The sequence below is a fragment of the Sphaeramia orbicularis genome, chromosome 19, assembly GCF_902148855.1.
Source record: "Sphaeramia orbicularis chromosome 19, fSphaOr1.1, whole genome shotgun sequence".
NCBI lineage: Eukaryota > Metazoa > Chordata > Actinopteri > Kurtiformes > Apogonidae > Sphaeramia > Sphaeramia orbicularis.
In genome coordinates, this window is record NC_043975.1 from 35,614,913 (window position 1) to 35,687,001 (window position 72,089).

The 72,089-nt window shown below is 38.1% G+C and overlaps 3 protein-coding genes across 4 annotated transcripts; 2 read left to right on the forward strand and 1 right to left on the reverse strand.

The window, feature by feature from the left end:
- The first annotated feature begins 764 nt into the window (after nt 1-764).
- Nucleotides 765-9,743, forward strand: kcnj12a (potassium inwardly rectifying channel subfamily J member 12a). Its single transcript, XM_030122163.1, has 2 exons — nt 765-1,315; nt 7,069-9,743. The coding sequence occupies exon 2, from the start codon at nt 7,229-7,231 to the stop codon at nt 8,528-8,530; it is 1,302 nt and encodes a 433-aa protein (XP_029978023.1). The 5' UTR covers nt 765-1,315; nt 7,069-7,228; the 3' UTR covers nt 8,531-9,743.
- A 9,393-nt stretch (nt 9,744-19,136) lies between these two features.
- med24 (mediator complex subunit 24) lies at nt 19,137-36,061 on the forward strand. Its single transcript, XM_030121723.1, is given in 35 exon segments — nt 19,137-19,216; nt 19,485-19,615; nt 19,732-19,814; nt 19,908-19,946; nt 20,237-20,310; nt 20,558-20,586; nt 20,589-20,780; nt 20,992-21,103; nt 21,211-21,361; nt 21,596-21,709; nt 21,794-21,847; nt 22,220-22,302; nt 22,423-22,509; nt 22,731-22,789; nt 22,792-22,847; nt 23,245-23,346; nt 23,348-23,382; nt 23,940-23,977; nt 24,078-24,157; nt 24,339-24,384; nt 24,387-24,445; nt 24,447-24,518; nt 24,665-24,673; nt 24,675-24,750; nt 26,254-26,267; nt 26,610-26,785; nt 27,345-27,609; nt 28,724-28,905; nt 29,734-29,835; nt 30,831-30,867; nt 30,869-30,886; nt 30,888-30,933; nt 32,675-32,755; nt 33,303-33,451; nt 35,737-36,061. Coding segments are annotated over 35 exon segments (2,970 nt in total). The 5' UTR covers nt 19,137-19,214; the 3' UTR covers nt 35,854-36,061.
- Nucleotides 36,062-36,358: 297 nt separating this feature from the next.
- csf3a (colony stimulating factor 3 (granulocyte) a) lies at nt 36,359-42,006 on the reverse strand. 2 transcript variants are annotated; one of them, XM_030121721.1, is made up of 5 exons: nt 41,958-42,006; nt 41,344-41,519; nt 38,468-38,575; nt 37,456-37,596; nt 36,359-37,360 (listed from the first exon to the last, which is right to left on the reverse strand). In XM_030121721.1, exons 1-5 carry the CDS (start codon nt 41,971-41,973, stop codon nt 37,169-37,171), a joined length of 633 nt encoding a protein of 210 aa, XP_029977581.1. In that variant the 5' UTR covers nt 41,974-42,006; the 3' UTR covers nt 36,359-37,168. The 2 variants fall into 2 exon arrangements, with proteins under 2 accessions (XP_029977581.1, XP_029977582.1); XM_030121722.1 differs by lacking the exon at nt 41,958-42,006 and adding an exon at nt 41,822-41,902.
- Nucleotides 42,007-72,089: the final 30,083 nt, after the last annotated feature.

Here is a 72,089-nt window from a genome sequence, read left to right on the forward strand (position 1 = left end):
CATTTATCTGGTTTCTTAAAAAGTGAAAGTCTTCATTTCAGGTCATGCTTAATGTGTTTTCCACTTATGGGGAAAGCAAAGTAAATAGCATAGTTTTTTTTTTCCGGCTACAAACTATTGTCTCAAAAGATTGCTATCAGTTAACCTTAAATGGCAAAATCAGCTTTTTCAAGAATGTGATTGAAGTAATAAAACAGCAGGATTCCGAAGTTGAATAAGTCTGTCACCAGCAGAAAACCTATTTGAGTTCAAGGAAGTAAAACAGCTTGAGTGGCTTCACTTTCCCTAATTTGTGTTATATGACATATTATGGCAATCAGACTATGCACAGTCAGTGTACATGGGAATATGAGTGGAGCAATCGTGTTTATTGGCAATATAAATGGGTCAGTTGTCTCATTTGTAGTATTTTGTGCAAACATAGAGAGAAGTAAGAGGACTGGGCTGGTAGTCTAACAGGAGAAGTCAGTGTTGTGTCCTTGTGTTCTTCATAATGTTGCTTTTATTTACTTTTGATTAACATGTGATCAAATACAATACTGGATTGTCTGCCTGTGTTTTCTGAATGATACGTCTGTGCATCAAGTTGCTGGCAACTGGTAGTGCCATGATGTGGGAGGGAGGGAGGGAGACGACGAGAGAGAGAGAGAGAGAGAGAGAGAGGGGAGGGAGGGAGGGAGGCTGCAAATGGCAGCTTCTGTGACACTATGGGAGGGAGGGAGAGAGAGAGGAGTAGGGGAGCAAGAAATAGTCAGAGTGAGAGGGATTGTGAGGGTGAGAAAAGAGAGAGAGAGAGAGAGAGAGAGAGAGCTACAGTCAACTAGATCAGATTGCAAAAGATGATAGAGAGAGCTGTTCAGTTAATAAGCACTGAGGAAGTATTCTACGGTTTTGTAAAAATGTGGAGGATGGACTTGTTAGTAAAGATGAGGACTGAGCTTGCGACCAGTTGAAGATATTGCTTCAGAGGATGGACATATAATACCTGTATTTTCACTGGGATAGACCTTACTAAACACTTCGCACCTTTTTCGCACGTTGAGAACTGAGTGACATTTGTCTGAACTCACTACGGCCTCTGAAAAAGAAAAAGAAGAGAGCAAAAAACAAGGATGGAGAAATTCAAAGGGGGTCTGCGCCTTGTGCTGAAGATGATGGAATGGTTTTCTCCAGTTTTAGAGTAACACACAAAAGAAGGAGCAGCTGCGGTGGCAGATGCAGAGAATGCCTCAGTTTGGTTAACAGGGACACTGGGAACAGATAAGATACCACCTTTGAGTTCTGCAGCCTCAGGGAGGACAAGCATAAACACAAGGTAAGAGAAGACAGAAAACTTGACTTCAAACTTGCAGGATGATCATCACATCGATATATGTCAGTTGTCATTGGTCAGCTGTGTGATCAAAGTGACGCTGGATGGCACTGTCTACACTGATGCATTCCCCACTGTGAGCTTATTCAGTCATTCTACTAAAATCCAATAAAACATCTAATACTGAAAATAAACTTGTAATTCAGTTTAAAAGTGAAAAAATGAAAATAAAATGTCACAACTATAATTCAAGAGGCTAAAATGCACCACACAGTGTCAGTGTCAGTTATAGCTTTCCAAAAATAATATAGCAACCGTTAAATCTAGGTACTAAATTGAACATTTTACTCAATATTTTTCATCCCTTTTAAAATAAAAGATGGTGTTCACATCGGTGTCCTGCTGCTGAGGATATTAACACCGCAATTTGAAACTAGAAGTCCTCACTTCAATGCCTTTGTTTCCTCTGAAATCCACTGTGCTGTAGAGCAAAACCAGAGCAGCAAACAATATGTCACTGACCCGAGAAACAGCAAAGCTTTCCTGTAGAATGATATTTAATATTGCAATAAAATATGATACTGGGGCTAGGTTTAGATGAAGTCTGTTTTACAGAAGGTTGAAACAGCATAATAAAAACTGAAATTCTATATCTGGTTTGTTTACTAAGACAGAAGACCAAGTAAATAAATGCCATCATATACAGGCACTACTACTTCAGTCATCCAACAAAAGCAGAATTAGTCACTGCTATTTTTAATTTCAGGCAAAAACTATGTAATGCATACATACCATTAAATATATTCAATTAAATTTCAATAAATGACTCCAATAATCCAAGATGGTGCAACTTGAGGAGTTTTTAGGCCACCAATCCCATGGGAGACATATATCAGATAAACAGTCTAACAGTAGCATCCAGTTTAGCATAATAATACAGGAGACCAGACATCACAGGAGAGACAGCAGGTATTAATGGATAAATGTGTTGTTACTGCACTTGTCTTTCAGTATATTAAAAATAAAATCACTGATGCAAGGGTACAAAGAAGACGAAAGATGAAGAGGACGGAGATTATGCAGCATTGTCTGACAGTTCAATGACCTCATCCTGCTTTTCATCTCAGTTTGATGCACTTTTATGACCAAAAAGGTTATTTAGTACGCAGTAGGACACAATGACAACACAAAATAACACATCCACAAATTAAGGGCGGAAGTTTTGCTGTTTTATGAGGCCTATAATATATTAGAAATGTATCATTTAATCATGCAATATAATAGACTTGTGTGCTGCAACAGGTATCACTCTAAATTAGGAATTACATAGTTTAATATGGGTGATTCAGCCTTTGTGAATGGGTGCAAGTAATTAAAAAACTGCACATAAGATCAAAAAGCCAGTGAGAAGCTCACATGTGGGAATGATCAATCAATGGGAAACAGGTGTTTGAACGGTGGAAAGGCTACAGGTGCAGCTAGCAAAAACTACAGATTTTGTTCCACTTGCACTGAATATACCAGCTGTTATAAATGTGAGAGGGTGACTCAGTTCTTCGTGAACACTTCTCTCTGTTGCCTCACCTGAGATAGCATCGCAGTGCAGGTGATGGCCTACATACCAACCTAAACAAACTCCAGGACTAGTGTACTGTCTGGTTAGTTATGTTACCGTTGTCAAGCACCAAAGTTTAATGCATTGTCAGGGTTGTTATAATTAGGTTAGGGTTTACTTGGCTAATTATAGCAAAAATATAGGTATAGGACATATAGGGTTAAAATATTTTAATTTGAGACTAAAACTAGTAGTTTTTAGACTACTGTCAGCTACATCTTCCTCCCATCCCACCTATTTCAACTTCTTTATATCAACCTTTTGTATACAATAATGAAAAAAACAGGAAACAACAGAAACTAAATACAAACAAACCGAACATAGTCAATCATCGAAATCAAAATTAAAACTACTTGTGTAAAACAAACAAAATAAAAAAAACTACAAACTGGAAATCTCATAACAGCCGCTGTGTAACATTTGTAAACATCATACAAGGTACCAGTTTGTATACGGTCCTGGCCAATCAGAGATCATTGCCTGCATGGTGAAGTGTGTTACTTTCTATAGGAAAATACCTGTAGGTCACTTGAGACCGAGATGGGCTCCGCGTGGTGAGCTATAGGAAAAATACAATGACACCTGAACCCCTGCTCTTCCTTCACAATGGCCCCGGGAGGTGGGCCGGGATCGTAGTGGTAGAGCTCAGTTTCCTGCATGTCTTGAGATGAGGTACCCTCTCCCACTCCATCGCATTGTTCCTTCCAATCCCTTCCATTATTTTGCACATCCAATTATTCATTCTATTCATCCTAATCAGCTTCAAGCTTATCATCTCCCCTGGTCGCTCCTCTCAACTCCCTAAGAACACACACATACACACACACACACACACACACACACACACGGAAGGATAGGTCACAAAAGTCACAAAAGGTTATTCATGAAATTACTGGAAGTACTGCAAATCACTTTCACTTTGTCGTGCCTTATAAATCAAAGATATAAGCTCAATTAGAGACTCAAGACGCTTTGAGTGAACAACGCACTATAAACACAACGATGGGCTCCCGTTGCCCTTTCATTACACACTACTTGTGTCAGAAGATATGTGTTGTCATAGTGTATGTATCAGCAACCAGTATTAAGGTCATAATCTGTGGTTAAAATCTAAACAGAGCTGTTGTCCCACCACTGATATTCAACAATTAACACTGAAGCTCGATCTTCCTCGATTTGCCTTTCAATCTAAAGTCAATTTTCAACAACTTGCTCAAACTAGTGTCACTTTCTGCAAAATCAGGCTTTGCTAAAATCCAAGTCAAAAAGTCATTAACGAAGACCAACCTTTTGGCGATATATGCATTCAAAACATTGCGTGCACAAGCTCTCAGTGGAACAAAGAGCTTCACATGTGATTACCACCAAGGCTTTCTGCATGAGATGAGACACTTATCTAATGACTCTAACGACGTGGGGAGGGTTTTTACTTTCATTTAACCAATTCACTTGACACCGCACTCTGCGCAACAGCGGTATGATATGGACACTGCTTAGTGCGGACGGCGGCTCGGGTTATGTGTAAACTGTTGAGGTCAAGATGTATTGTGTGAAACAGTGAGACAAAGTGCTTGTTCAAGATTAATCACACTTATATAACCAAGCTAGTGCTGCTACTATGTCATACAGCCAAGTCCACCTACCACTGTCAAAGTACACAAATTAAACTGTGTGTAACAATCAACTGATAACTTTGGCTCAGATTAAAATAACTTGTTTGGATTACATACTTCCACTTTACATGTCTGAAAGAAGTAATACTCATTTTAGAGCTAACAGCTGTGCGCCCTTTGGGGATAAGATAAGAGCAAAAAAGTCCATTCAAATATGAAAAGAGAACATATTTAGCTACAGTATTTTTTGTGGTACAGGTATGTTTGATCCCAAGGGGGCCAAATTGAAGATTGTACATGAGGTAATCCAGCTCCAGATTAAGAACTGTAGTAAACTTTCACCTGAGAGTGTGTGAGTGAGGACAGAATCAGTGTGAGTGTGTGGCAGACGTTGGGGGCACCTGGGATTTGGGAGCGCACATGAGTGAACAGTCAAGCCTTCGGGGCCCAAATCATGCAGGCAGACAAAAAAAAAAGCGGATGTGGCCAGGCGATAAAAGCTGTCTGCACCCAGAGGGGCCTCAGTCCAGCTCCCCTGGGTAAAACTCCTTGACCCTGAGGCTCGACATCCAGCACAGTGGCAAGGTTATCAGCAGCTTGATGGAGGGAATCGTTCCATATTTCAGACCCACTTTAACTAAAATGTTGACACATAACATAAGAAACTGCTGCAGATGCCACTTGTCTGATCTTTTACTATTCCTGTAAGCAAAAGTCAGAGTTGTAATTATAAACTAAATGTAATACAGGGCATTTCACAAGGGAGAAATCAGCTACCTACTTGTAAACTACACCATAAGGAGTAACCATACATTTACAGCAGCCTTGGATTATGATTAATAACACTGCAAATTGTACAGAATGGGGTCAAATAAATAGTTCTTCCACATCCCTGTACATCCATGGAGCCAGTGGCACACAAACAAGTCCCGTAGGAGTTTCTTTAATGTACAGGCAACTCAACATCAAGACCATAAAAGAAACAGATAGAAGAGTGCAGTTTGTCTGTTGGATGTGTGATGATTGCATGGTATGCTGCTGATAACTATAAATATAACCAAGACGTGTTGAAAACTGACGTGTGATAGCCCTTCTCTATCACCGCTCAGCCCAAAATAGGTGTTGCTGTTTTATAATAACTCATCAACCCCAGGTAGTGTGTCAAACAGTGGTCAAGATGTGTATTGCTTGATAATAGACATGTGGTAAGTGATAACTTAATTGTCTCCACTGTCATCTGTCTTCCTAATTGAAAAAGACAAGCACAGGAAATGCCATGTGACATAAGTGGATCTGCTGGGAGGCCAGTGCTTCACTTATGCAGCTGACATCAAAAGACATAAGGACCCTTCAATGAGGGCCAATTGGATTTTGAGTCGTGATGTTTAAAGAGAGAAAGATGGCGAGGAGAAAAAGACCACACTAACTGCCATTTTGGATAACATGATAAGCTGTGCTACAGTGTCTAACCTTAAAATGAAAAATAAAACACAATGACAGACTAATAAATGAGAAAAGCAAATGTTTTGGCATGACCAGAATTTACAAATACTAAGTTTTTTCCCTAAATAACCTCCTAATTACTGCCCAATGACAGTAAGTAAATAAGCAGAAATGCCATCTTCACATGCTTTGTTCACAGTGGGCCTTATAAGGTGGCCGTGTCAAGAGAATACACATTATCCTTTAATAGCATGTATTAAACAAGAACAAAATGCAAAAAAAAATGCAAAACAACAACTGTTACTAGAGTCTTGGTCTATGCTTGTTCTATGCTCCCCCCTACCAACTCCGTCTTGGTCAAAACCTATTCAGTACTTGCTAAAAAGTGTCAGTGATTAGTCTACACTGATAATTACTTGAACTGGAGACTCGTCCAAGATGTACTCCAAATTCTCACCTGGTAGCTGGGACAGGCTAGTTGCTAAATCTGGCAATGCGAAAAAAGGCTTTATTAAGGATTTTATAATGACCAGTAAAGGGCCAATATGGTACTGATATACGAATAAGCAACTAGCTAATTGTTACAATGGTTTAATGGGTGTAATATTCAAAGTTACATTTTCACTGGTGTATAATCAATGAAAATGAGAAATGCTGTTACCTTAAAGTTAGACATTTATACTGAGGAAGTGGGATGCTTTCAACAGAGTTTGTCATATTACACCAACATGTTTCTATAGTACCACTGAATGGACTTTTTAATTTTTTTTAAAGGTGGGTGGCATTCAATGTTCAGCTGTCACCTACTATGTTTGAGGGAGGACCAGAGTTACTGTAAAAAAACCCAAATGGACAAAACAAGCAAGGGACTTTTTTGTGGCCACCATAGGGGAGGGGGGAGAGTTCAGTTGGGTACAACCAGCAACTTCAGTGATATCACTAAATATCACATTTAGAATTTTTAACACAAGCTAGTTGTTAAGTAAGATGTTGTCATTCAGTCATTCAAGTCTTTCTTAATGTATTTAATACTGGAGTGTACCATGTCATAGAAAGTTCACACGGTTGTCCTTTTCTGTCCACAGGGCCTGGATTAAAACGCACAGCTCCCACCCAGCTCCGTGTCTATGACTCACTAAAATGCAGCTTAGACAGTGATCAAGCTGTGAGGGGCTTCAATCACACACTGGGGCTCCAGGCCTGCCCTTCTGCTCTGATCGTGCAGCTGGATGCGCCGCCAGGAGCATGAGTGTGGGAAGAATCAATCGCTACAGCATTGTGTCATCTGAGGAAGAAGGCCTGCGCCTCACTACCATGCATGGCATGAACGGCTTTGGCAATGGCAAGATCCACACACGCCGCAAGTGCCGCAACCGATTCGTCAAAAAGAATGGCCAGTGCAACGTGCAGTTTGCCAATATGGACGACAAGTCGCAGCGCTACATGGCCGATATTTTTACCACTTGTGTTGATATTCGTTGGCGATGGATGCTGGTAGTCTTCACTCTCGTGTTTGTTGTCTCCTGGCTAGCCTTTGGCTTAGCCTTCTGGGTAATCGCTTTACTGCATGGGGATCTAGATAACCCTGCTGGAGATGACAACTTCACTCCATGTGTTCTCCAGGTCAACGGATTTGTGGCTGCCTTTCTCTTCTCCATTGAAACACAGTCTACCATAGGTTATGGCTACCGTTGTGTGACTGAGGAATGCCCAGTGGCAGTGTTTATGGTGGTCTTCCAGTCCATAGTGGGTTGTATCATTGACTGCTTCATGATTGGCGCCATCATGGCCAAGATGGCAAGGCCAAAGAAGCGAGCACAAACACTGTTGTTTAGCCACAATGCTGTCATTGCCATGCGGGATGGAAAGTTGTGCCTCATGTGGAGGGTAGGGAACCTTCGCAAAAGCCACATTGTAGAGGCCCATGTAAGGGCACAGCTCATCAAACCTCGGATCACTGATGAGGGGGAATATATTCCTCTAGACCAGATTGACATTAATGTAGGATTTGACAAAGGACTGGACAGGATTTTCTTGGTTTCACCTATAACTATTCTCCATGAAATAGATGAGGAGAGCCCCCTTTTTGGAATCAGCAAACAAGACCTAGAGACAGCAGACTTTGAGATTGTTGTCATCTTGGAGGGGATGGTTGAAGCCACTGCCATGACCACACAGGCCCGCAGCTCCTACTTGGCCTCTGAGATCCTTTGGGGTCACCGGTTTGAGCCGGTCTTGTTTGAGGAGAAGAACCTGTACAAGGTGGATTACTCTCATTTTCATAAAACTTATGAGGTGCCGTCCACCCCCCGCTGCAGTGCCAAGGACATGGTGGAGAACAAATTCCTAGTCCCCAGCTCTAACTCCTTCTGCTATGAAAATGAGCTGGCCTTCCTAAACCGTGATGATGAGGAGGAGGATGTAGGCGGTGGAAGCAGGGCACTGGCAAACCTCAGTCCAGACCGGAACAGCCGGCACGAATTTGACCGCTTACAGACCACCAGGGCGCTGGATCAAAGGTCATATCGTAGAGAGTCAGAAATATGACCCAGGGTCAACTTTCAATAACTTTATCCATGGATAAAATGCAGAACAATGCAAAGTGCCATAGGAAAAGCTGACTACTGTGATAGATTGGAAAAGACAGAGTAACAGAGACTTAACTGGAAGGAATGGGGGTAAAGCAGAAGTGCACAGCTTAGAAAATTGTGGTAAGGAATGTCTACAATCAAGGAAAAGGCTAAAGAAAGACCTTCTTCCTTCATGGAAACTTGAATCTTTTTCACATGGTCATTTTTGAGTTAAGAACGGTCACTGATAGTGCATCAAAAAGCTATTATGACAGAATCTTATAATCAAATCTTAGGTGTAAATACATTACTTAGGTAAGTTATGTTTTGTGTGCAGTATCAGTTTCCAAAAACACCTTTAAAAAACAAAATTTACTACTTTAACTTGCTCTTGGGCACAAATAATAGTGGTACAAGGCTTCACCTACGCTCTCCTCTCATTGCTGTAATTTGCTGGACCTGAGTTCAGTGACACATTGAAAATTCATGCTCTGCAGCGTTCAGATGCAATGAGCCATGATAAAACATCTGACCGTGAGCTACAGAGAACAGTGTATTTCACCACTTAGCTTTAGTGTCAGACTGATCCGTAAATCCACCAACAAGACAAAACGAAAAGCACCTTAAACAAATAAACTAGTATAGGGAAATTAAGTAAAAAAAAATAAATAAATAAACGACAATATTTATATATATAGGAAAATCAGACATCTTATATTATCTTGTATATGTTCCTTTCATAATTTGGCTTCACCACCATATACATATGAGGTTATGTACCAATTATTGCTACATTAAACAAAACTAAAGCACAAATGGAGACTCGCTTTCTCTCTCTCTCTCCTTCCAAAATCAGGTATATACGGGCCATAAAAAAACAAAAAAACAATACAGCAGGAAAGGAAACTAACCCCATAAGAAGGAAACAGTAAAATCTACCTTTTCTTCATTGCTCAACAAATTACCACTACAAAATTATTATGCTGGTATTCATTAAAATTTCTCTTCTGTGCAATATTGAAATCAAACCTGTAACAAAAAATCATATTTTCTTCTTTTCAACAACAAATCTATGCATATCTTTAAACTACAGCATCAAGGGACAGATATTCTTCTCATTTCTGTGTAAAAGGAATTAAAAGGAATTGTGTGATCACTTTAATCAGCACTTAATCCTTAAAAAAACAGCCTCAAAACAAACTGCAGTGTGTATTAAACCTTAAGACCAAACATAACATTTTCCTGTGACTTCTGTATTTATTTGGCCATAAAGTGGCCAAAATAAATCTAAACTGTATTGTTTTCAGTGTCTCTAATTGCCCAGCAAACATCTGAATGTCTGAATCACTCCAAAATTTTAATGACCTATCATCTTAAGGGCAAATGTCTACAATACTTTGTGTTATGCTAATAAGGTTAGAATAGTCCATACGATTTACTGTAGCTGAAACTACAGTTCTACTCATTTCACATCAACGGTGGATAAATTTAACTGCTCCTTCTGGTGTTACAAACAGAGTCTTTTTCAGACTTCACCTGGGATGAAGCCCTGGTTTAGAGCCCAGATACACACAGGCTACCATGAAATAAGAAGGAAATAGAGTGAAAGAAAAGAATGCACTTCTTTTTCACTCCTCTCATAACTTAACACTTCACTGTAGATGGCTGAAAACGTTTAGCAATATGTAACATAATGTGATGAGACACTTGATCGAGGCCTGGGTAGAAGCAATAAATACTGAAGCACACCTTTTGACTTAATTTTAATAATATTTGTGATGATTCTCATTTATACACTGAACATGCATATTTATAATTCTGGATACACACATAACAAATGAAAAGGCATGGTGTGTTTTTTAGTTTTACTGTATTGTATGCATACGAATTTCTTCCGTGCTGATGTTAAGCTCAGATTTCAATACCAAAGTTATGGAGGGTGGTTCAGACTTGATTTATATATGACTGTTCCCAAATATTCTTCAAAGAACATTTTAGATCAAGTCATGCAAAATGGATGGTAAGGGTACTCATTACTCCAGTCTAAAACTGATCTCCTCACTGTTCTTAATCACTCTGAAAATCATGTCAATATTTAAAAGCAAATTAAAAGTTAAATAATTTGCTACTAATATATATACATAAATATATATAGTAGATAGTAGAAAAAAATTATACTGCGTTTTAAAGTATTGTTTATTATGTAAACGCCTCACAAGTAAATTATCATTCAAACCTCAATATGTTTCAGATTCTGTTTGTAAAATCCAGCTGATCAGTTACCTCACTGAAATAATGATGTCATGTCCCTGAGAAATACTAGTCAACGTTAACAAATAAAATATTTAATATGTGTAAAGAAGAAAATATATAGAAGGAGGGGGAACTACAACATAAGAACAAAGAAAAAACCATGAAATGGTTGTTATGTTGGCATAATGACTGATATTTTCTTAATAGTCATTTACTCCATCTAAATGCTTTGCTCTATGATATTTCTTGGTTAAATGTAGATTTTTTTAGAAATTTATAGTATGTACTAAAATGTAAATTGCATTTTTTCGGCTAAAAAGAAAATCCTTTACCCTAAACACTAAATTTTTATTATGCTCATTGCCTTCTGGGAAGGGTTCTATATACTGATGTGTGAAGCCTCTGCACCTATTCACAACCTTTCAGTGATTTAAAAAAAAAAAAATAGATGAAGCATTAACAGCTTCCTGCTGCATAGTTCAGTCATATCTGGAGATGAATCTTTTAGAGATAGTTTTATTATTGATGTTGCCCACCTGAGCCCTTAAAGGAAACACACACTAAAGTTTTAGCTAAACACATCAAGGTTTCTAATAAAATAAGCATAGTTGCATTATAATAATGATAATAAGGAGCAGCCAGGATTTAAAGAGTGCTTATTTTTATACAAAGTTCCTTTTGATAGAAGGGGCAGCAATCAACATTTATCTGTTTTTATCAAAGTATTGAAATAAAGTCCTTATTAAGAGGCAGAAATGTGATTCCTGTCTCAATTTCCAATGATTTTTTTTTCTTTTTCATTTCAGCAAAGAAACTTATTATTAAAAAGGTATTTCTCTTAAAGGGATGATTGGAATAACCTTTGACCTCTGTAGAAGTCTTCCTATGTCCAGAACAATGTGTACTGGGCTTCTGATTTTCACTCGAATCATTTAAATTATTCAATTAAAGAACTAACTGTGAAAAGAATGTTTTTATCTCACTTGTTGTTTGTAGGGTTTTTCTTGAGAAAGAATCTTACAAATGGTGACAGATGCTCCATCAGTCCAATGTAAAATCCAGCGTAAACCACAGAGATCCTCAGGTCGGACTAATCAGTGGATGATGCAGTAGCTCTGGTAACACATCACCATGAGGGATGGCTAAAGGGTGGAGTTCAACACTCACGGTCACCACAGTCAGGTGACGCGGTAGCCTCAGCCAATTATTCAAGAAGGCTCATCAATTAATCACTGCGACACACAAGCAACCAGCAGGGCCAGGGGCCTTTGGCCCCAGCAAACTGGGCACTAGCCTGCAGCTGAATTAGTCAAATCACCAGACAACATCAATACTCCACATCCTTAGAACTGGTTTAATATTAATGGACACTATGGTGCCTTACTGCACATTTTATGCTGTTTTTTGAGTTCAACAGGGCCAACCAACACTGAATATGATGGCACGGAGGAATAATATCTGGGAAAAAACAAAGCAGTAATAGTGGCCAATATTGACTTGAATTACAAAAACACATCTTTGTTGTTATGGTACCCTCTACAGTTTCCAGTTACATATCAGCTGTTGTTCTGACAATACTGGCTGATATTATTGTTCCAACTGATTTATTATACAGTCCTCCACTGTTTAGGTCACTCGTGTTGAATTATAATATAAATAACTTGGATTAGAGAAATGCTCTCTGTGCTGTTTTCCAAATAACTCTATAGTATACATTTTAAGTTTTATAATGGTAAAAGGGAATACTTGTTCAAGTACCTAAGCTTACAGGTACAAATCACAAACAAATTATGAACTGGTGATGAAGAATCCTGAACTCTTTGCATGAGATCTGTGGCCATCAGTTCTGTGTAAATAATTCAGGTTGGGGTGATTAAGTCACCCAGTGAGTGACAGATGTAGGATTAACATGCTGGCCACTGGTTGTGCTGAGCTCAGGCGTTGGGTCTCAACACAAACTGACACTGGGATCACAGAGGCTATGCAGGAAGCATTTGCCAAGTTTGATTATGTAACATGGCCCGGACAGTGTATGTTAGGCTTTGTGTGACTTGGTTTCACATACAGAAAGTAAAAGTTAGGCTTTCAGGATTAGTGGTCAGCACTCAGCAGTGGAAATGAGTGTGAAACACATGTAAGCATTATAGATTTCTCATTAGTTCAGCACGCACTGTGGAACTCAGAATTTGACTTTGAGTCATGTTTTGAAAGCTGTGAAGCAAACTGATTAACTCTCATCTTGGATTGGATGGCAAGAGGTCCTGGATAATTACGGCATGTCAGGACAGACTGGCCTGCAAGTGAGATAGATGCTTTATAATCCTAAACATGAGCCATGCAGACGGGAAGGGCAGAATATGACTCCGGTTACCAAAATAATTCTCAGCAGGTAGACTCCCATGCTATTCTTCTGCTCGGTATTTTTGGACATGCATGTTTCCATGTTTACTGTGTAGCATGTACTAACTTAACCCTACTGGGATCTAAGAGTGAAAGCTGCTATAGACACATTTTATGGAAAGGCTTTATCTACAACTAAGCCATAATGTAAAGTAGAGGTGTCTAAAAACAATTTCATATTGTATTTATGGTGTTTTCTAATATTGTAATTCCATACTGGTTCATTAGCAGTTGTCTGTATCCCAGAGCTATGAGTGCCACGGATGCACCACCATCTCCCTTCACACTCATGGCTCCTGCAAATAAAACCTATTAATTACCATATGGAGACTGTTGCCACGTAACCCGCTGGCTGAAAAAAAGCAGCGTGCAGCTGGAGGAACAAACCAGACACGACCAATCTCAACACAGATAGACAGACACACAGAAACAGACAGATAGACACATACACACATGCTTATACATATATACACATATAAGAACTTAGTTAGATTTTCTTAGTTTTTAGAATTCTTTCATACTCATCATGAAATTTGTATAAATTACGCAACCGCCAAAGTTGACACCCAGGATCCCTTGGGAATGACCCTTCTGTGACTATCAGGGAACAGTTGATTGAGCCAGCTGGGGCCTGGACTAACATTTTTGTTCACATGATGTAAAACAAGCAGCATTACGCTTACTGGAGCCAGTTAAAGGGTGTAAAAGATACAAAGCAGCAGTGGTGGAATATAACTAAGGAAATGAACCCACATACCGTGCATTTGTGTACTCCAACTGAAGTAATCTATACTTTTTGATACTACTCCAGTACATCTCAGGGGCAACTACTGTACACTTTATTCCACATGTTCATTTGTCTGACAGATTTATTCATTACTTTTTCAGATTACAAATATTCATCTGCCTTCCTGTGTCGTGAAGCCAACAGATCTCCAGATGTGCTGATTTTGAATGTTTGTGATACGGCAGGATTAAGTGCTTCTTTACCGGCCTGTTGTCTGAGCTAATAAAAAGTTGGCTATTTAGAGACATGTTGTTCCCACAGGACAGCAATGCTAGAGACGCATGATGATCTCTTAGAAGGTAATGCAATGTTATGTATAAGAAGTTAAATGAACTCAGTCTTAAATAGCTACATCAGTAAAAACAACAACATACATTAAAAGTCAGCAACAACAATAATAACAATATATATGACCCTAAAAGACTAACAGGTACCATTTTATTGCATGTTGACCACTTTAAGTACATTTTCTGAACAGTAGTTACATGTTTATTCTCAAGAAAGATTTTGAATGTGGACCATGTACTTGTAATGGAATATTTTCAGCGTGGATCACTTCTACTAAAGTAAAGGATCTGAATACGTCTTCCACCACTGCAAATAAGACGGCCTCACTGTGCCAGCCTGCATATATAGTCCACTTATAATTAATGCTGGAACAAACTCCCTGTAGCCTGGACTCTTGATGACAGTAAAATGAGGGGAAATTGTGTTGAAGGGGCTATATAAAGCTCTTCAGTGTCAAGCCGCATGAGGCTGTGTGGCCAGTACTTTTACTGCTACGAGTATTCCCTATGAGTTCCCATGATAGTTGTGACTCAATCAAAGATACTTTACTGTAGTTGTGATGTTATAACCACGCCTTATCTGTCTTGGTAATACATCAACAGCAAACAAATGAATATAGATGAAATATAATCTTATCCCATAGGGAGAACAGTATTAAAAAGAAGAGACAGTCATCTCGTTCCTACTTAATTCAAATCCACTTGATCGCTACATATTTACAAATGACATATTGCAAAATACCATAATACAATTAAATTTAACAAACAGAAGCTCAAGAAAGTAGAACTTAAAGTCGTTATCAGCATGGATTACTGGATGCATGGATTTGTTTATTTCAGACAGCTATAATTAAATCATCAAAACAAGACTCAGTGTGAATATGTGCGAAAAATTCTCATGATGGAATAAACAAATAGCATTGTCCATGTTTTAGATGTTCTTTACTGCAATTCAGATGGCTTTTCTAAACACTACACTAAACACACAATTCAGACTCTCTCACACAGACGTAAACTGTACCAAATAAAAGTGCCACTGAGTTGACAAAAAGCACAAACTGATCCTTCTGCAAGTGTGATATAAATGCATCGAATAAGGGAGATGTGGTTTTATCTATTTGTCTGCTGTCCAAATCAAAGAGACACAATAGCCCTGCGCTTCTGCCTACGCCTGTCGTCTTGTGTAACAAGCCAAGAGCCCACTGGTGTTGTCCATTAGCTGTCAACATTTGTACACATTTAAACACCAGAAGGGTACCCTAGTTTGCAACATCATCCTGTCACCCAGTCAGGTAAACATGTGTTAAAATGATATTTTCATTTATCACACAAATAAAGGCACATGTAAATGAATAAAATTAAAACTGCAATATGACTGTATAAGCTGCCGTTGACTGTGGCCCATGTATTGACTCTGCCAGACTGCTGGTGTCATCAAACATATTCATTAATTAGAAAAGGAGCATTAATGACAGCTGATTTCAGTTTCATGGTCCTGAAGTTGCATATACTAGGTCAATGCCACGCTGCACTGACTTAGTGGGACACTTGAATATCGTGCTGTTGTTATTCATATTTTTAGTAACACCTGTGCTTTGCTTGTTGTGAATAAGGCCTAATGCTATTGGTCATTCAAAACATGAGAAACCAGTTTGTAGTAAAATTTGATAGCTTAATTGTGAGTGAAACTCCAATGTGTAATTGTTCACCTAAGTAATAGTAGCTGGTTACTCATCTAGGTCGTCTTGTGCCACTGGCGGAAGGAAACTTGCAAACTTGACACATCCACATAGGTGTTTGTACTTGGCTTCTTAACAGTGTAATCAGGAAAAATTAGGGGATCTGTGTGTGCAAATGCAATGTAGTATCATATTATGTTTTTGCTATTATAATGACCTGAAATTGGCATTGCTGTAGTCCGCTTCCATGAAGTCTGCCATGTTTCTACAGTTGCTGTACAGAAAATCTAAATATTCTATTACAGGCCTTTCACTTTTTTCTTTTCTTTTGTTTTATTTCAGAGCCCACCACAGGGATAATTAAAAAAACCCTTATTCAGCTGTTGCAATCTGAAACCTAAGAAATATGAATCACTACAATTTACACAATTAAAATATCATAACTTTCTTAACACAGCTTTTAAAACCATTGGAGTACAATTTGGGGTATTTGTGTTGCTTTCATGTATGCATGCCTAACTTATTTTAATTGTGTTGTTTTAATCATTAACAGTTCCCCCTGTCACCGTGTTGTCCTCTGAGAAGACTACTGTTTGGCGCTCTAGTCAGACAAAAGACAAGTGTGCACTGAAAGACACTTCTTTCAATTTCAGTAGGTGCCTTTAGTCTATCCTGATTCATGAAGCATCATGAATGGACAACCTGGGGGGACGTGAGGGGGCCACTCTCATTTCCTGGCTCTTCACCAGTGGTAATTACCTTGTGTGCCCAAAGGCCCTTCGTTTATTTAAGAGTAAGAAGAAAAGGAGCAAGACAGTGAAGTTGTGCAGAAAGAACAGCAAACACCTGTTGTAACAGATACACAGTTCTACAACAGCAGAAGCACAAGGCTTGCCTGTTTACTTCTATTACTCTAAATTATCCACTGCTGACTCATTGTGCAGACCATACAGGCAGAGCTTTATAGGTTTGTTTCTAATTTCCCATAATGTATTTGATCATTTACACAAAAAACACAATAAATTTTATCCATATAGTTCTACTAAGGTTTGAAGATTAGCTGCTATTAAGACCAACAAAATGGAGCTCAGAGGTAATTTATGATTTTGAAAGCACAAGTAAACTTACATACAGGAAAATGATGAACACATCTTTTGAAATCATAGTTTCTGAGCCTTGTGAACAGTGTTAAAACTGGTAAACATTCTGTTAAGACAGGGGTATCAAACTCAGATCCTCAAGGGCCGGTATCATGCATGTTTTAGATGTTTCCCTCTTCCAGCACACCTGATTCAAATGATAAGCCTATCATCCAACTCTGCAGAAGCCTGATAATGACCGTCAGGTGTGCTGGAAGAGGGAAACATCTAAAACATGCAGGATACTGGCCCTCAAGGACCGGAGTTGACACCTGTGTGTTAAGAGCTCCGCAGTCTTTAGTTTTATCTCAAGTATTAACATCTCGGTGAATTTTGACACTGAATAGGAGTAACTATTAACCTCTTCAGCTCAAATGAAGATCTCAGATACTTGATAGGGAACACTCTTTGCAAGTGAGCAAAACTATCGATCTGTCAACTGCAGTCAGATGTAAACGAACATCTGGATCCCAGTGCATGACTGACTCCCTCCATAAACTTCATGCAAGCCTACATGTACATGCAAATCGTACAAACTTCAGATTAAGGAAGAACAGTATGACTTGGAAGGGGTATGAATGCATCTTTCTCTAAAATGTAATAGGCTCATCTCTGAACCATGTCCTTCCTTTCACCTTTTTCACAAACATCTGGGCAGTAGTTTTATTATACTTCTGTCAGATGGATGGACAAACAAACTAATGATAACGAAAACATAACCTCCTTGATGGAGGTAATAAGAGTCAGCAAATCCGGGTCTGTCCCAGCAGTGAAGTCATGAGAACAGACACAAATCTGTGACTACAGTCTCTCTGGTCTCCCTAGGGGTGGACTCAAATCTGTCAGCACCCCTCTCTAATGCAGTTCTCAGTGGAAAGAAACAGGGATCCTTCTCCCCAAATACCTGCCCCCCCCCCCCCCCCCCCCCCCCCCCCCACCACACCACACACACACACACCACACACACACACACACACACACCTCACACCCCTGTCACCCCTCAATCCCTTTCCTACCTCAACTATGCCAGTGTGCATGGGTCATCTTTTGCTGGCTGGCACCTCTCCATCTCAGGACACAGACCTTGCTCTACGCAGCACAGCGTCTCCAGTGTCAGGCAGAATGAAGGTCTTTGTTTTCTGCAGACTCAATGAACAACTTTTGCTCCCACAAGTAGTTGGTTGATTGTGATATCGTGAGCAGTATCCCTTCTAATGTAACACAGACCTGAGTGAAAAAAATATAAAGGAGACAAAGGATGACTGAGCCTTTTTTATATATAATTGCACCACTCTCAGTAGTCTCAAACTCCTCTTGTGAAAAACTACAGTGGTATTTATTGTATTTTCTTTTTGTCTTTCCTAATAAAAGTGCTGAACCAGTCCATTGCATTTACTGTCTCTGACAATTTTTGTTTCTGTCTGTCAGGTACAATTTGAAAGAGAAATATTGACAAACTTTTCGTCACTATGGTGAAACACAATAGACATAAATAGTTTTTAAAAGGACTGAACTGACAAACAGATGAAACTGCTGTGAGGCAGTGAATCATACATTTGAGAGCTAGTTACATAAGTGAAATCATTTCACTGCTTTCCATGAACCAACCAAGTGTTACACATAAATACACAACAAAACGAAGAAATACAACATAATAAAGTCTTAAAATCAACCAAACGATATCAGTCTTAAGGTTCGTGTTACCTTGTAGTAGTTAGGCTAGTGCTGTTTCACACCAAAAAGAAAGAAAAGAAGATGAAGCTGTGTTTTATGTAGGCGCTAGTTTTTTTTGTTTTGTTTTTTTGTTTTGTTTTGTTTTGTTTTTTTTTTAGGTTTTTTACCTTTTCGTCCTGACTTCACAAACACTTTAAAGAAAACACCAGAACAGTATATTTGCAAAGTGCGACATCTTGTGATACCAATAAATCATTGCGGCGAGTTGAGGCTCGTCTCCAATACCTGGTTGCAACCAATCAGCAGCGGGAATACTGAGACGTCACCAAATCAACCAATGACATCTTACATCTTTTAAAGTAAAAAAAAATGGCGTCGTCTGCTTTGTGAAGCGAAGCGTCTTTAAACAAATGTTTTTGTATTTTGAAGCATTAAGTTCGTAATGTAAGTATTATTGTACCCGATAACACAATTAACCTGGAATTAATTTATTTGCCGTTGTATTTTTGTGTTTCTTGGGAGGGAAATGCATTTTTTTATCTCAGTAAGTGAATGACAATAATAGCTACCGGCTAACATCTGCCGGCCGTAAACTGAATAAGGTGAAGTAAGCTAACGCTAATTTACTCTAAGAAGTTTCTCTAGAAATCCTGCCTTAAGTTAAAATGGATGTGTTTTGATATTTATTAATGCGCGCTGTTGCTTTAACCAGGATGAAGGTGGTCAATTTAAAGCAAGCCATTCTGCAGGCTTGGAAGGAGCGCTGGAGTGACTACCAGTGGGCAATCAACATAAAGAAAAACTTTCCAAAGGGAGCAACATGGGACTACCTAAACCTTGCAGGTTAGCAAAAAATATTACATTTCCCCAGCCATGACGCTAATGATTTGACTACACATTTTAAGTGTGATTTCCTGTATTTTTTCTGTTTGGTGATACATGTCTTCTGTCTATACCAGAGGCCCTGATGGAGCAAGCTTTGATTGGTCCCTCTCCTAACCCCCTTATTCTTTCTTACCTCAAGTATGCTATAAGTTCCCAGGTATGATAAAAGATATTATTATCACTAAGTGTTTAATTGAGTGGTGTCAAAAAAGTTATTATGACATGATGATATTATTGTTTGCCTCCCTAGATGGTGTCTTACTCCAGTGTGCTCACAGCCATCAGCAAGGTAAATTTAGACACATTCATCCATTCAACCTTTGTTTATCCTTGAATATACTAAAGTAGAGACCTTATTAACATTATACCACAGAAATATTGTTAAACAATGACACTGTAACATATTTGTTACTAAACCCAAACATTTATTGAAGGAATTACAAAAATCTGGATGAAAACAAGAGCACAAAAAATTATTGGTTATTGTATATTAAACACTGACTGAAGCAGTTCCAATATAAAATTCTAATCTCTTGCATTTTAATGAAGGAATGAATTTTTTTAATTTTATTCTCACAGTTTGATGATTTTTCACGAGAGCTGTGTGTCAAATCCCTATTGGAGATTATGGACATGTTCTGCCATCGTCTCAGGTCTGATGAATAATATTTTATAAATATATGTTTTTATGTTTTTGCTTCTCTCAGATGTGTAATGTCTCACCAAAATTCTCATGCTAAAGCTTTATTAAGTGTGAATAATCTTTATCAAGTTTAACTTTAACTTAACTTTTTCTAAGTTATTGTAGCTTTTAAAATGTGCACATTGTGTTTATTTTGTTGTACTGGTAATGTAAAATGACTTTTGCTGCTTACTACTTCTCATGTCTGACTTCTGAAGCTGTCATGGGAAAGCAGAGGAATGCATTGGCTGTGTCGAGCTCTACTTGGGGTGGTGGTGTGGCTGCTGCAGGGATGTGCTTTCTACTGTGAAAGACTGAGGGAACTGGGGCCATCAGCCAGCGTGGAGGCCAGTCTAAGAGCCTGTCAGGAGAGGCTGTACAATCTGATAAACAGTACCAAGAACAGAGCACTGGTGCACATTGCTCGGCTAGAGGAACAAGGTATTAGAATTGTGCATTTGTATGATTATATGTATAGTAGGATTCTGATTAATAATAACAATATTTCTGCATTCACAAAGCATAATTTTTGCCCCAATTATCATGGTTTGAGAAAGTTAGTAGAGAGACTCATTTTGCACATAGTACTTAATCTTGTAAATATTCCTGCCTAATGCAAGTATGGAAAACATGTTCTTATTTTTCTATATAGGCTCATGGAGCAATGTGGAGCAAGCAATGCTCAAAGTGACAGAAGGCCTCAGCAGTGTTCCTAACCAGACCATGAGGACTAAACTAGAAGAGAGCTTGTCACTGGTGAAAAGGTGAGCGTCAGGATTGAACTGTGGCATAACACAACATTACTGCGCTTTGGGCATCAACAACAGCATCACATTCAAACTGACATGCCTATTCTTCATCTCTTTCTCAGTATTCCCCAAATGCTGTCGGTGCAGTGTGACCCTGCAGTCCACGCCTCTTTCCCATCTGTCCATGCCTTCATCATGCTGGAAGGGACCATGAATTTGACAGGCGAGACACAGCCTCTGGTGGAGCAGCTGATGATGATCAAGAGAATGCAGGTGAGCCCAACTTGCAGAGAAATGTAATGTTAAATTTACCTTAGACAGCAGAGCAAACGTACAGCATAAGACCAGCACTTTCAGTGTTTAGGGTGATTTTAAAGTAATTCCATCTGTTAGGGCTTTGTAAATTATAGTATGTCAAAAAAACTAATTTTCTTGCTCCGCTCACAGACTAGTTACCTTGTTGTTTAGTTTAGCTCACCGTCTAATTTTTGCTTCTGTCTTTCTCAGCAAATTCCTGCTCCTCTTTTTGTGTTGGAGATCTGGAAGGCCTGCTTCACTGGCCTCATTGAGTCACCAGAGGGCACAGAAGAGCTCAAATGGACAGCTTTCACATTCCTCAAAGTACTGTCTTTAACACTTTTATCACCAGTGCACATGCCACATTGAGAACTTTGTCATTAGTTTTTTGGTTTTCTTTTCCCATAGATCCCGCAAGTTTTGCTCCGACTAAAAAAGTATCCTCAAGCAGACAAAGGACAGGTAAATATTTTATTCACCGAGTACACAAATACTCACCACTTAAATACTTGAACATTGTGGACATGCAACAAATATGGCAACAATAGAAAAATCTGAAATTAAATTATTACGTTACTGGCTTTCAAAGGTCCTTAAAGAAGAACATCCAATAATCAGAATTTTAGGCCTTAAAATGTTACAATGATTTTGACACCTTAAGAATTGGTTGGATTTATGGGCTGAAGCCTGTTGCAAATAATGAATTTGTAGCTATTCTGTATGAGTGTAAAGACACAGAGGTTGCAAGGGAAGTCAGAAAGAAAACATAAAGCTGTTATAATCTGTCTTTAAGTGTAATAAGAGAACTAAATGTGATGTACATATATTTTCTAGGACTTCATGGAGGATGTGAATATTGCATTCCAATATTTGCTCAAGCTCACACCACTGCTGGACAAAGCAGATCAGAGATGCAAGTAAGTGCCCCAGACACGTCTGATAATTAGTTTTATTGTCTGTGCAGTGGTGGGTTTTTAAACCCAATCTAAATGCCAACACTGTGATCTTATCATATGCATCTTATCTTCTTTACATAGCTGTGACTGCCTTGGCATGCTGCTACAGGAATGCAATAAGCTCGGCCTGCTGTCAGAGGCAAACACAGCCAGCCTCACAGCAAAACGGTGAGATGTCCTGTCTCCAACATCAAGCGGAACACCCCTGTTTTCTGGCTTTCTTCATGAATTTCTGAACTTTTGTTTAATATAATTATGGATTCATTTGTTCACCATATTCACACAGTATCATGTACTCTGTTCCTGTGCCCCTTCCCCTTTCTGTTTGTCTCTCATCTGCACCCACCACACATGTTCCCATCCCCCCTCCTGCTGCACACTTGATTTAGGACGGAGGACAGGGAGTATGCACCAAGGCTAAAAAACAGCAGAAAATGCCACATCCAACCCAACCAGGTCTCATTCTAAGAGCAGAGCCCACTGTGACAAATATCCTGAAGGTAGGAGCGTCATAACCTAATCCTCACTGTCTCAGGCTCAGTTTCTCAGACATGGATTAAGCCCTTTTTTCAATTTGAGATCTTCAATGAAACTTTATTTTTGTCTCAGGAGATGAGTAATCCATGTCTGGGAAACTGGAATATTACAGTGCAAATATAAACTGTCAGATTAAGTAATGGATTTAGATTTGATTACACTTTAATTCTTACAGTAAAGATGCCTCGCTTAGTTAGTGTTTATTGAAATGAATGTGAGAGAATAGTGCTTGTTTGAAAAAGAAACATGAAGACATTTCCAAGTAAATAGATTAGCTAAAGGTTTTCAGTTGCAAATGCATTAAAGTGTATTGGAATACAAAAAACTCATAATTATAATCCTTTGCTTCTTGTCCTCAGACGGTAGTATGCAGACCATTCAAAGTCCCCAGAGGGCCTTCTTGGGGTCCTTGGCCACATGTTGTCTGGGAAGAGCCTTGACCTGCTACTAGCGGCTGCAGCTGCCACTGGGAAAGCTCAAATCATTTGCCCGGAAGTTCATTAAGTAAGATATGGAGGTTAATGTACAACAGAGTTAAAGTTTGAAACAAATAGTGTATTTTGTGCTCTCAGTCATTGCTATATTGGGTATTTTACATCATGTTTAAGAGATTGAGGAAATGGTTATCAGGTCCTAAAAAAGTTTAAAATATAGTATTCTGAATTTTTGGGCTTAAAACAACATGATTTTAACAGATTTTAAAAAATGGATTAAGTATGAATTGGATGGCTTATTATTTGTATTTATAAATCGGGATTACTATGCTGTCTTCATTATTGGATTTATATCATCATTAAAAGTAGAGGCGGCCTTGGACTTTACTCCTGTATTTAACATTAATCGTATAAAAGCAATGAAGGACACGGGGGGATGAGTTTCAAATGCTTGTTAAAACCAAGGATAGAAACGATAGGATGGTTCCATTGTTGATGTTTGATGAAGTCTAACACAGATTAGAACAACAAGCTCATTAATTAGGCAGAAATCCTGTGTTTGTCCATTCGGGAAACTCCAGATTTGAACAAGATGTTTCATGTCTCATAATGTTTTCTTTTTCTAGGGTTAAATGAGTTTCCCAAGCACATCAGTGGAGAAGGATGTAAGTTTAAATGCAAGACTGATGTTTGCCAAGATGGGGATTTCTTTAAGTGACTTGCTCTTTTTGGAATGAGATGCTAAAATGTTCCTCTTTCCTTCAGCCAAATCTGCATCAGTACGGGCCCTGCTCTTTGACATCTCTTCCTCATGCTCTGTCATGTGTGCAGACATATGGCCTGAGGTTAGCATGACAGAATTAATATTTCTGTAGAATGTAACCTGTTCTTTCAGGGCAACGTAAAACTGCTAGTATATCATCTTGCTGTCATAATCTTGCCAACTAGATTGATAACTCGGTCATCTGCACATTTGTCAGTTAAGCCTGATTAGATTTCCAACTGTTCTTTGACTCTTGCCTCTAGGTGATACTGTCGACCCCAGCCTTCTGGGAGACGCCCTTCTTTGAAACATGCTGCAGACATGTATGCCTGAAGAGGGCAAGACTCTTAACCCAGACCACCCCTGCTTCGAGACCAGAGCCTGGCAAAGTGGAGAGCCTGGTGACCATGCTCAACAACTCCTCAGAGATGAAGCTAGTGTGAGTCCTAGAACTGGCTGTAATGCTGCTGCTGGGATGTCAGAGTAGTATGTATGGTGTTGTAATAGCTTATTGCTGTCTGTACCCTCATAGATGACAACAGATACTCTAAAAGGAATCCTGCTCAATGTTGCTCTGTTTTGCCATCAGGTGAAGTGGCCATGAAATCTGCCTTAACACAACCAGCAGCCATCTTGGGGAAGTTCTGAATGCATGGGAGAATGGTGTGCTTCCTGGTGGACGTCAGTGCAGGTATTTAACACATTATTGTTTTATGATTAATTTGAAATATGAAATGCAGTATGCTGCATTTTGTCTTTTGCTGTGACAGCTGATTCGTGACCAGATCGTAGCAGCTACAGCTCTATTGTAGTGTAACTAGTTGAACTACATTTTGTATTATTGTGGTGGTAATGTCACTGTTTTCAATCAATTGTTACTTCGTATTTGACTTTTATAAACTGGTTAACACAAGACACATGTTCTGTTGTCAGATTCAATTCAGTTTTATTTGTAGAGCCCAATATCACAACAAGGTCGTCTCACAGGCTTTACAGAATTGTTGAATATGAAAATAAGCAAACAGTCAAATAATAGTCAGGTAAAAAAGTTGATGAAGCAATTGGTGCATATAAGAAAGTAAAAACCCATGAAACTGATTTGAATGATTGTTCGCTTGACACTGTACCACATTGTCCTGGGTTTTGTTATCATTTCACTAAGTGCTTATAAGAAGTATACCTTCAGCTGTTTTATCGGAAATCTGTACTTAAACGGCCATAATCGTGTTCAAAGTTACAACGGCACCATAACACAAAAATAAATAAATTTAACTGTACAGTATGTAATTTCTGTCACTAGATGTCTCTGAATTGAAACATTTCAAGTCTCATAGCAGAAACCTTTTACAATAAAAGCTGTAAAACATAAACACTGTCAGGGATATGACACTTTTGACAGAAAGAAAAATTGGGAATTGAATTTGAACCTCAATGGAAATCAATATTATTTAATTTAAGTAAGTACACAAATCATTAATACACTAGCCATTACTACATGTTTCAGGATTGTTGTTATGTATTGTTCTAATTCTCGTTCGTGTTTTATCAATTTCCCTTCTGAAGCACTCTGTACTTTACCTGAAAAGTGCTCTGCAAATGAACATCATTATTATTATTATTGTTATTACCATTGACCCATAAAGACCCAAACGTCTATCACCGACCAAAAACATCTACTGATGTAAATGTTTAATACCTGTTAATTCACTAATCCTACATGTAAATAATTGGTGTAAAATGCAGTTTTTCATCTTTTCATGGTCATCAGATATGACCTATTTGGACATTCAGAGGCTCTGTAGTGACCATGGAAACACCGGCATCTTCTACAACACTGGTTGACCAAAAAACCCATCAAGTTTAATCAGTGACAGTGGATAGAAATGCTTGGTTTGTGTTCAGTTAATTATGTCTTTACTGAAAAAGTCACTTTTTCTTCAGTTTTCTTTGTTTTTGATTAAATGAACCTCAACTTTACTCTGAGCTTTTATGAACATCTGAATGATCAGTAAATTAAATACAGGAAAATACCTGATTTTCACTGAAAAACACAAAATAAAGGAAATAATATCATAATAAATGGTGAAAAATCACTTAAGAAAGGTTAAATTGAGAGAAAATCATTTGGAAGCTGACACAAAAGTAGCATGGGTCTTTAATGGTTAAGAAAAAAGTGAGTTATTATTGTGAAAGTAATCAAGTATCTAATCAAAACCTAAAATAATCTAGTGAGATTACATGAGGTGTGGTGCTTCATGTGATCCTCTGTCAGTAACTGTAATCATAACCTCTTAAACCACTAAGTATTTCTTCTTACTTTAGTAGTGTGATACATTAATCAAGTGATAGTGACGTCATTGTGGAAATGATGTTCGCAAACAACTTGCAACAGCTGTGACGTAGTGTCATGCTGTTGTTGTCATCTTGTCATTCTTTGTCATCGTTTAGTCAGAATGCCTCTGCCTTTGTACCCTGAGTCCTTCTAACCGCACCTTCCTTCCTCTTTCTACGCTGCCCTCTGTGTTTCCAAGTAGAAGATCACTGACAACATTAAGGGCAAAGTGTGTAGCATGGCCATCTGTGCCGTTGCGTGGTTGGTGGCCCACGTCAGAATGCTGGGGCGGGATGAGAGGGAGAAGCCCCAGACCATGATCCGACAGCTTGTGACCCCACTCTATGGGGAGAACACCCTGCAGTTCTACAACGAACGGTACAAACACATTTAGACACTGTGGTTCTATGACAAACACTACACATTAAACATTATGTTCTGGGCGTCTGTTCTGTACTTCAGAAGCCCTTAACCCCTAGTTCATCAGTTTCCCTAAATCCACAAGTTGAGGATGAGATTTTACCCCTTAGATACTGATATGAACTATTTTTAATGTCAGACTGAGTCTTTATTAGCTCACTGGTTGAAAGTCCATGAGCTGTTGTAAAGCCTCTGTGTCCATTGTTGTCGTCTTTTTCCGCTTTAGCAGTTTCTTCAAATATCTTCTCATGAAACTACTGGTCAGATTCATTTCAAATTTTATATGTAGCTTCCTTGGGACAATGTCTACAACATCTTTTCAATTTTTGATGAATTTTTTTTAAATATTTAAAATTTACCTTCACTTATTTCACTTCAGAGTTTAATCTGGAATACCGAAATAGAATTCCCAACAACTAGACAATAAACATCTTTTTAATTCTATTCTGTTCATGTAATATAGTCTAGTCTGGCATGTCCTAACCTGTTATATCTACGCTTCCTTTGGTTCCACCAGCGTCATAATCATGAGTTCCATCATGGAGCATATGTGTGCTGACGTCTTCCAACAAACGGGTGCGACTCTGCGCCCCCCAGTGGAGGGTCAGGAGCCCATCCCCTACCGAAACCTTCTGCCCGCCAAGGAGCCCATTCACACCGCCCTCAGCAAGCAGTTCCAGGTGGTGCTCCGCAAAGGCTGGGTGGACAGCCGAGCTCTGCATCTGTTTGAGAGTCTCCTCAACATGGGAGGGGTCTTCTGGTTCACTAACAATTTGATTAAGGTATGAAGGACAAGATAAGGTGTAGATAACTGTAACCTGTTTCTGTTTTAGTCTCCAAACACCATGTGTTGTTGTAATTTAGCAAATGTGTGGAAACCATGTGTGAGGGTGTTCAATCATGAATTTTGGAAATTTGAAATGTCCTGTTTATCTCATGGCTTTACTTATTTATTTATTTGCGCTAATATCCATGAACTGTAAATTGTACTGTAAGTATTCAACTTAATCAAACTAATTATGTGGTATGAATATTAGCTGACTGATTGGTTCTCCCTTGCGGCCCATTCATGCTCTACGTTAAAGATGCATATGTATGCGAACAGAGCGTTCTGTCCGTCCTCTGCCTTCATTACGTCCGTATTTCTGTCCGTCCTTTGGGAGTTAGCGGGTGCGAACTCAAATGGAGAATATGGAGCAGTAACACCAGGAACTGTGGAGACAGTGTTGAGAGTTGAAGGAAATAATTTCCATAAATGGTGGAACTTTTCAAAGAGTGACTGTGTGAGTTAGTGAAAAACTAACATATTTATAACAACTACCCTTCTCAATATCAACATTAATATCCACGTTAGTAATACCTCCTCTGTCATATCCATGTTTGTTATTATCGACTTTCTTCTTTTCAAAAAACTTTACTCTTCTTCGTGGTTTTTAGCCAGTATGTTAATTCAGAGCAGCGCCGTCTGGTGGATTAATTGACAAATGTTCTTTCTAACTCAATGGACGAATCTAAGTATAAAGGCAGGGACACTTGACTCCGTTTGAAACAGACACACCTGTTTATGTATGTGAAGCGAGCATGAATGGGCCTTAAGCCTTCCCTTCCTGGATAAATGTGCTCAATGAACATGTGATTTTTGTTTTACATCCATATTTGCTGCTCCTACATATTACCATTTTTTGCTTTGTCAATCAGTAGAACTAAATGAAATCCTCATAATGCATTATCCAATCCACATGCTCATAGAAATGTACATACATCTATGTGTGTTTCTATTTTACAGAGTTATTAAAAACTTCTTCACAATGATGCAAATAGAAACCATAAAAAGCTATAATAATGAAGCCAAAACCACCTGCACCACCTTATATGATTTATTGCATTTTATTTCAGGAGCTGCTGAAGGAGACTCGACAGGAGTGGGCTAATCGAGTGGTGGAGTTACTTTACAGCATCTTCTGCCTGGACACCCAGCAGATCACCCTCACTTTACTGGGCACCATCTTGCCTAACCTGCTGACAGACTCTGCACACTGGCACAGCCTGGCCGACCCCCCAGGAAAGGCACTGGCCAAGTAAGAAAGATCTACATACACACACTTGAAATCCGTTGAAAATGTGCAATCATTTACCTTTATCATATGTTTATATCTTGTATCTTGGACATTTAAACCAATATTTAAACTGAAGGAACAAGTTATACTGTAGTGTTATCTTATAAATTGTACATATTTGTGTTTTTTCACATTCAAACGTGTTAGTATTTTACTCCACCAGGATTAGGGATTACCTGATGATCACCCATGACCATTTATAGAATCCTGCATTCACACTTCAATCCAATATCCAATAAAATGATATTTTCAAAGAACTATTCTAGCTCTGATTCAGCCGCGTCTCTTAGTCTGTGGTTGTGAGCAGTGTCCCACCAACAGTGCAATATGAGTCTTATCAACACTCTAACGAAAAAGAAGATTGATTTATTTACTAGTACTTATTATTTGCAATAAAGACTGTTAAAATGTTGTTGACCTGTATTTAACTCTATTTGTGCGCCAGCTTGAAGCTATTTCAGTTCATACTATTAGATTTGCTCGAAAATGTAACACCGGCATTTTAATTATTCTTAAAACTTGCATCATTTCCATTGAAGAGTCTTCATTGATATTAATAACTAATATTGGTTTTTGCGAAAGATGGGCTCAACCGAAAAATATGCATTTATTATCCATTATCTATCTACTATCTATTTTGGCCTGTTGTCAAGGTACAGATGAAGACATCCCAGTTCGCGTATCAGTTTACGTGTTACACTTGTGTTTTAACTGCTTTGTGAATCAGCTGAATGATGGGATTGGTATTTGGGAGTGGGTTATTATTAATTTCCTGTCCTGACTTTTCAGGTTGTCTGTATGGTGTGCACTCAGCTCATACTCCTCTCACCACAAAGGCCCGTTCTCAGCTCGACAGCGCAAAAGACAGCGGGAGGATATTGAGGTAAAGCAGTCTGAGTTCATTTGTCCTTATCTGTCACTCATTAATCATGAAAATACAATTGTCATTGTCTGGAACTAATATGTTAAAGGAGTGATATTTTGCTTTTTTTAAAATGGAATTATGCATTTTAAAACATTTCCCTGTGGTCTACATAAACTGTAAATGCCATGCTTGGGTCTGAATTCTTCATTAATTAAACTCCACAGGCCCATCTTCAACAATATTTCTGACTAATGACACGAGAAAGGCCGTTTTGAGCGCTGGCCCTTTAATTCCAAATGAGTCACTTCCTGCCCCACCCCCTCCATGTTGTTGACTGTGTTTTCTGTCCCGTTCAGCCACTTGTGGTTGTTAATACAACCAACAACTAAACCTTTTAGGTAATCGGCTTGAAGTTTGGACGTATTTTCAGTTTTTACTACAACCTCTGCTGCTGATGAACAATTATGTCGTACTCAGAGAAATGTTCATCAGAAGTCTTGACCTTATATGTGCAAATGTTGTGATGTAACTAGTTATAAAATGTAACAATTTAGGCAGCAATTAAAACAGGTTGTAGAACTCTACTCAATTTTTCCGGAATGACTATTAAGACAGCTTTGCAGCACCTGGAGGGTTCGAATTCAAACTTTTTGAACTTTTAGGGTCCAAATACACAAATAAATGTGCCAAAGACTAATACAAGTGGGTTTAGCAAAATATGACCCAGTTAATTGTGTCATTTGATTTCTTGTAACTGAATGTAGAAAGAAGTAACCTCTCATAACCTTATAAGGTGCTATATTGTTCCCTTCAAGGTGGGAAATATCAAATGTACAGCAGCACCAAACAATAAACATCAAATACAATTGAAAAATAAAGAGAAGATAACAACAAAAAAATATGAAAACAAATTAAAGTTACTGATTTGTTAAAGTGACTGAATGACATAAATAGTAATAATAATAAAGTGTGCAGCAGGTGATATTGACAAATGTGGTCTTGTATATATTTTTCGCCACAGGACTACAAACAGCCTCTTTCCCCTGGATGACACTCAGGCCGTCTAAACTCATGCGTCTTGCTCAGCTCCAATGAGGACGAGCCTGTAGCTCTCTCCAGTCCAGGTCAGTCTGTACATGTCTGTGTTCATACCCTGTTGTACTGTGACGCCTGTGACCTTTCAGCTTTTCTCTAACCGAGGATTATGCAATACCAGACTTTTTTCACAAGGAATCCACTTCAAAGATCCTGTTACAAGCAAGTTTCTTCTTGAAAGCCCTTCTGGCTAAAAAGAATAAAGGCATTGACTCTCATAAACAGATGCCTCTCCATATTATCTGTGGAGTTTCTTGGGTGTCGGCACGTTCAAACTTGAGTGCTGTCAGCTAATGTGAGGGATTTAGCTTCTAACAATTCCACATACAGCGGAGAAGTAGATATTCAGAACCAAAGAGGACACTTGCATAAAGGTTTAAGTTTTAGGTACTTAAAATGTTTTGGTTTAGTTATGAAATTCCCAGTGGCTCAGAAAGGTGTGTTGCATGACTTAGGAAAGATATACTGACTGTAATAGTTGAAGCAAGTGACACTGAAACTAAAAAAGTGGTTATTTCAGTGTCAAGTGAGCACGTCCTGTTCCTTAGAAAGGTCATTTAGAAACTTAACATTCAATAAAACAAGTTCTCACTGGAAATGAAAATTACTATATTTAGTGTTCTATGTAAAATGCCTGGAATTACACCATTTACAGTAAACACACTGAGCTTTTTAAGAATGTATATGGTTCACATGAGGGATGCACCAATACCACTTTTTTCCAGACCGAGTACAAGTACTTATATTTGATTACTTGCAGATACTGAGTACCAATATGAGTACTTAATAATACCATTACGGTTCTTAGTTACTTTTAAAAATGTGCTTTATTGTCGTTGTCATTAGTCTGACTGTAACAAAGTACAGCTACTGACATGTAATGCGTTGGGATGAGCGTTTCTCAATCAATCCACCAGTGGGTGCCACTCATAATTAACCATACTTGCCAATTCCACGAAGAAGAGTAAAGTTTTTTGAGACAAAGAAGAAGAAAGTAAATAATAAACATGGCAACGAAAGAGGAGGTAATACTAATGTGGATGCTAATGTTGATATTGATGAAGGTAGTTGTCATAAATATGTCAGCAGTTTTTCTCTAACTCACACAGTCCCTCTTTGAAAAGATCCGCTACCTCCACGGTTCCCGGTGGTACTGCTCTGAATTCTCCGTCGGGGTACGCATCCGCAAGCACCCAGAAAACAGACAGAATTATGTACAGAATGTAGGCAGAGGACAGACAGAACGCTCCATCCATATCCGTCTGTGTCTTTAACATAACTTTCAGTCATTGTTACTTTTGTCACTGTTGTTTATTTTAAAAAATGTCCACACTGCTGACATTACTTCTCCACCACGTACCTGCTGCACTTAACTGTTAATGTCATGCGACTGTAAAATGGTATCGATGTGTTTGTATCGGAGCACTTTTACGAGTATGAGTAGAAGTACACATGCTCAGTATCAGACCAATACCTGATACTAGTATCGGCATCGATGCATCCCTAGTTCACATTATCTTACTCTACTAACTTACTAGTGACTCTATTGTAGTGGGAACTCCATAGTGTTATTTTTACAAACAGGAAGGTTATGTCAGATGTGATGGAAGGTCTTTCTTGACCTTTAGTCATGATTACATTTCAGACAACTTAAAGAATACCTCATCCTTAAACTTCACTGTTTCCTCTTTTTTTCTGTTTTCCTCAAAAACCAAAGCAGAATGACACACATTTCTAAATTTTGTTTTCAACTTTTGTATCTTTTCTTAGGAGACCGATCAATGAGTACTTCACTGTCTGCCTCCCAGCTCCACACTGTTAACATGAGGGACCCCTTAAACCGAGTCCTGGGTGAGAGCGCTGTCTGTCTGTACTGTGTGTTTGCAAACACAGGTTTACTCACCCCCCCCCCCCCAAAAAAAAATAATCTAACAGAGGCTTTGTGAAATGAACTCGTTGAATGTTACTATTTTTTGGTCATTTCTTTGACCATTGAATGTACTGTGAATGTTTGTTTTGGCATGCCAACGGTGGAAATGGTGTTTGATGTTGATTTTCCTGACCTGCAACTTCTCAGGTTACTGTTTAAGTGAAAGCAAGCAAGATTATGACTCAGCAAGTAATTGAACTTCATGACCTGAACCTGTTGACTTTGCGGATGTAAAAATGAGCATAGTGTGCTAACAGTTGTTGCACAAATCCCTCTATTTCACGACAAGTTTTCATGCAATGACTTGACATCCGCTGAGTTTTCTTTACACGGTATTTCAACATGATTTCCGCAGGTTTCTGTCACTCTATATTTGCAATAACATTCACTTCAGGAAACAATATAAACAAACACAGTAACATGTTTAATTACTGTCATGATGTAAGCTGCATTTTCTCTGCTTTTTAGCCAATCTTTTCCTGCTTATTTCATCAATCCTGGGTTCCAAGATGGCCGGACCTCACACACAGTTTGTGCAGAGTTTTATGGAGGAATGTGTTGAGTGCCTGGAGCAGGGAAGTCGTGGAAGCATCTTGCAGTTCATGCCCTTTACTATGGTGAGTTATGGGCCATAAGAGACTGAAACTAGACAGCTTGCGATAAGGAAGGAGAGGAGTGTCTGTTACGTAAGAAATGAGAAGGAGGGGTTTGACATTCGTTGATAAGCTTCATGCTGATGTTACTGATTGTAAATGTAATGGTCTTAGTTTGTTGCATGCTACGTGAGTTCATTTTGGGTCGTTTGTCTGAACTTGTTTTATTGCATCTTAATGCTACTAGTCGGTACTATTATCTAGACATACAAGACAAGGTGACATCTTACTGTGTGCTGCAAACTAAGCTATTACATGCTGTAACTTGCAAATATTTTTGAACTCAGTGGAAAAACAGGCTTGAAAGGATGGTCACAGAAAACCTTGACATGATCATAGTATAAGTACTGTATATACCCGTGAAATAAAACCACTGAATATAGTGTCAAAGTGGGTAAAAAGGGCAAAAATTAGTCATTATTAAATGATGTTCTAATAACACATAGCGACTATACAATGATTAAAATATATTTGTAAAGAGAAGCTGAAATTGGGCAGAAAAATGCCACAATATGAAAATACCAAACCTTCCTTCTGGAGTTCTCCTTGTCCAAATCAAAAGTAAATTATGTTACTAAATGTAGTTGGAGACAAACCTGAGATGATTTCATGCTGTTACGGAAAACTGATGCCACTTTTCCAAACTTGTGTATCAAGACAAGACATGTCCAGGTCGCATCTGACACAATCTGATCATCAACTGGTAATTACAGCTGACACTCGCATGTTTAAATCTACCAATCAGAAAACAACCGTAACTGGACAAAAACTGGTATCATACAGTATATTTTCTACATCTTGAAAATCCAAGGAAGGGTACATGCAGAAGTCTAATGTCTTTTCAGACCACTTGAATTATAAAATGGGGAATGGTAATTAAGGATTTTTGCCCAGTGACACTAAAAACAACTAACCACTGCAGTTTTAAGGCTTTCAAGTGTTAGGTACAAGGAATAAAAAAAGGTAAAGGGAAAATGTGCAGTTATACATGTACAGAATCTTTTAGCTTCAAAGATCTATTAATAATAATTAATAGATTGTAGATATCAAAGAACTACAGGGGTCCATAAAGTCCATAAAGTCAATTTAATGGTGAACTTTATGACCGCTCACCGGTGCCTCTGATTCATGTCTTCATGTCCAGTAGTCCATTCATGTGTCACGGTGAAACCAGAGCTCCACCAAAGAGCCGATATGTGACACACTATTACAAGGAAATGCGTACGCTAGATAACTGTGGTGTTTTTATACCGCTGTTTTCTTTTACATCACAATGCAAAACAGGAATTTATTTATTTAAAAAACAATTAAAAGGGCACTTTTTTCAACAAGACAAAAAGGGCAGGGGCTCAAGCACCTTTGGGCCCTGTGTGTGCACATGCCTGTTTTAGATGACTGTATACAAGCAGTCAAGGTTTAAGAAAGGGTTCTATTGTTCAGTAGAGAAAGTGTTATTTTATTCTGTACAGTGATATAATTTATTCCTACTGTGAAATTCAGTTGTTGCTGATGAGTAAAATACAGCAAAAAACAGTTCTTTTTACGCACAAAACATGTACTGAAAGCGAACCGAAACCATAGCCCAAAAACGCGTTATGGACCGTAATGTGGGCTACCTGTACCGTTGCACCCCTAGTAGGTGTGCTGTATATTTTCCTGCTTTTTTGTCCTTTGCCAATCATACCTATGATAGAATGGGATGTGTAAATCTTACAATTCATATCAATTGCTTTTGTAATTTTTTTTAATTGTAAAGAGACTTTGTGGACACCCTGTATATTGATATGACACACAGTTACAAATTTTGGTTTGAAGAAAGTGAATTGGTCCATCTTTACAGCGTTGTTATTAGAAAGCTTTATTATCTGCTGCATCAGGTGTGATTGACACTTCACTCACCGGCCGTGTCAGACTATTTAAGCTTGTTAATCAAATAAAGCGTTGTATTTCCTTAGGTTAAGTTTCATTATGTTTACTGTTTTTCCATTAGTATTAGTTCACCCATAACCACTAATCTTTCTGCAGTTCCAACTTATGGTCACTTCTGGCTCTAAAAAAAGCAAACATGAAAACAGCCAAAGTACAAACTGTGGCTTCAAAGTCACAGTTTAGACCCCAGTGGAGGATGTCACAGCCGATTCTCAATTATAGTCGATGTATCTGATAAATCATGCCTACATTTCTTAAACCCTTGGGTGACATGAAGCTGCAGAAAAAATCAAAGCACGCTGGTCTCTCTGTACGTCCAGGTCTCGGAGCTGGTGAAACTTCCTGCTCTTGCCAAACCTAAAGTTGTCCTGGCCATCACTGATCTGACGCTGCCACTGGGAAGGAGAGTCGCTGCCAAAGCTATCTCTGCTCTATGAACCGACTCTAAACTTATCACCGCAGCAAACTGACCCTCCAACAGCTCAGCCGGATCAAGCACAGAGGAGAGATAAGAACCCGATTGAATTACTATTTGCAATTTCTGTTAATGTTGTTTTGCTACTGTCTTTTTTTTACATGTTCTTTTTCTTACTCGAAGAAAACTATAAATGTTTTAAAATAAAACACCCCATTATGAAAATTTTCTTTTTAGTTGTTTGCCATTATTTTACTGACTCATACTTCAAATCATACAGAATTGTAGTCATTGTGTGGTGTGTGTTTTTCACATGCGCTTCAACCAACTGTCGTCATAGTCAGTTGAATGGTCACATGTTACTGAGGTGAACACATGACACCGCCGGGAACTTTGGACCAATCCTGTGAATGAGGATCCTCCTGGTCATCAGCCAGCCCTTGCCACATTTCCTCACACAGGAAGCACTGCAATAACACCTCTATTTCACTTTTAGTTGCACTTCTCTGTAACTGTTTTAACCCAGCTGGAATTTCAGGAATGATTTCATTCATGAGATGCATGAATGATGTACAAAGTCATGCATCAGTGTGACCCGAGAAAGACCCACAAAAAGACCTGTACTGTACTGGGGGAAAAGTCTTTTTATTGACTGAGGGAAGAGAAAATAATCTGCACATTTCATAGAAAAATAATATACCAAAACGGAAATATGAAAAAACAAATGTTTACACTTTGGACAATTTTGTTACATTCATGTACGGTGGCCCCTGAAGGTCAAAACATTCCACAGAACAACATTTTAGAAACAATACATGACCTTGACAAGTTTTATCATCTGTAATGTTGTGTTTTGACCCTCAGGGCTACTGTACATACCACTTATTAATGTGACAATTAAATACATTGTAGTTCTATAAAATAAACATAAAAAAAAGCAAAACAATAATTTGGCAGACCTTTGCTAAAACACAAGTTGCCAGAGTTGAAGACATTGAACTTTATCACTAACGGTCACCCTAAATAAATATTTAAATAAATACATAAATATTAAACCTGTTTAAACGAAATTAATAAATAGATGCCATGTTAATAAATAGATGTTAAAAAATAATAATAATAACAAGCCAATGAGGTACTTTCGACATGTCCAAAGCAGACTGTGGGTGTCCCGGTGGGCTTGGTGAGACCTGGTTTTGATCCCTTCTCAGGTCTGCTCCATGTCATCCCCTCTTTCCAAACCCCGTCCTTCCTGTCTGTCTACTCTGTCCACCCTGTCGTCACGACAAAGCATGTACACACCCCCAAAAATGTAAAACAGCTCAGTCCGTTACTGGTCAGCCATCTGCCTCCTTGTCTTCGTTCTGTTCCATGCTCCTCAAGCTGCGCACCATATCCTGGCCAAACGTCTGGAGCTGAACCAGAGTGAGGTGGGCCGCTACCTGAACTTCATATTCCCCTGGCATTTGCAAATTCACAGGAGTGGGAGTGGGCTGGGCTGTAACTTCAGTTCGGACCATTTTCAGCATCTGCAAGACGCAACAGAAAACACATCATACATCTGTTCAAAGGAATATTAGTGGAAACAGTTCATGAGTAAATAAAGAAAATCCGGATTGACTACCTTGTTGACATGAACCACCAGGTCTTTGATGTCGCCCATTAACTCGTCCACTTTGCCCGTGTTAGTGAGCCGAGGTGAGACAGACGCCAGCAGGTCTCGGTGCAGCTGAAGACCCTCAGACATCCGGGTCAAACCGGTCTCCTGATGGATGACAACAACAGGATACAAGTCACTTCTTTTATTCTATTACTAAAGGAGCCATGACAACATTTCAGTTTAACCCATAAAGACCCAAACATGCACCATCGACCAAAATCACCTACTGATACAAACTGTTTAATCCCTGTTGATCCACTGAACTATGGAGTTGGATCAGTGACAGTGGAAGGAGTCACTTGGTTTATGTTCAGTTAATGATAGATTTGGCTGAAAAAGTCAGGTTTTGTCCAGTTTTCTCTATTTTTGATGTAATATCCTTAACTTTACTCCGAGCTTTTATGAACATCTACATGATTAGTAAATTAAATGTTGGAAAATATGTGATTTTCACTGAAAAAAACACAAAATACAGAAGATAATATTACAATAAATGGTGATAAACCACTTAAGGATGGTTAAATATAGAGAAAAATTAATTTGGGAACTGCCACAAAAGTCACGCTGGGTCGTTATGGGTTAAAGACTAAACTCAAAGAGAATTTACAACTGACTTATAAGGAAGTTATTAAGATGAAACAGCTGATGCATTACAGAACAGTAGCTTGTTCCTTGCCAAATAGTGATCCTACATTTTAATGCAATACTCTTTGGCTGCTGCACTTTTTACTTCATCTTGACCTCTTATTTGTCACTATTTACTACCATTTCATTCAACATACTAATTGAAATTATATAAATAGTGAGTGGTTACATTCTGGTAAGTGACAGGTCTATAGTTTTCAATATGGGCTCACTATTTGAAAAGCAACACCGACTGCATACAGGCTCTTCAACCAAATTATAAAGAATATGTAAATCTTACATATAAAAGAAAAAGGGTAGTCTCATTCTAATGTCTTTGGATGATTCTTACCACAGTGAAGTCCTCTGACACAACCCTCAGTGCAGGTGCAGAGCGGATTCCAATGCTTGATGCCATAAGCTGAAGCTTTGCATTTTCTGTTGAATTCAGTCGTAGTGTCTGTACATGAAAGATGATACGGACAGATTAGATTACACTGGGCTACAAGTAAAATGCTTCCAGAATAAAAGTAGTTCAGCTTGACCAAATTTGAGCCACTAATAATTAAAAAAAATTAAATAAAATAAAAAAATCAGTCAAAAGTACTAGTTGGTTGTAGTTTCTAAGATACAGTCTTAGGCCAAAATGTGAAGTTCTGAGAATTAATGAGAGAATGGGTTTAATTCAAAAGGAATGTTTGTCTCAGAGCTACTAGATCTTCCTCAAAACAGTGTCTGCACATTACAAGACATTCAACTTTCAGGTTCTTTCTAGGGGAACATTTACAAATCCATTGAATAAATGTACAGAAAACATGAGTAACCAGCACTTTGTCAATTGTTCTCTGGTTCATCTTATTAGAGTATGAAAGTTTTAGCACATTTAATGTCTAAAGCAGGTATTTTCTAAGAAGTTGTGTAAGATCAACCACTGATATTCATGCTCAGAAATATACATCTTAGAACAAGGGTGTCAAACTCATTTTAGTTCAGGGGCCACATTAAGCCAAATTTGATCTGCAGTGGGCCGAACCAGTAAAATAATAACATAATAATATATAAATAATGTCAACTCCAAACTTTCTTCTATATTTTGGTGCAAAAAAAGTAAAATTATGTGATGAAAATGTTTACATCTACCAACTATCCTTTAAAACAATGAGAATAACATGAACAAACTGAAATTTCTTAAGAAAACTAAGTGCAATTTTAACCCTTTCATGTATAAGTCACTACAGTGGACAGTTATTCTACAGCTGTTCTCTTGTATATTAATGGGTTTTGTTGTTTTACTTGCATATCAGCCAACACAATGGACACTTACGCACCATCTCATACCCTGACATTCATACCATGACTGTAATTTTGCTGTTCTTGATAAACCTGATCTACAGTGACATGTTTTAGTGTAACTCAATAGTTATTTGATAGACAAAAAGGGTTTTTTTGCATATTATCTCCATGAAGTGAGTAATTACTAGCATTAGAATATGTTAAAATGTGAGAAGACATCAGATTAGCAGCTTTAAAAATGTTTTTATTTCATTGTTTTCATATCACTTTCTGATATTGGGTTTTAAACATGTTTCTTTACTTCAAAAATTAAATGCATGGATATTTTTGTAACTCTATAGATTAAAAAAAACTCGATCACATTGTTTTTTGTTTTTTTTTATGCCTAAGGAGGAATAAAAACACTCAAGAAAAAAATCTTGACTAAGGTTCTCATAATTCATGCATGAAAGGGTTAAGAATATTATGCCTCAGTTTATCATTTAAACATGTAAATTATAATGTACAGATCACAGTGGATCTACAAACACACAAAACATTTAATAACAGGCAGAATATAGGTAAAATTACACTTCAGACATTTCATAATATTTATATTTGTTGAGGTTATTCGTGTTTTTGTGAAATGTTAGTTTGTTTTAGTGTAAATACAGGGTGGGGAAGCAAAATTTACAATGAACATTTAGTTGTTTTTTTCTCAGCAGGCACTACGTCAATTGTTTTGAAACCAAACATATATTGATGTCATAATCATACCTAACACTATTATCCATACCTTTTCAGAAACATTTGCCCATATGAGTAATCAGGAAAGCAAACGTCAAAGAGTGTGTGATTTGCTGAATGCACTCGTCACACCAAAGGAGATTTCAAAAATAGTTGGAGTGTCCATAAAGACTGTTTATAATGGAAAGAAGAGAATGACTATGAGCAAAACTATTACGAGAACGTCTGGAAGTGGAGGAAGCAACAAAAAACGTACCAAAGCTTTTATTAAAGCTCTCAAATCCAAAATCCTAAAGGATCCAACCAAATCCATGAGAAAAATGGCAATTGAACTTCAGGTAGACAACAAGACCGTTAGAAATGCAGTAAAATATGATTTGATGTTAAAATCTTACACAAGAACACCAAAACACTTGTTGACAACAGCAACAAATCCAACTTTAGCAATTTTTGGGAATCATGTTTATGGCTGCCTTCTAGCCCAGATCTAAACCCTCTGGATTCTGCTATTTGGGGTGTTTTAGAACATGTTCCCAATAGAACATCACACAGCAATGTCAACTTTCTTAAAGATACTATTAAAGAAGAATGGGAGAAGTTGTCACCCAAATATTTGAGGAACACTTGCGCAAGTTTCAGGAAGCGTGTGAAGGCAGTTATTGAGAAAGAAGGAGGACACATAGAATAAAAACATTTTCTATTATGTCAATTTTCTTGTGGCAAATCAATTCTCATGACTTTGAATAAACTAATTGGTCATACACTGTCGTTCAATCCCTGCCTCAAAATATTGTAAATTTTGCTTCCCCACCCTGTACAGCAAAATGACATGAAAATGTTTACAGTTACAAAGAGACAAATTTGGAGTTGTGAGTATTTATGGGTTATTATGATAGTATTTTACTGATCCGACCAACTGGAAATTAAATGATTCATATCTTCAGTGGAATTTTTTGCATTTCACAAATTCATCCCAGGGGCCAGACTGGACCCTTTGGCGGGCCGGATTTGGCCCCCGGGCCGCATGTTTGACACCTGTGTCTTAGAACAAAACCAAAACAATCACTGACAATAATCCTGTTGAAACATGAAGCTGGTGTTTCTATGTGACTCAGTTCCATGTCATGCGCCTTTTTTACGCAGAATAAACCCAAACAGCCCCGCAGCTCTGCTTTAAATCCATTTATCCCAGGCGGTCATGTGTCTTACCTCTGTGTGAATGCAGGATTTGTGCGTTTCGGGGATGGAGAGCAGGATCTTTTGGACTAAAGTGTGGCTCCACTGCACGCTTTGCTGAAACTGCGGATCCGCAACAAGTGCGCTCTGTGCGGCGGGGAGAGGTGCGCAACGGGCGACGGTGGCCATGTAGTATGGAAGAACGAAAACTGCAAGAAGGACAGGGGAGAGAAGAATGCATCAGAACAATCCACGTGTGGAACAACAGCACCTCCTCTTTCTGCTGCAGCAATGACTGGGCAGATCCCCCCCTAACACCCCCCCACCCACACTCACACACACACACACACACACACACCTATACACACACTCACACACACACACACACTCTCAGGCTTTAAAATAGCTGGAGTGAGTTGATGATATTATCTGTAAAGTGAAACCTCTTCCCTAAACTAAGTACAGTATGCAAACATAGAAAGCAGAGTCTAAAGTATAAATACACCAGCACCTCCTCCCTGACACAGATCCAGACTCTAAAGGCTCAGATCTCCAGTGGGTTCCTGTCCCTGCTTCCCCTTCAGAGTCTCTGCTGCCTCTGTGAGGAGAGGAGGCAGCATTTCCAAAAGCCCTGCCTCCCTACTCACCAATCAGGATGTTCATGAGCTCTGCCGGGGCTTGTCTTGAAGGATTAACCTCAAGTGGACAAGATTTATAGAAGACACTTAAAGTGGTGAAGGTATATATACATGCCCTCTGTAGATATTTTGGGATTTCCCATCATCACTCCTCTGACGAAATCTCAGTTTTTAAGAAATTCACAGCAGATTCCAGTAATTATTAGAGGACATCTTCACTAGAATTAAAAAATAATTACTCATCATCATATATTAGATTTAGAATTGAGGATATTTAAGAGTCAATTTGCTGTACTTTTATATTTGAAATAATCAATATAAACATTTTTATATATAAAAAAAAAAAAAAAACAAAACAGAATGGAACAAAAATAATAAAACACTAATGAAGATTTTCCGTTTATTTTATTTTACCTCCTGGTCTATAAGAATACAGAACTAAAGGATAAACGCTTTTGCTGCGTAACATTACAATTTTAACAGTTTCAGTTCTTATTTTGTGATCACACTGATGTAACACAGCTGCTGGTTGAAGCCATTTGTCTGGACATGTCGAATAAAGAAGGAACTACAGGAAGCAGGCATTTCCTCTGTCATCTGTGAGAAAGGAAAGTAGAAATAGAAACTCAGCTGCACTGATTTCTGATGTTAATGTGTATTTTTTAATGAGGAAACTGTAGTTTTCTGTCCTTGTGATAAAGCTGTGATTATCCTGTGTTTTCCATCACTCCATCACGATGAAGAGTGAGTAACAGTGTTTTTTGTGTTGTTATTAATAGACTAGATTGGGAAAATTTGGCATCTCACTGCACAGCATTTCCTTTACTATACAGGCCAGTGTAGAAAAATACACACAATTAATACAGTTAAAGCACATAGAGGAAACATTTGCACGTACCCATGAATATATGGAGTTTTAGAGAAGTATATTTGTGCCAAATATTCTCTTAGTTAATGAATTAGTATCAACATTTTAATATATAACAACAGAAATTCAAAAACAAGTGCACTAAAAGTAAAAAAAGTCCAGATTCTGAAGTGATCGCAAACTATAAAAGTAAAAAATTAATGATTAGTGTCTGGTTTTTTTATGTACAGTTAATTTCATCTATTGTCACACTGATATAATTTGAAGTCTATTAAACCATTTTTATGTCAAATGAAATGTTAAAATCAAAACACTGAAAATAATCAACTTTTTTTTTCCTGGTCCTGTCAGCGTTGGTGATTTCAGGACATTTTCTTGTTTCTTCTGTTGTTTCATATCTTTTCCATCTTCTTAAATTATATTGTCTCCATCTTGTTCACTGTTTTTATGTGATTTTCATGTGTCTTTTACGTCCTTATTTCTTCATTTTGTGGCATCTCATGTTGTTTGTGTGTCATTTGCTTTTGCATGAGCAAAGATGTAAAAAAACAGAAGGAAAAGAAATAGAAATAATATGAAAACACACAACTAAGCACAAAAGTGAATGACTAAAACCAAAAACTGTTTCATAAATATGCTAAATAAATTCATTTTCAAATTAAATATCATTACTTCCCTTTTATTTCTGGATAATCTCAACTATGTCACATGTAATCCATTGAAAGTTACCAAATATCCATAAAACTGTTGTTATTTCCCTTCAGTTTGGTTTGAGCTTCTGCTTTGGCAAAAAGAAAAAAAAAATCAGTTTACCATTGGGTTTTAATGGATGTTTTTTTCTGAATCCAATTAAATAATATGTGTTTCTATGTTACTTTTGTTTAGTTTTACTTTTCCATCATTGTCTCCATCATGTTCTGTCTTCCCAATTTTTCCATCTTATTACCCCGCCCCTGAATGGGAAACAACATTTTGGGAAAAGTAGGTCAAAGTTCAAATTCTAATGAGTTTTGAAAATCTTTTTTTCCCCCATTTCCTTATAATGGGCGAAATTTCACATCTATAAAAACATCAGTTTTGTTTCAATTTACTTCAACCTTGACACATATATAGAGGCAGCTGATATGCTGACATCAGCACATGCATAGACATGATGACATCAGCTGGATCGATGCCAAAATAAGCTACTATACGCGCGAGGGGCGGGGTTTGTTGTGCCTGACACCACTTGTTTATTTTATTTTACTTTATTGACATTTTTTGTCTTGTGTCTTTTTCACAAGACTGCTTTTGTTTTGTTACTTTCCTGTATGTGATGCAGAAAAACGTACTCACCAAAGACTTTCTTTTTTCTCCTTCATGTTTTATTGTTGCTTCCATTTAGATGGCCTTTGGTCTTGGTGTTGTGAAGCTGCACAGTGTGGCAACATAAAAACAACAAATATAGATAATAACATAACTATTATAATTTTTAATAATGTAAAAGTAATGAACTTGTTTTGTAAATGTAAGCAAAGGAAAGTACAGATATTTCAAACTAGTTAAACTGTGGTCAGTTATCAGAAAAATACACTGTAAAGGATTTTTTTTAATTTTTATTTTATTTTTTTATAAAATTTGGACATAGCAACAATTATTTAATGATTTTGATTTACAAAATTATTTTACCAACACAGTGGCAGGAATAGGTGTCCATATCATACATCCTTTTAAAAGTGGAATAAATGATTATATGTTTATAATCTTTTGGAACTCATTCCTTTAATATGATGCCTAGTTTCTGACCCCAATTTGTCCACGTAGATTCAATCAGATGCAGAATATTTTATTAATTTGATTTTATATTTAATTTAAATTTTTTAAATTAATTTTTATTAAAGAGCTAAAAAAAAATTTTAAATAAATAAGGTTAAAATCTAATCAAAGCTATGAACACCTGTGATGTCTGCTCAGCATTTCATTCCCATCTCTGAAGTTATTCTTCGTGGCGGTTTTATATTGTATTTTTTATTTTATTAATAATGTATTGTATGATGTACACTTTTAAATAGTAATGTGTCATATACACTGTATTGTCTTGTTTGTATGTTTAGTCTGTTTTTAAATGTTGAGGACTACGGATGGAAAAGAGCTCCCACCTAAATCCGGCATATTTACACAAAGTAATGTTTTTATTTGTACTGAGTGTTCATTAATATGCACTGTCCTCATCAAATAAACAAATAAATAAAATAAATGATCCCAGAGGAAATTGTGTGTAGAGTGTGAATACTAAAATCAAAATGTGTGATCTGATGTTGCAGAATAATTCCAGAAGCAATAAATACACAAAACAATCTTTTACTTTGTTAAATACGCAACTTTTTGCATCAGGTTTACATATATATAATTACATAAAGGGATTAGACAATTTTGTATATTTATATGAGCAGGAAAAAAAGAGATGTCCCATATACAAGAGTGCCATCTGGTGGAAGTATTTATTTTTATATTCTGTACAAAAGAATCTTGAGTCAAAATGAGAATACGCTGCCAGAAAGCAGTGGTTTATGTGTATTCATTTTGTTGAATTATTCATTACATCTTTCTTCCACACTATAAAGTGCACGTACATGATTGTGACAGGGGTTACGTAATCGCTCCATAAGTGAATCGTGCTCTTCCATTGTGGCACATTGATTTGCTTCATGCTCTAACACGAGTCGCGTTGATCAGTTCGGTGTAGCTGTGTTACGTCTGGCCATGCTTGATAGGCTGTGAAGGGAAACCGTCAAATCTGATCCCTGAAATCCACACTAGTCTGATCTCCAATCAATCCAGCACATAAAGGGAGGGCATTATTCACAGCTGAGGCCTCGCTCTATGGCCTTGTCAATGACCCAGTTTGATTGTACGAGGGGAACAATGTGCAGGCCTGAACCAAAGGCAGGCAAGGGCAGGAAAAAGCTTCTGCAGAGGCACATCCTGTCCTCTAAACCCCTGAGCTGCCAAGGCTCCATCTCTGCTTTCCCTTTGACTCCACTTTTTATGAATCCTCACTCAATCTACCACAAAAAACAAGTGGAAATGCTTAAGAGCCCCGGTGCATTACGCCAATGAAATTCTGTAAGATAGGTTATGTTTGATGTGTGTGAAAGCCTTGAGGCGTGGATAAGAATTTTAATGAGGGTTCTGTGGAGATGAACCATGATTTCTGTTTATGAGCATCGAAGCACACAGGTTCATCTGTCAGCGCTCGTGTTTTTGGTCTCTTTGTATCAAATGTTTGACTAATATCGACCCAAACAGCCAATAGTCACTTTTCCATTGACCCTCAAATTGTGCAAATATATACTGAACAACAAAAGAAATGCAAGTTTTGGTCGTTAATTTAGGCAAGAGTTCAGCTGTCTTGTTGAGTTGTCAACTGAGATACACATTACAATAAGTTAGTTGTAACCATTGGAGCGTGTGTTTGCAGGCAAACACGACCACGAGTGGTGTTGAGCATGTGTACAAAGTATCGGAGGTGCGGTACGTTTTGAGTGATATGGTAGTGGGAGCAACAAATGGGAGTGGCAATTCCCTTTGTTTATCCTGGGGCTATAAAAAGAAATGGTAAGATTCAAAAGTTACTGCATTACCACGATGCCTCGCCTTAACGATAACACTGGTATACACTAATTTTTATGCCAGCGATATTGGAATGGAATTAGACTAATATGAGGCCACTGAATTCAAAAATGACATTGGTTTGTCCCAAATGGCTCTAGTTTTTGCGATATCACCATACACAAATTCGGAAATACAGCCCATCGGCCGTCTCAGATTTTGTAAAGCAACCAATCTATACAATGGTTCATGAACAGAATTTGTATTATGAATGAGAACAAGAATAAAGAATGAGAATAAATTACATTTATTTCAACTTCATTCCATGTCAAAACGTCTCTTGTAGGATTTCCGATGGTGAGGATAATTGGGACAATCGCGCTGCAAGTTCCAACAGTAGTCGGCCATCATATGCATGTCCCATCTTCCCTGGTATCTCTCCTCCATGGTCTTTATATCTTGGTGGAGTCTCTCGCCCTGTTCCTCAGAATACTCACCTAAATTTTCCGGAAATCTGTCCAAGTGGCTGTAGAGGAAGTGTACTTTGATACTCATGTTGGCACCAATCTTTTCATACGCTTTAAGAAGATTTTCCACAAGCTCAGCATAGTTTGGTGCCTTGCGGTTCCCTAAAAAGTTGTGAATGACAGCGACAAGGCTGGACCAGGCAGAAAGCTCCACATCATTCATGTGTGATGAAAAATTTGAATCTGCAATCAACTCGCGAATTTGTGGACAGTCAAAAACCCCTGCTTTTAGTTTTTCAATTCTTAAAGCAGGAAAAAATGAGCACAAATAGTTGAAGCAGTCTCCATTTTTGTCTAAAGCCTTCACATACTGCTTCATTAGTCCAAGTTTGATATGGAGAGGTGGCAAGATGATTTTCTCTCTTTCAACAAGTGGTTCCCTAATGATATTTTTTTCACCAACTGTAAGAGCAGTCCTCGTTGGCCATTGTTTCTTTGTCCAGTGTTGTTGCTTTGCTCTACTGTCCCACAAACACATGAAGCATGGATGTTTAGTATATCCACCTTGTTGACCAAGCAAAAAGTTCACCATTTTGAGATCAACACAAATAGACCACTTGTGATCAGCATAACAAATCTTTTCTAAAACCAATCTGATATTGTCATATTCTTCTTTGAGTTTTGTTGAGTGAACAATTGGTATGGATGCATAACGATTGCCATTGTGTAACAAAACACATTTCAAACTTCCTTTTGAGCTATCAATAAACAGCCTCCAGTCTTCTGGCTTGTAGTCATGGATTTTCATTTTGAGGAGAAGTCCAGCTATGTTGTTGCAAAAAACTAATTCACCATCTTGGCTAAAAAATGGAAGAATTTCAGCTTCTCTATTTCTGTAAATGGTAATTTTAGCACATGGTTGAAGGCAGTTCTTTTCTTTCAATCTCGATGCTAATAGCTCAGATCCTTGCTTGGACAAATTTAGGTCCCTTATCAAATCACTCAGTTCCTGCTGGGAAAATTGCTGTGAAAGTGAAGAAGATGATTCCTCATAGTCACTATCAATACTTTCATTGGATCCACTGCATTCCATGGTTTGAGGTTCTTCGGTATCGGATTCTTGAAGCTGGGGAAGTGAGGTGAATACAGGCACTGGAATGCTGTCAGAATGGGGAACTGGTCGGATGGCAGAATTTATGTTAGGGTATTCCCAATTCTTCTTTTTGTATCTATTAAAACCTTTCACATTGACCATGCAAAAGTAGCAATCATCATGGTGGTTTTGTGGTTCCCTCCACACCATAGGAACACCAAATCTCAGTCCCTTCAGTTTTTCATTCTTCCATAGTCTCAGGTTTTCAACACAAGTTTTGCAGACCTTGTGAGGTGCCCATGGCTTGTCCTGGTCACCAAGCTTCACATCGAAATATGCAAGATATGCTCGCTTGACAAATTCTGTGATGTTTTTTCTTTTGCTTTCAGGAGTATATTCTCCACAAATGTAAAAAAAAATATCAGGACTATTTTTACAGCGGCGTCCGGCAGACATTTTACAACACTGAAACGTCGTACAAAATTCTGCGAATTTAAATAATGTAGATCCTTTTATACTGGTATTTAGTAATTTAAAAGCATCTGCAACATAGCATATTGTTGAACATTAGCAGTATCAAATCTAGCGTTACAGCAATTGAGGATGATGAGTACAGCTGCTGGGAGCGATTGCATTCATGTTTGTCAGCTCATATATTTACCATCTAACTCCCTAGAAACTGATAACATGTTATGAAAATGTTTTTGGCAGTGCTATTGGAAAATTAACTGCACTACTACATGCACACAACACTGCATTGGATGAACGAATTACTTCTAATCTACACGATCTTTATATAGGGTCTACATCACATTTTACAATGCAAACATCACTATATCTCGAAAACTAGACCCAATTCAGCAAAACTGATATCATTTTTGAAATCAGTGCTCTTGAATTACCCTAAATCCATTAAAAAATCGCCGGCATAAGAGAATTTTTTTTTTTTGTTGGGCGGTGTAATCGGAGAGAACGCGCCATTGGTATGCTTGATGCTGGTTTAACGGCTCGCAATGTTGCCAGACGTCTGCAAGTGCACGAGTCCACCATCAGTAGGCTGAGGACACGATTCCATGACACAGGGACCACTCGGGACAGACCAAGATCCGGAAGACCACGTGTGATCACCCGTAATCAGGATCGCCATATTCGCTTGGCCCATCTCCGTGACCGTCAACTCAGTGCTACAAGGACAGCAAGAGAAACCCACTGTATATTTCACAGCTGGATATAAATATCTCATTTGAAACCAATATTCATAATAAAACTCCCATATAAACCAATACCGAAACATACTTGCGTTTCTTTTGTTGTTCAGTACATCTTGCGCATAAAAATTCATGGAATAAACGGAAAAACGACAATTTCGCTGAAAGTCTCATTTTTCGATTAAAAGATTTTGCGCTGGCAAGAGGTGCTTTTTCGGGCGAAGCACAAATGGTTTATCACGCAAAACTACAATGGACAGACCTTTTTTTGCAACTAGAGTCAAGTGAATAAAAAAAAAAAAACGGATGTTGACGTACGTTACAACAAGCGAAGAAGATGAAGAAACATGTCTCAGCATGTGTGGCATGGTTATAATAGTTTAGATTTTTTCTTCATAGTTTAGTTTTATTTAGTTTTGACTTTTTTTTCTCTAATTCAGTTAGTTTTAATTTGTTTTTAGAGCAGGTTTGTTCGTTTTTATTAGCTTTCGTTATTTTCTAAATGCTTAGTTTTAGTTTAGTTTTAGTTTTTTTATATCTTTTATCTTCTTCTCCGTCGTATTCAAATAAATCCCAGACAGGACTCTGCTGCTTTCTCCCAACTTTAGTCTCCATGTTTCCAGGTAGAGTGGGGACCAGAAGACGACTGGAAACCACAAGTGATGAATCATGAAGTGTTGTATGGTGCTGCTAGCTAAAATTGCTTGAGGGAAATAAATCGATTTCGTATCAATCCGACATTGACAAAGACTAAAATGAAAGGAATTTTATCCATCATTTTTGTCTGTTTTAGTTAGTTTTATAAACACACAATACAGTTTCAGTTAGTTGTCATTTTTTTCTTTTAATTATAGTTTTTATTTATTTCAGACAAACAAAAATGTTTTTACAATTCTTGTTTTCATCATTTCGTAAGTTTTGGTTAATGATAATAACCTTGATGTGTGGACACATCAGGAAACCCAATCATTTTTTAAATTTAGTACCAGATAGAGGGGTAATATAGAATAATAATGAATATATCTATAAATCAACGCCATATTTACGTTCATCGCCATGTTTATGGAATGACTTCTCGTGTCATCTCGTGATAATAAATAAACAAATCATCTCATTTGTGATTTAATGGAAAAACTAACATTACACACTTCTGGTTTTTTGACATTTAGTAAATATCGGTAAAATTTTGCGCAGATGTCCAATGGAAAAGCCACTACTGTCGACCATCACTGATCCACTAATCCTATCAATACATGTAAATAATTGGTGGAAATTGTGTGTCATCTTTCATGGTCATCAGATATGACGTATTTGGATGTTCAGAGGCTCCGTAGTGAACGTGGAAACACCATCATCTTCTAGAACAAAGGTGTCAAACATGTGGCCCGGGGGCCACATCCCGACCGCCAAAGCGTTCAATCTGGCCCCTGGGATGAATTTGTGAAATGCAAAAATCACACTGAAGATATTAACAATCAAGGATGTTAAAATCATTTTAGGTGATTTCAATCTAAAAATGATCAGATCAGTAAAATACTATCATAATAACCTATAAATTATGAAAACTGCAAATTTTTCTTTGTTTTAGTGTAAAAAAAAAAAGTTAGATTACACAAGAACATTTACATTTATAGGCCAGCCCTTTATAAAAAATGTGAATATCTGAAATGTCTTAAGAAAAGTATGTGGAATTTTAATAGTATTCTCCCTATTATTAAATGTTTTGTGTATTTGTAGATCCACTGTGATCTCTAAATTGTTATTCACATGTATAAATGATAAACTAAGGCATAATATTGTTAACATTGCACTTATTTTTGTAAGGAATTTTCAGGTTGTTCATACACTACAAACAAAATTTTAAGGATATTTAAAATTTTTGGGCAGCTTTTTTTTTCAGTTGGGATTCTTGCACAGTGCTTTTTACTTTTTTGTGTGTGAAATGAATGGATGAAAAAACATAAAGGAAGGTCCACACAACCTGTGAGCTCCTGAAGCATTTATTCAAACGTGACGTTTCAGGCTGAGGCCCTTCATCAGACTAAGGACAGAAAGTTACACAGGTGTTTTACATGGAGTGCCTGATCACAGTGACACGTGACCTGCAATATCCGTCATCTTAGAAAAGCAAAAAATAATTTTTAAAAAGAATTTTTTAAGCATATGATCCATCATAAATAGTCAACAGTCAAATGTTTCAAATGTCCACAAACAGTTTTAGTAATCCAGCTACTTTGCAGACATACAAATATAAATACATATTAATCGAGTTTCTTTACATTCATTTAGGTCCATGTAACTATGCTGCCCATCTGAATGTGGTGACAAACACCACCGCATGTGTACACAATTTACAAATTAACAAAAACAATTTTACAAAAACAGATTTACTGAAACAGAAAAAATGTTTGAGGCAACGTTGAGATACATCCAGATAGACATTTAAACTACAGTCTTCCAATCCAATCCAATCCAACTTTATTTGTAAAGCACTTTAAAACAACAGCAGTGGACCAAGGTACTGTACAGAAGAAAAATTAAAACCAAAATAGAAGTATAAAATACAGAATGGATTTAAAGACATAGAAACTGTGCAAAAACAAACAAACAAAAAAAAATGCTATACAAAAGAATAAATAAAACCCAAATAAAAAGAATAAAATACAGGAGTAGATTAAAAGCCATACAATTAAAAACAACAATATAAATAAAATAGACAAATAAATAGAATAGATAAATAAGGACAACAAACCACTACCAAATAAATAATATAGAATAAAGATAATACCTTCAAACATCTCACATGGTTTCAAAAGCCAAGGAGAAAAGATGGGTTTTAAGAAGGGATTTAAAAACAGACAGAGAGGAGGCCTGTCTGATATGGAGAGGCAGATCATTCCATAGTTTAGGAGCTGAACTCCAGTGTTGGAGTATATATATATATATATATATATATATATATATATATATATATATATATATATATATATATATATATATATATATATACTGCATACACTGGAGTGAAGTAGTCTATGTAAAAAGTGATATGAAAAAATGTGAAGAGTCTATAGAAACAGTCTGAGATCAAATTTTTCATTCAGGCCTTTAGGGCTACATGTATCTAAGGTATAAATCCAAAAAGCCCCCCGTTGGAGTAACAAACGGTTAATGTCACCACCTCACCTGGGCACACTGACTTTTTCTGTACCCAAGTACTTTAACATGCTGACACTGTGTTGTGCTTGTGTGAAATGTATGGCCACTGGGCTTTTTCTGTCTTTGTTACATATGTTTGATCTGTGTTCTGAAATCCTGGTTTTCAGAGGCCTGCTAGTTTTGCCAATGTAGGCTAGTCTGCATGGGCATTTTAACATGTAAATTATGTTCCTTGTGTTGCGGGTTATTGTTCCTTTGATCTTGTAGGATTTGCCAGATCTAGGATGAGTAAAGGTCTGTGTTTTATGTGTAAAGTTACACTGAGTGCAGTGGCCGCATCTATAGTTACCATGTGGTATGTCCTGTAAAAAATGAGGCTGCGCCAGGGGAGGTAAATGTGCCCAAACCAGCATGTTACTCACATTTGGTGGTCTTTTAAATACAACTCGTGGGGGTGCAGAGAAGTCTTTTAGGTTCGGATCTGATTGTATTATGTGCCAGTGTTTGCTGATAATATGTATGAAGTCTTTACCCAAAGGGGAATATTGTATGATACCGTTGATTTTGGACTTGGTTTTTCTAATTTGAAGACATTGGTTTTGAGTCATTGTGTCGAACCTGTTCCGTGCTTCTGAAATCCATTCTTCTTTGTACTGTCTTTGTTGGAATCGCTTTGTCAGATCCTCTGCTTGAGTCTCATAATCAGAGTCAGAGCTGCATATACAGCGAATCTGGCTGAATTGGGAAATGGGTAAGCTTTTCTTCAGAGGCATGGGGTGAAATGATTCACCATGTAGGATAGAGTTCCTGTCAGTGCTTTTATGGTATAGATTTGTGCACAGTTTGCTTGAGTCTTTATACACAAGAATGTCTAAGAAGTTCATCTTGTGTGTGTCATATTCCATGGTAAACCTTAGATATCTGTTGTTGTTGCTCATAAACTCATGAAAATCCTTGAGTTGTGACTCAGTTCTGCTCCAAATGAAAAATATATCATCTATGTACCTCCTCCAGTTGTTGATGGGATGCAGGTGTGGATTGTCTCTTAGACTGAAGACCACATGATGTTCGAAGTGTCCACAGAAGAGTGAAGTAAAACTGGAAGCCATCTTGGAGCCCATGCTGGTCCCAGAGATCTGAAGATAGAAGTCAGATTCAAACATGAAGAAGTTTGAGGTCAGCACTATTTCTATTAAGTCTACAATGCATTCTGTGCTGGGTGAGCAGTTCTCTCGTTGGTTTTAAAAGAATTCAGTAGCTTGTAAACCACCTTCAAATGGGACATTTGTGTACAGTGATTCAGTGTCCATGGTCACTAAGTAACATTCATTTGGGACCACCAAGGTCTGTATCATTTTGATGAACTCCATAGAGTCTTTGATGTATGAAGGTAGTGATGTCACTAGGGGCTGTTGAAAGTAATCCACATATGCTGATATTTTCTCTATGAGTGAGCCTATTGCTGATATGATGGGCCTCCCTGGTGGGACATCTGTATATTTATTGTGGATTTTCGGAAGAATAAACAGTACTGGAATAACAGGACACGCCACTGTCATGAAGGTGTATTCAGTTTTAGTTATGTCATTGCAGTGGCGGCTGCTCGTCTTTCAGAGAGGGGAAGCTCATTGTCAGCTTACATAAAAAAAAAAAAAAGTCAAGTTATTTAAAAATAAATTCGGCCCTCCGTTCCTTTTTAAGAAAATGGTCGTATCGCACCAAGTAAACAAGAAAACGCTGAAATTATGTTAAATTGAAACAAGGAAGTACAATGAGTGTGTTTTATTTACAGTGCAAGAAATGAACAAGTAATTTCGTAGTGGTTTCTCTCTCTCTTTCACAGCAGAATGCGTGACAGTATTAAACTGAACTCTGTCAGTGAAGGAGTAGATCTCAAACTAGCTGTCAATCAAACGGGATTCAGCCTTTCGACTGATCCTCCAATCAGCATGGGAAATCCTGGCGTCCAGCCTGGCTGAGCTCCGCCTACACCCATTAGCCCATGCCCATTCACCCCCAGAGACACTGGGCATCCGGGGGCGGGACAACATCGTAGCATTTATCCAATTACTGTCTGGTTTTGAGGCAATGAAAAAAACTGTTCCACTCAGTCCCATAGAAGTCCATGGACACTGGGCGTCTACAGGTAAATGCATTGACCATAGATCGTATGAGAAAACAGCGCAACAGGAATGTATGAGAAGTGAACAACATCGAGTCTGTTGATTTGTGATAAAGCTGATTCTGAATGAACTCGTCCTTGAGATGAACGTGTTCGAACACATTTCTAGTCAATGAAATGTCAACACAACCGTACGTATATAACCATTTAATTTTTGTAATTTTAGGGGAAGCCGAGCTCCCCTTGCAGTCTATGAGAAATCGCCTATGTGTCATTGTTCTCAAGGAGTTGATCTAGATTTGTCTTATTTTTTCTTTAAAGGCCAGAGTGGGATTATAATCCAGTTTCTTATAGAAAGTAGTGTTACTGAGTTGTCGTTGCACTTCATTCACATATGCCGAACAATTCAAGATGACAATGGCGCCCCCCTTGTCGGCACTTTTAATGACAATTCAGTTGTCCTTTTTCAAAGAGTCTAGTTCCAGTTGTTCTTTTGATAGATTATGTGCCATTGTGTATTGTCTTTTATTTTTTAGGAGATGAGAGACATCCTGCTCAACCAGTCTGCAGTACGTGTGTTTGGAAGGTGGGATGAAGGTGCTTTTACCTCTAAAAGGCATCCGCAGTTCAGCTTAAGATGGTGGATTTGTGTGTTGATTCATCCTTTCAGTAGTCTGGTCTGTAGCAATAGTGGATTCAGTTCCTTGAATCGGAGAGACAGAGTTGTTGGGCGTATTACTATAAAATTCTCCTTAGTGTACAAAAAAGCTTATTCAAATCCACTATAACATCAAAGTCTTTACAGTGGGTGGGGGGGGAAATGATAGTCCTCTGCTGAGTGCAGTTAGACATGTATTGGACAGTACTTTGTTAGATTTATAACATTATGTACCTGTTCTGTCTCCATCGTGTCTGGTAAGGCTCTCGTGCGTTGCCTCAAACATTTTTTCTGTTTCAGTAAATCTGTTTTTGTAAAATTGTTTTTGTTAATTTGTAAATTGTGTACACATACTGTGGTGTTTGTCACCACATTCAGATGGGCAGTACAGGTGCTGGTCATATAATTAGAATATCATGAAAAAGTTGATTTATTTCAGTAATTCCATTCAAAAAGTGAAACTTGTATATTATATTCATTAATTACACACAGACTGATATATTTCAAATGTATATTTCTTTTAATTTTGATGCTTATAACTGACAACTAATGAATTAACTACAACTAATTCAGTATCTCGGAAAATCAGAATATTACTTAAGACCGATGCAAAAAAAAGATTTCCAGAAATGTTTGCCAACTCGAAAGTATGAACATGAAAAGTATGAGCCTGTACAGCACTCTATACTTAGTTGGGGCTCCTTTTGCCTGAATTACTGCAGCAATGTGGCGTGGCATGGAGTTGATCAGCGCCTGTGGCACTGCTCAGGTGTTATGAGAGCCCAGGTTGCTCTGATAGTGGTCTTCAGCTCTTCTGCATTGTTGGGTCTGGTGTATCGCATCTTCCTCTTCACAACACCCCACAGATTTTCTATGAGGTTAAGGTCAGGCGAGTTTGCTGGCCAATTAAGAACAGGGATACCATGGTCCTCAAACCAGGTACTGGTAGCTTTGGCACTGTGTGCAGGTGCCAAGTCCTGTTGGAAAATGAAATCTGCATCTTTATAAAGTTGGTCAGCAGCAGGAGGCATGAGGTGCTCTAAAACTTCCTGGTAGACGGCTGCGTTGACCTTGGACCTCAGAAAACACAGTGGACCAACACCAGCAGATGACATGGCACCCCCAACCCTCACTGACTGTGGAAACTTTACACTTGACCCCAAGCAACGTGGACTCTGTGCCTCTCCTCTCTTCCTCCAGACTCTGAGACCTTGATTTCCAAAGGAGATCCAAAATTTACTTTCATCAGAGAACATAACTTTGGACCACTCAGCAGCTGTCCAATCCCTTTTTGTCTGTAGCCCAGGCAAGACGCTTCTAACACTGTCTCCTGTGGCTTGACACAAGGAATGCGACAGCTGAAACCCATGTCTTGCATACGTCTGTGCGTGGCTCATCTTGAAGCACTGACTCCAGCTGCAGTCCACCCTTTGTGAATCTCCCCCACATTTTTGAATGGGTTTTGTTTCACAATCCTCTCCAGGGTGCGGTTATCCCTATTGCTTGTACACTTTTTTCTACCACATCTTTTCCTTCCCTTCGCATCTCTATTAATGTGCTTGGACACAGAGCTCTGTGAACAACCAGTGTCTTTAGCAATGACCTTTTGTGTCTTGCCCTCCTTGTGCAAGGTGTCAATGATCGTCTTTTGGACAACTGTCAGGTCAGCAGTCTGCTCCATGATTGTGTAGCCTACAGAACTCGACTGAGAGACCATTTAAAGGCCTTTGCAGGGGTTTGAGGTAATTAGCTGATTAGAGTGTGGCACCAGGAGTCTTCAATATTGAACCTTTCCACAATATTCTAATTTTCTGAGATACTCAATTTGGGGTTGTCATTAGTTGCCAGTTATAATCATCCAAATTAAAAGAAATAAACATTTGAAATATATCAGTCTGTGTGTAATAAATGACTGTAATATACAAGTTTCACTTTTTGAATGGAATTACTGAAATAAACTTTTTCATGATATTCTAATAATATGACCAGCACCTGTATAGTTACATGGACTTATATGAATGTAAAGAAACTTGATTAATATTTATTTATATTTGTATGTCTGCAAAGTAGCTGGATTACTAAAACTATTTATGGACATTTGAAACATTTGACTGTTAACTATTTACGATGGATATGTTTAAAAAAATTATTTTTTGCTTTTCTAAGATGACACATATTGCATGTCATCTGTCACTGTGATTAGGCACTCCATATAGAACACCTGTGTAACTCTCTGTCCTCAGTCTGATGAAGGGCCTTGGCCCGAAACGTCACATTTGAATAAATGCTTCGGGAGCTCACAGGTTGTGCGGACCTTCCTTTATATTTTTTCATCATTTTTTGGGGGATCCTGCACACTCAGTCTCTGGATGTGCGTGTCGATCACCTCTCTTCCTGAATTGAATTGAAACACATTTTTTTAATGACCATAGTTTTATTTACAAATGGCAAAAAATGGCCAAAAAAATGAAATATCCTTAACTTTTTGTTTGTTGTGTACTTGTTCATGTTGTGTTCGAGTACAATTTGCAGATGTAAACATTTTCATTACGGAATTTTACTTTTTTCACTCAAAAGTTCTTATCCTATTATTTATATTTGTCAGGATCCTAGTGTTTTTTCTTGGGTTCCCCCTCTGTTTTGTGAGCTTGTGTCTTGTTTGTTCTTTCCCTGTCTTGTTTGTGTGTGTGTTGTCTGGAGCTGGGCAGAGCTGGAGTTCACCTGTTACCTTTCACCTACATACCTGCACACAATCTTCAATCAAACCACCTGCCACCAATCAGCCACTTCTACTCCTCTGTATTTAAGCCCAGATTGTCAGCTCACCTCAGTGGTAGTATTTGTACGGAAGCATATTGCATTCACAAAAAAAAATAATTTCGGCTCTGTTTTTCTGAATTAATGAGATAATTATCTCATAATTACGAGAAAAAATAAGTTTAAAAAAAAATCGGCGCTGTTTTTCTGAGTTTATGAGATACTGTTTCCTGAAAAAAAAAAAAAAGCTCTGTTTTTCTGAATTTACGAGATACTGTTTTCCGAAAAAAAAAAAAAAAAAAAAGCTCTGTTTTTCTGAGTTTTTGAGATACTGTTTTCCGAAAAAAAAAAAAAAAGCTCTGTTTTTCTGAGTTTACGAGATACTGTTTTCCGAAAAAAAAAAAAAAAAAAGCTCTGTTTTTCTGAGTTTATGAGATACTGTTTTCTGAAAAAAAAATAAACCTGCCCCATGGCAGGAGTCCTAGTAGTGGTAGTAGTCATTAATGCCAACTCCCATCACCGCGTCGTGGTGCCGGGCTACAGGCTCCGAGCGCCGCTGTTCTGTCGAGTTGAGCTGCTCCGTCCACCCGCTCCAGTCCGGCTTACACACCGGGGAGCGGATAGCTGTCCGCCTGGACCTGATGGAAAGTTATTGGAGGGGGGACGAACCGGTTCACCAAGCCGCTCCTCCATGGATCTAGTTCTGACTAATGCTTTCCATCAGGTCTGACAAATAAATGAATCCACATTTGCACTCTTCTGCTGTGTATATTTTCTTTAATGCTGGTGAATGTCATTTTATTTGACTTCATTAATGCCAACTCCCATCACCGCGGTCGTGCCCTGTCAGGAAGCAGGGCTACAGGCTCTGAGCGCCGGTGTGTTTGAAGGGCTTGATCCGTGCACAAAGCGGGGCTTGGTTCTGATTTCTGTGAATGAAACTAGTTCCATTATCCGTAATCGGAACCGGTTACGAGAACGGAAACAACTTCACGCTCCCCCGAGAGGCTTTCAGCAGCACAGATAGAAGGAGCTCCTGCCTGGACCAGGGACCACTGTCCCACTGACAGAGAAACACAGACACATTTTCTTTTTTTTCAGAAAACAGTATCTCGTAAACTCAGAAAAACAGAGCTTTTTTTTTTTTTTTTTTCGGAAAACAGTATCTCGTAAACTCAGAAAAACAGAGCTTTTTTTTTCTTTTCGGAAAACAGTATCTCGTAAACTCAGAAAAACAATTTTTTTTTTTTTTTTCCCGGAAAACAGTATCTCGTAAACTCAGAAAAACAGAGCTTTTTTTTTTTTTCAGGAAACAGTATCTCATAAACTCAGAAAAACAGCGCCGATTTTTTTTTTTAACTTATTTTTTCTCGTAATTATGAGATAATTATCTCATTAATTCAGAAAAACAGAGCCGAAATTATTTTTTTTGTGAATGCAATACGCTTCCGTATATTTGGCTCTGTAGTTTTGTTTTATTACTTTTCTGTTTTTGGATCCTGATTGCACTCTTTTCTCCCAGTTCCTGCCTTTGCCTGCTTCCTCCCTGGACTCATTGGCCACCTTCATCCTGCTCAAGCCCATTTTTTGGAACAATCATTAAAGCTTTTGTCATTTTACAAGTTCTTCTATTGTCCGTTTGTCTGCATCATGGGTCCATCTCTTACCCATTCATGGCAATATTATTTTACTGGTCCGGCCCACTTTATATCATATCAGGCTGTATGTGGCCCCTGAACTAAAATGAGTTTGACACCCCTGTTCTAGAACATTAATTCACCAGTAAAACCAGTGGAGTTGGATCAATGACAGTGGATGGACACACTTGGTTTGTGTTTAGTTAATGATGTAATTTACTGAAAAATTATCTTTTTCTTCAGTTTTCTCTGTTTTTGATAAAATAACCTTTAAATTTACTCTGGTTTTCATGAGGATCTAAATTAACAATAGGAAATTAAATATAGGAAAATACATGATTTATAGTGAAAAGTGAAAAATACATGGGATAATATTGTAATAAATGGTGATAAAGATTAAATAGAGAGAAACATTCGTTTGGAGACTCACAAACTTAGCACTGTGACTTTATGGGTTAAAGTCATGGGAATAAAGCAGACAGTAAAATGAGTCATGATAACAGATCACTGACAAAAACTTGCTGAATTAACATGCTCGGACTCTGAAAATGCTGGTTTGGATAATTTTGAACATATTGAGCGAGAAAAAAAGAGTCATGAGACTTCACAGTAAAAGAGCATAATGTTGAGTCGTGTTGCTTTGTAGGATATGACAGGAAGGAAGGCACAGTTATTTCACATGGAATTATAACCTCAGCCCACTGGGGAGGATCTGTGCTGACACTGAAACTGATATTTTATTGTTTTCACAAGAAATGGAGGTTGCTTAGGAAATCCAAATCTGTATGACATAATATTCTGTGCAACCTCTGTTTTGCTTAGGAAATTCTCATTATTTCCATCAGTCCATAAAAATTCAGTGTGTGCATCCAGATCTCAGATGACTCAGTGTCCTGGGATTGTTATCTGTCTCTTATCATTAAACCACCTGTGAGTTTGCAGAGGAAATTTAATGTAACCCTGATCATTTTCTCGGAAGAGGTCGAAGTAATTAAATCACTACAGCAATTTATAATAGACATGACAAAATCTAATGATAACAAAATACCATTCAATGAATTATAAATTATAAAACAGAAGTAATGAAATTGTAAAACTGCCAAATTTTACATAAGATGACATGGAATTTTTGAGACACTATCGTTATGAACATCAGGTACATAACCAAGACGATCCCATCTGATTTAGAATTTAGAACGTAATGCATGGTGGGAAGAAGAGGATCCATTTTGGTTTCTCATGAAGAGGAATCAACAGCTGTTCTTCACAACCTCTATACATAAATGTCTGATTTAGCCATTATATAAGCCTAGTGTTCATTTATGGGTCACCTTAAAGGAGTAAAACCTGCACTTGGCTGCAGAGGTGCCCAAAAAGCCTTTTAAAACCATCAAAAGGCCTCGGCTATTGCCATCAACTTGTCAGTATATTACTTTTTTGTCATTTTATCTTTTCTTGAGCCTGACATGTACAAGGAAAAAGGGGGAATGCCATCTACTACCCAGCCAAGAGAAGTCAACATCTGCTGTTCACAAACCTGCTGGATTATAGTCATGCTAGGCCACCTCCAGGTAAACCTGCACAATCTGATACAGATTAACCATTCTTAGGAGTTGGAAACCTTGTGACCATACAGCTACAGGCTCGCAATATTGAAGCAAATCCTGGGCCTCAATTTTCACACACATTTTATCTGAACTGACTACCACTACAGCTAGCATGGCTACAACCACAGCTAACGTGGCTACCATTACAGCTAACGTGTCTACAACCACAGCTAGCATGCCTGCAACCACAGCTAACATGGCTACAACCACAGCTAACGTGCCTACAACCACAGCTAACATAGCTACAACCCCAGCTAACATGTCTACAACCACAGCTAACATGGCTACAACCACAGCTAACGTGCCTACAACCACAGCTAACATGGCTACCACTACAGCTAACATGTCTACAACCACAGCTAACATGGCTACCACTACAGCTAACATACCTACAACCACAGCTAACGTGCCTACAATCACAGCTAACATGGCTACCACTACAGCTAACATGTCTACAACCACAGCTAACATGGCTACCACTACAGCTAACATACCTACAACCACAGCTAACGTGTCTACAACCACAGCTAGCGTGCCTGCAACCACAGCTAACATGGCTACAACCACAGCTAACGTGCCTACAACCATAGCTAACATAGCTACAACCCCAGCTAACATGTCTACAACCACAGCTAACATGGCTACAACCACAGCTAACATGGCTACCACTACAGCTAACATGTCTACAACCACAGCTAACATGGCTACCACTACAGCTAACATACCTACAACCACAGCTAACATATCTACAACCACAGCTAGCGTGCCTGCAACCACAGCTAACATGGCTACAACCACAGCTAACGTGCCTACAACCACAGCTAACATAGCTACAACCCCAGCTAACATGTCTACAACCACAGCTAACATGGCTACAACCACAGTTGACCAGGCCACCACATCAGCTGACCAGGCTATGGACTGGACCACCACCTCAGCTGACCAGACCATCACCTCAGCTGGCTTGTGAACGTATGGCTCTATAACATGAAAAATGAGTTTCAGACTTTGGAACTTGGTACTGGCAGAATGTGTATTCCAGACAGCTTCTTTGGAAAATGTCTCCATGTATTTTCCCAGCCCATAGCAAAAATGTGTTGCTCATCTGTTGTTCAATCTCATCTCTTGAGATCAATTTGAGGTTCTCATATTCGTATCATTCTGTGATCATTTGTTTCTGAGTTACTTCTCCTAAGGGTCCCTTAGGAGCAAGAGATAAGCTAAAAAGAGACAAGATATCACTAGGACAAAGGAGGTTGAGTTGAGAAAACCATTTGAGCAATACTTGAGAAGTGGGATAAATAGTGGAGATCTTGTAATTGTATGCCCCTGATCTCATTTATGTCTTGGTTGTTTTGAAGGACAATTAAATAGAATAGCATGAGACGAATCTGAGACTTTTATGAGACAAATCTGAGAAGTATTAGCCTTAAAAGAGATTTTATCATTTTGTCCGATGTCTCTTCCATGTCTTGATTATTTCTCTTAAATGTCTTAGAATTATGATCATTATTTTGAGAATCATATCTGAGCCATATTTAAGAAATGAGAGAAAAAATTGAGAATGTAATTTTGAGAGTAATTATCTTTATTCAATTCACTGTAAAAACAATACTCCATAATGAAAAATTGACAACTTACATTTGGGTAACACCGTTAGTACAATATAATGGTGTATCAGTGCATCATTAGTTTTAAGGTAGCAGCATTTATACTTTTTAAAAATTATTTAAAAAATACAAAAATATAAAATGTAAAAAAAAAAAACACAAAAAAAAACCAAAAACACAAAAATAAATTAAATATAGTGCCGTTCACACCCAGAGATCCATTTAGAACGGTGTAAAAGCTTTGTTATGGAACTGGAATACGTGAACTGTGGTGCATTCTATAAAGCTCTCTGGCTAACGTACAGAAAATTAAGACTTCCAGATGGTAAAAAAGGACCAGCACTGCTAAGGTACATGGAACAATCACATTTGGGTTTGGAACAAGCACATGAAACCATGTGAACAGGACCTGAGAACCTACTACTAATAACACAAATGAACAGTCAACTTGGCAGGTACTGAAGGTACAGTACATTACTGCCTCTGGTCCATGAAAATGAAAAAGAAAACAGAAGCGGAGAGAGAAAGTAGTCCACATACTGTAGGTTATAGCGGTGGCCTACTTCAAAGAACCTGCTCTGGCCCTACATTTGTTGACAAAGGCTTTCTTGAGCTTGGCCTCCTCGATTTGGTCCCAACCAGGTAAAGTAGCACATCTCAAGACATGAGCTGTAAGACAAGAGTATTAAAATCTGGCATGAGTAATTTGACTGAAAGACCACATAGACCATACACAACTGCACTTCAGATTAAAAGGACATAACACCGTGAGACGTTCATTTCAGTTCAAAGAATTTCAAATCAAACAGCAAGTAAGTTTGTTGGGCCAATCATAAACATAAATGTAAACAATAGTTTGTTATCCTTAGAGATGCTGTAAGTGATACTGGATAAAACTTCATTTCAGGTGTTAAACTTCTCAGGGTTTCTGCAGGGGTCTCGTCTTTCTGCAGTCTTTGTCACACACAGTGGCATCTTCACATCTCCTACAGCTGCGAGTATGTATTTTCATCTCATCGAAGCGCCAAAACAATAAAATAATCCACTTGTTTGACAAGGACTGCGCCACTTCCTTGTTTTGTTAGAAAGAACCGCATGTCAAGGGCTAAACCAATGTCATGTCAGAACTCACAATCTGTGTCAGTGATTGGTCAGTTTCACAGTCAGTCCTCCTCTGTTAGCTAATCAGCTCATGTTTCTCTGAGTGTGCTTTCAGTGGCCCCGAGGAGAAAAACTGCAGCTCAAGAGAAACAGATCGAGAGATATGATGGAAAGTGCTGTATGATTAAAAAAAAAAAAAAAAAGACCTGTGCAAACATTTTAAAGATTGCCAGGTCAGATTTTAGACTTTTTAAGTCCTTAAATTGGGACTTTTAAATTTTAGACTTTTTTAGACTCTTTAAGACCTCATGGAAACCCTGACTTCTACTTTGACAGTAATCATTGCTACACTGTCCTGATTATAAATCTATCATTGTCCCCACTATCCTGGCCTGAAAACACACAGAGCCTAATTTTGAGAAAACTTACTTAGGATTCCGTCAACTTTTTTGCGGAATGATGAGATGAATACGCTGCTCCCAGGAAAGAGCTCCTGCTGGCCCGATGGTGAAGACGGGCTGTCGTGATGCCTCTCTCCAGTGAGGTTGCAAAGAGTCTGAAGCTCTCTGACCTGGCTTGGATCTGAAAGGGAGAAATAGTGCAAACAATACAAGAGTGAAAAAAATACCAAGCTACTCTTTAAAAAGGTTCAAGCCTTTAATGGCAGGCAAGTTAAGTTTTGCATATTAAAAACATGCCTACATGACCTTGCATAGTCGTGGAAAAAATTAAGAGACCCCTTTTACAAGTGTTTCTTTAAAAGTAGATCTCTAATGTATGGTACGCTTTTCATTCTAGTTTTTTTTGTGTTTGTGTTTTTGTACCAACACACAAACACAAGCCATTCTACTTCATGAGACACTGATTAGGTGATCACCTGAACCATATCTGATTTTATAGGAATATTATAAAAATCACTGCTGGGATTAAACACTGGCATCATCCCACTAAAATTGATGTATAAACTCCTAAGTTAAAATATTTGTGTTGTGTTGTCTAGGAATGGATATGAACATGTTTTCTTCGCATCATTCAAGGTCTGAATGGACTTAATTTTTTTTTTTTTTAAACAATAAATGCTCTGAGTGATAATGTTTTCATTTAAATTTAGGGAGAAATGTTGTCAGTAGTTAATTAATTACTTAATTTATTTATTTGATAGGGACAAGTATATGTACATTCACAATGTAACACACTAGAACATTTATAGCATAGGCTAATTTGCAATGTGCATCCCTGGAAGGGCTTTTACAAAAGGTACAAATAGTAATTTTACCTTAGTAAATAGAATAAAACTAAAATTTTCATTTCACTCAAACTTAATATGTCCCAAGACTAAGTAACCCACCATTAAGTGTTTACCCTACATAAGCTTTAAGTAGAATGTCAACCTGCCCAAGAAGATGAAACTCGAATTCAAAATCACTGCTGCACTAGATTTTTTCAACTAAAAATATTCCTATAACTGAGGAAAAAAAGAGTGACAATAGATTTTACTTAAACTAATTCAGATAAATTTGATCCCCTTTCTTATTAAAATATCACAATAATAATTAATATAATGAGTTGCTGCACTGTTAAATTATGTTCATACGATCATTTAACCTGTTAAGAGTGATTTCTAATTTGCTATTATATCAAGGATTATGTGCAATAAATAAGCTTTGATCATAAACCTTCCCATACCGTTTTTATCTTACACCGTCTGTTTAACACCTCAGCCCTCTTTTCTGCCTTTTTTCGAGGAGAGTTCAAACAGTATATTTATGTGTTCAAGGCCCAAACAATAATATAGGTAAACAAAACAATTTACATCAAGATTGAGTTGGCAGAAATGATTTACCTATTCTCGAGATGACTTCATCAATCCTTCTCTTTTCATGTAGGATTTTTTCGACCTCCCCCCTACGTCCATCACATGGTGTCCATGCATTTTCTGCTGCTGGGATGTTGCTCTTGTCAGATGATATGCCTGCATCTCTCCTGTATGGCACCAGGCAAGCTGCTTTTCTGCTGTCAGGTGGACTGACCCCAGTAGCTGGGGGGCCAGCTGCATGGCCACCACCGGGTGATGGATCAGAGGTGTTGAGGCCATATGGTGATGGTCTGGGTGTATGGCCCTGGTAGAGTGATGGACCAATGGTGCCCCCATTGGTTGAGCTATCATAAAATTACATTAAACCATAAATGACATTTCAGTGAAGAAAAACTGGCCTGAATAGATATGACAAATAACTACAAAGAACCAACTGAAATGACCAGCATACACCTAAAAGAAGCTTAAACGCTGCCTGGAAAACTGGAGCCGTCATCTCTTTTTATGGAGATGCTGACTGGTACCAATAATGAAAATAAGCATACTATGACTGAAATCTGCCATATTGATGATCATTATATACTTTAAAAATAGGGATGTTAACAATTAATAGCTAAACACATCAGAGGTAGAGGGAGGTGTGACTCATGACACACTTCGTTTTGGTCTACAGGCAGCGCACAACAGCAAACCTAACGGTGAAACGATATCACTTATTTCCCCTTCAAGTAGTTAGCATAATTGTAACAGTGTAGTGGCAAGAAAGCGCAATTCACCTGTAGATAATGTATGTAATATACAGTACCTAGAACAGGTTACTGCTTGTGTGTTGACTTTTTTAAACTTTTTTTTTAAGTTGAAATGTGATCCATTAGAAGTGTACTTAAAGTCAGAGAAGAAATGTTTAGGGTGTTTTTACTGTTATCTAATGTAAAAATGGGTCAAATTGGACCCTCAACCTTATTTAAGGGTTAAATAATGTGTTCCTTACACATTTTTAATTCTGAAATTTAGATTCTCAGGAAAAAGCACCACTTATCAATAAATCAATCAATCGATAAGGTCAAACAACTAACAATTAGTGAATTAATTGATAATTTGCATAAAGTGCAAACAACAGAATCTATACCAGTTCACAGTAAAACCTCAATACTTACCAGATTGCTCATTTGAGGGAGGGGAGCTCTGCAGGTCCTTAATTTTCTGGGTGGGAACCCGTACCCTCTTTTTTGTGTTTATTTTGTTTTTGTTGTCCATCCTGTTAATTAAAAAATAATTGGATCATTAAGTATAATGTGAATAGACAGTATTTTAACCTAATTCACTTCATATCTTTGGGGGCAAGAATCTGATCAAAATGAGCAAAAATCAAATCATTTTCCTAACTGATTGATTGTTTCATGACCTGTAAAACCACCAAGATTAACATAATTTTGAAGACCGTGAAGCATAGTGTCCCTAATCTTGGGCAACCTTTTGCAGAAAAGAGTAGATCTGCAAGCTCACAACATACTGACTTGTTACACGATGTATTGTAAACTTGTAGATCTGCTTTTTCAGAGATATTTAGTGAAGAGCAAAAAGAAGAGGCTACTAAAGAGCCATTGAGGGGCTCCAGTCAACGAAGTCAAGTTTAAATTGAATCAAACTGTGATCTGAATTAAAAAATAAATTAATAAAATCCAAATTCAAATCAATTCATGGTTTTCAAGAATTGCCACACCATAGAATTTCACAATCAATCACATTTCAATCAATTCACATTTCATTTCGTTCTGAAAACTAGTCTGGACAACCAGGTAAGATTTTGCACCTCAAATAGGGAACCAATCACCAGGCTAGGTTGTTCCTAGGTCTACAACTTTGGCTTGCACCCTTCACCTAGCCACACTTAAATATTCGTTAACGTTAATAATCCGATTCAATTAGTTAACGTTAGCAAAAGACACTCTCCATAAAGTTATCAAATATTGCGCCAACTTTCGTTAACAAACTCATGATGAAGCAGTATCAGCGTTGGGGCTTCTGAAGTTAAAGGTCCCGTATTATGCAAATCTCACTTTGTGACAGTTTTCTTATAGTAGTGTGTGTTGCAGTAGCCTCATTATGAGGTTGGAATTTGAAAACTGTCTGTTTCCTCCCTGCCTTGCTACACCACAGTTTGTCAAAATGCCTGCTCAAATGGGCGAGTTTGAGTTGGCTCCGTTTATGACGACATAAGCGGATTTAACTCCTCCCCCTGACTGTGCCCCCACCCTGGCAAAGCGAGCCCCGCCCTGGCAAAGTACCTCTTGGACAACAAACATGGCGAAGGCGAGACATGCAAGTTGTGGTGTTGTTGGCTGCACACACCACCACCATAGTTTATTTTTGCTCCCCACTTCCGAGCCTCTCCGTAAAAAGTGTCTGGATTATATCTGTGATGGTCATGGACCAAACAACATTCCCAAACGCTTGTATGTGTGTGCCCGGCATTTCACGGACGAGTGTTTTTCGAACATGGGCCCATACAGCTCCGGCTTAGCACAAAGACTCAGAATCAAGAAGGACGCAGTACCAACGCTTCGTGACCAAAGTACAAGTGTGGGAGATGTAAGTTCTGATCATTTGTTTGTATCTTTACTGCATAACCCTACATTACGGATAAGCTGGTGGTTGATGTGTACGTCTAATGTTAGCATGGCAGCTAACATAGCTCGGTTACTGCTGCTAACGTTTGCGTCCCCGTTAACATGCAAGAGCTGATAATATCCAGAGACATTCAACAGAACTCCTTTGAACACGGGCCTTTTGTGGTTAGCATCAGTACAGTTAGCATCAAGCTTGTTAGTAGCTGCCTGCATTAGTGGCGGCAGGCGTCTTTCCGTGTCAGGTCCACGAACCCGACACAACACCGCCGTTTTCCGTCGGGGCTCAATCACGCCTCAAGGCAAAGAAAGCCAGTGTTTGGAAAGACGTTCTGTCTGAGACATGTGTATTGTAGACGAGAGAGCCATGGCTTCAGTCAACATTAGCGCGTAGTACCGCTAGCGGAAGCCGCGTCCTCTCCCAGAGAGGGCGTGGACAGATGCGTTCGTTTGCGTACCCGGAAGCAGGCCCAGAAACAGCCTGTTCTGAGGAGGGCTGGTCAGTGGGACTTTTTCGACCGCTGAAACTCCGAACAAAGGATGATTTTGGGGCGAACAAACTTAAATACTATGTTTTTGGGCTTCTGAGACCTATATGACGTGACTGAAAAATAGCATAATACGGGACCTTTAATGATGTCTCTTAGTTTCCGTGTTTGTTATACGAGGCTATCCAGCGACATGAAGTGAAAAACTATATTTTGAGAAAACACAGTTTGTTACCGCATGACTTTACCGTGCAAAACCAATATCTAGAAATGCGGCCGACTTCTTGAAATATCTAACCCTTTGGTGTTGACTCCAGAGCTTTGCAAGTGGCTAGCCGCTAAGCTGCTAGCCAGCTAGCCAACCATGCCATTTCAGTTAAATGTTTTACCCATGGACGTATTAAATGGTTTTACCTTATATCCAAAGAATGTCTTTATTCAACTCTTCTCAGCGTTACGTAGTTGACCAAATAACGATTCTTACCTCTCCAAGTCTCAGCGTGCACCTGCAGTAGCGGCCAACGGAAACGGCTTTTTTTTTTTTTTTTCCCCATGAGTCACTTGTGTTCTTCCCGCGTGCAACGTTTCAAATTCCTCTTCTTTTTGAGACTTTTGAGACTCATTGGAGAGCTTCCACTACTTTCATTTTTCTTTTTTGCTGAGCGCTAAAAAAGAGACAACTGTAAGAGAATCTGAGAACTCAAATAGTGAGCAGTGAGAGACAGAACCATGTATATTTCTCACAGAGACATAACTGAGAAAGTGCTTTCAAGTAAGGATACCAAATTGAGACGTATTTGAAATCAGCACAATATGTCTCATTTTTCTCTTAGTTGAGATCAAAAAAAAGAGACAGCTTTGAGAATATTTAGAGAGCTCACACAATGCTCACTCTAAGACTTTTTTCTCAGGAGAGAAATTTGAGAAGAATGAGAAAACCACTTTGGTCTCGATTGGTGCTCGTTTATATCTAGGAGATGGAAATGTGACATAAAGGAGATCTCATCTTCAATTTTGCTTTGCTATGGGAGACTATACAAATTGAGTATTAAAATGTAAAATTAAAAAGCTAAAATAGCTTAAATTTTTCTATCCCTACTTTGATCCACACTGATCTTACCCTTCCAAATTGAGTCCTCTCCAACATCTGCAAAAACCTTTGTCTTGACAAGCTGGGTGCAACAGTTTTCATTTCTCCAAACGTGCTGAAGACGTCAACTGAAAACAAGGTTTCAGCATTCACAGATGCTGACCAATACCCACTGCTTATGAGGTCGCGTCTGTGTGGTGTCCACTGTGCCATACATACTTTGCACAGCAAGTTTGCCGGTGAACTTTTTCATCCAGGTAAAAAAAGTTCCTGATTATCCGTGTGCTTTGCATTTGAATCACATCCAAAGTTCAGTGTAATTTATTCAAATCACGTTGATGATGTATGGGGGAGCAGTAAAAGAAACTGCAGTACAGTTCTTGTACATTCACAAACTAAGCTCTAGTACATTAACGTTGCACAGTACTTTAAGTGGACAGTTTAGGTTTAACATTTTGCTGGTTGTTGAATCACTTAATCCAACAGGACTACATTTTAAGTTAAGTTAACCATCATTACATGTCCTTAATTTCTATTTAAAAATGGTAGAACATGTATTTTCAACTTCTTAGTCATTAAACTAAATCACATCTAACTTTAAGTCTAATGGATGGTTCTTTTTCTTTTCTATTGTTTTATAGATATAGTCCAGGTTCAACCCTTAAGTCACACAGACTTACTGAAAAGCCAGCATTTAATTTGACTGCATATTACTTTAAAAAAAAAAAAAAAGAAAAAAAACTTTATTCTACTAACATTTTGATGCCTTGTAAATGAACAGACAATATTAGATTAGAATGTTTTGTTTTTGTTGTTTTTTTTATTAAAAATTGAAACACAAAACAAAAGGTCACAGTCACAAGTGTTTGCTCCTGGAGGATTCTGTTGGGTTTCTGTAAATTGGCTTAGAGTCTGGTTTTGACCAACTCTATATATAAAGAGTCATGAGATAACTTTTTTGTGATCTGGCGCTATATAAATAAATTTGATTGTTTGAGTGATTTAATTGGTTTTCCCCTGTAAGTCGCTTTGGAAAAAAGCGTCTGCCAAATGCATAAACATAAACATAAACATAAAAGGTGCAAAAAAAAAACACGGTGCCTTGAGATTAAAAGGAAAATAAACATGTGTGAAAGGTTCAGTCTTCTGGACCAGTGTCTGGACCAACTGGTCCAGGAAAGCCAGTCTGGAACTGCATGATCCCGCTCCCTTTTTTGCTTTCCTACATGAAAAGTAATAAAAATGCAAAAATGAGTAACAGAACACATGACAAAAGATTCCTACAAGTACAATGTGACATGAAATGTCTTACCTGGGCGGTTGTAAAGGGCAGAAGATGATGGACCAGGGTAGGTTTGAAAAAAGACAGCGAGTCTGGTCTGGTCTGTTTCAGCTGGAAATCACAATGTATAAACAATAAATAAGCGTTCAGCTCACGGCAACAACACAAATACATCCAGTTCTCTGTCTGTGATTTCGGTTTAGCATCAGACTGTTGACCAGTTAGCATTAGCATTAGGTTAACCCGACTTTTGGCTGACAAAACAACTGGTGTGCCGCTGACGACTGTTACAGCATGGAACTAACTAAATAGTGAATATTTCTGTGACATACATACCATTTGTTTGTTCAGTGGTCAGATCCACTGCGACCATAGTGGTCCTTTAGTTTCTTATTATCCTGGACGAGTTTCATCAGCTTTTCTCGTATTTCTGTAGGCGTGTGTCTTACATTTAACTCTGCCCGCTTGTTTGCTAATTTTACTCGAGCCTCAATTGTTTTGTGTTGCCAATTCAAAGTCCCTCTGAATTTCCTCCTCCGCAAGTATGCCCAAAAGAGCCTGGGCCTTGTCATCCGTCCACTCGTCGTAGCTTCTCTTTTGGTCCATTTACCAAATTATCAAAATATGAAGCTCGTCGAAATGAAATAAAACAAAAAAGTTTGCTGTGGTTTAGGGGTGGATGAACGGAATGCGGAACGCTATGAGTGTAGTCCACCAGTCATTGTTCTCCAGCACACAGCCCCACCAGTCAAGAGCTCTGGATAATCTGAAAAGTACTACCTCCCTACCAGGAACTTCTTTGGGGAAAGTTTGGGGGTGAGGGAAAGATTTTTACTCGAGTAATTTAGATGGAAACGCACCAGGGCTTTTCAAAATTCAGGGTAATCCTCAAAGTTCCTGCAAAAGTTCCTGCAGTGGAAAAGGGCCTCTTGATTGATTAGTATATATCTGCATCTTCTT

Coding starts and splice junctions, on each gene's coding strand:
- kcnj12a (XM_030122163.1), top strand. CDS start 7,229: ATGAGTGTGGGAAGAATCAATCGCTACAGCATTGTGTCATCTGAGGAA.
- csf3a (XM_030121721.1), bottom strand. Junction 37,597..38,467: donor TGTCAGAGGACTTCACTGTG/GTAAGAATCATC, acceptor GTCATCCATCAG/GAGACCGGTTTGACCCGGAT. Junction 37,361..37,455: donor TGGTGGTTCATGTCAACAAG/GTAGTCAATCCG, acceptor TGCGTCTTGCAG/ATGCTGAAAATGGTCCGAAC.